This window comes from Cavia porcellus, unplaced genomic scaffold (assembly GCF_034190915.1).
Source record: "Cavia porcellus strain 051 isolate PalLab524CR breed Dunkin Hartley unplaced genomic scaffold, mCavPor4.1 scaffold_9, whole genome shotgun sequence".
NCBI lineage: Eukaryota > Metazoa > Chordata > Mammalia > Rodentia > Caviidae > Cavia > Cavia porcellus.
Window position 1 is genome coordinate 1,632,272 of NW_026947492.1, and position 72,089 is coordinate 1,704,360.

The 72,089-nt window shown below is 40.7% G+C and overlaps 1 long non-coding RNA gene across 3 annotated transcripts; it reads left to right on the forward strand.

Annotated features, from left to right (window-relative positions):
* The first annotated feature begins 7,679 nt into the window (after nt 1-7,679).
* LOC134477600 (uncharacterized) lies at nt 7,680-22,003 on the forward strand. 3 transcript variants are annotated; one of them, XR_010049613.1, is made up of 4 exons: nt 7,680-8,093; nt 9,162-9,294; nt 17,859-18,065; nt 19,934-22,003. It is a non-coding gene; the product is annotated as an uncharacterized LOC134477600 (long non-coding RNA). The 3 variants fall into 3 exon arrangements; XR_010049611.1 differs by having other exon boundaries at nt 17,859-22,003; XR_010049612.1 differs by having other exon boundaries at nt 9,162-9,281; nt 17,859-22,003.
* Nucleotides 22,004-72,089: the final 50,086 nt, after the last annotated feature.

Consider the following 72,089-nt stretch of genomic DNA (forward strand, 5'->3'; position numbering starts at 1 on the left):
TCCATAACTTAGCAGATATCTATTTAGAAAATATGTTAAGCCACATGGTCTACTAAGTCCTTCTTCATTTTGGCTTATTCTGTATGTGTATTTAATGTTAGGAATAGCACCAAACAAAACAAATATAGGGGTAAATTTTTGGCCTCAGAATGTATATGTCAGAGTAAAAACTGACAGAAAGAGTCAGGGTATAGGATGAGCAGGAGCAGAAGAGCAGAAAAAAGGCACAGGATAGAAGAGGAGAACCAAGCAGACATCCAGTGTTGGTCATGGAAGGTGAGCTTGATCCTAATAGTGTATGAGGATGTCCCGGGGTGGTGGTGCACATTTGTAATCCCAGCACTCAGGAGGCTGAGGCAGGAGGATTGCCGTAAGTGTGCAGTCATCAGTGGTACAAGTGAGTTTATGGCCAACTCAAAATACTAGGTAAGACTCTACTCAAAAAACAAAAGATAATCAAAAGATAAAAATAAAGAGATGAAGTAGTTGCTGAGCCAGCACCTGGTGGGGAAGCTGGAAGACAGATACAAATAATGAATGAATCTCGGGAAAACCATGACACAGAGGGAGCCCAGATGTCTTGGGAATGCAAAGCCATAGACTGGAAGAAATGAAGACTAAGGCCAATAAGAGTTCCAGAGGGAGCTTTCCTGAGTGAGCCACACACGAAGCCAGGGGCAGGTGGTAATAAATGTGTTAAATATGTGAATAATAAATGTGCATTTCAGTAAGGGTCTGGTACTCTGGTACTCTGTCCCTTTTCTCCATATATCAGGGGAAATTATTGTTTTAAATTATGAGGCAAGGTTGGAGATTCCAGAATGGTGATATGGAGGAGGTCAGAAGTGACTGCAAGATGACCTGGAACATGGGAAGGGCAGCTGTGTCTCTGAGCTAGGTCCTGTGCTTCTCTCACTCCTCTCTTGGCTTCTGCGAGTCTGTCTGTCTCCTGTCCATCTGTATCAGTTTTGTTGTCTTTTTGTCACTGTTGTTTTGGTTTTGGTACCAGGAACTGAACTCAGGACCTGGCACTTGCCAGGCAGACACCGTGCTTCTGAGCTGTATCCCCAGCCCTTAGCTGTGTCTTGATGCCACCTTCAGTCAGCAGCTCTCCAAAACTTTATCCCACGGTTTCTCTGGTTCTAGTGTAGTGTACTGAACCTCTTGTTTTCTGCTTCTAAAAATTTTTAAAGTGAGTAACCACCCCAAAATAATATTAATTTCAATTCATTGAGCAATGATAGATGGCATACTCTTTATTTTTCATAAGAAGTATCTGTGGCTCTGCGGGTGAGAGTGAGGCTCTAGTCCAGGTCTCACTCCTCAAGTCTTGTGTTCTCCTGTCCTCCAATGCTGCTGCTCAGGGCTCGGAGCTTACGCTGTTGTCTCTGGATGAAAGGGATGTTAGAATCTGCATAGGCCGTGGCTGTGTTAACAGGCAGGAGACTCTCCTAAAGTTTTTCTTATCTTAAGGTAGCTGCTAGCCAGGAAAGGTAGCTCATGCTTATAATCCCAGCAGTCAGAGAGTTTAAGACCAGCCTGGGCTACATAGTGAATTCAAAGCCAGCCTGAGTTGCATAGTGAGACCTACAAACAAATAAACAAGTGATTGCACAAAGACAATTTCTGGAGAAATCAATGCAACAATATGCAGGTAGCAGAAGAAAGATTGCAGCTTTGGGGAGCAGAAGGGGTGCGTGTGTGTGTGTGTGTGTGTGTGTGTGTGTGTGTGTGTGACAGAGAGAGGCAGAAACAGAGAGACAGAGAGAGAGAGAGAGAGAGAGAGAAAGAGAGAGAGAGAGAGAGAGAGAGAGAGAGAGAGAGAGAGAGTATTGGCTTCCTGCCGAAAGGGAGGCCTTTGGCAGTGGCCTTAAAGAACCGCTTTTAAACTCTGCTTGGACTAAAACAGTTGGGTGATAATACAGAGCTTTTGTTGGCGTTGCTTCTTCCCTAATGACAAAGCCAAGGACGGTGTGTTCAGCTGCGGGGGAAGCAAGCTGTGCGTTAGGAGGTAAATCTCTGGCTTGCAGAAGGTTGAATAAGATGCTCCTTAGAAAAGCTCACTCGTTTGCTAAATTTAGGGTAATGAACACCATCCAGGCCAAGAATATTATTTGGCCTTGAGCCCATAGCTTTTCCATGTGGCTGAGAATTGGATGCATTTTCGATTCCTTTGAGCTTCTCTCCTGACTCACGGTTATGTGCTGATGGTTGGGTGGGGCCTGTGGCGCTTGCGTCCCAGCTGATGACAATAGTTAGACATAACCTTGCTTTTTGGGACACCTTTCCAGTGAGTGCTGAGTGTCCTGAGGTTCTCATGTAACTCTGTTGCATCATTCTTCTATCTGGAGACACCTTTCTTGACTCCTCTGCTCATTTCTTTCCCCATCATTTTGCCGTTTCTGAGTCTCTGAACTGTAGTCTCTTCTTTGAAGCTGTTTTTAAACACAGCAAGATCTTTGGCAGCATAACCCCTTTGCAGGCCAAAGCAATGGGTTCGAATGCCTGTGGATTTACTGCCTGATTCAGTGCTGCCGCTCCGGGTCAGATGCCGTAACCTCGGGGTGCCCAGCTGCCCAGTCAGCGTCTTGTTTCCCAGAATGTGGAAATGAACAGCCAAATCTATGAAACCTGAGCAGCAATCGGCAGATCAGAAAAAGTGTTCACACCAGCAAATGGAGTTCCAATGCTTGCTTCACTGTTCCTCGTCATGTTACTGGCCTCTGAGCATCAGTTTTCCCAGCTGTTAGAAGGTGGTGATAACACCTTGTGAGCTCTTTTATTTTCTGGCTTAGAGATGATATCTGTTTGTACTCTAAAAGTGCCTGTTTCCTTCTTCCTTCTTTCTTACAAGCAGCAGCTGCTTTAGCCCTTCCAGTCTTCCCTCTACCTCCTCACATCCCCATTCAGCAGCAAAGAGCTCTGACTCCAGGCATCTGGCTACTCTGTGGGGTATCCTAGGGAAGGACCCAGTTTTCAAGACTGTGGACTTCGCTTCTCTTACCTGGCTAATTGGTTGTTCTTTATCTTAATCACTAATGTGGTTTAGATTCATTCATTCATTTGTTCAACTAATATTTATTGTGTGCCTCTATATGCTAAGTGCTGGGGAAATAGTCTCTGTCTTTAAGGAGCCCAGATTTTCGAGGAAAACACAGACAAGTCAACATATGATGGCCACAGAGCTAGCTAATGCCAAGATAGGTAATGATACAGGAAGAAATGATGCCTTGGGCATCGTTACAGGGTTCTCAGAAGAGGGGACATTTATAACGCCATCCAGGGATGAGCAGGAATTGGCCTGTAGAGATGTGGACGCAATGGAATGGGTATGAAGGCGGGTAGAAGTGAAGGCAGAGCGTATATGTGCCGCGTAGAATGGACTGGACTGGGAGAGATTGAGCGCTCTTGGTGCCACCTAGAAGATGCTGAGAGGCCGTGGAGTCTGGAAGCATTTCCCATCTGTAGATCATGCTTAAGGACGACTGGTGAGAACTGTCCTTTTGTGGGGTATTTTAAAAACTACTTTCTTGCTTTCCAGATGCCAATCTGAAGCAGCCCTAGTAAGGCATTTCTGCTGGTAGGTGGGTAGGTATCTGTCTGTAGCTGTGTGTGGTGGGTACAGGCAACAAGGTCACTTGTTCTCACAGCATGTTGTCAAGTGTGTTTTTGTTGAGGGATGTTTATTCTTGAAGTGCAGGCACTGGCACGAATGGGCTGTGACATCTTCATCCCAGATAGTTATGTATTCTCATTCCTCAAAGTTGGTCAAGCCACTGCCTAAGTGGCCCTAAATGAGACTTTAGACAGGGTTTAGGCTGGATGATGGGAGGAAGGACACCTACTGCTTGAAACAAAGCCACGGACGCCTGTCCAGACACGGGGGCAACCTAAGTGTTCTAGCTCTATGTGGGTGATTGATCTTTAAATCTGGCTGGGCCGGGGATATGGCTCAGGGACTTAAATACCTGCCTGGCAAGCACAAGGCTGTGAGTTCGATTCTTGTCATCAAAAAGAAATCTAACTTTCCTTCTTTCTCCTTTGCTTCTGTCCTCCCTGTCTACTGGACGTGGGAGATTTCATTACAGAATTTGACCTGGACTAGCTTTAGGGTGGAAGTGGCTCAGGATTTCAAGCCCTTCTTAGATGGGTGGGCAGTTCTTCTGTCTGAAATTTGTAGCCACGATCTTTTGTTTTTCCCTCCTGCACTCCATTCTTGGATCCCCTAACTGACTTTGTGATATAATACAAGGCTGCAGTGTTGGATCCCAGACTCTCTGGGTCTTAAGGTGGTCAGCAATTTCAGTCCAATTCAGTCATTCTGGTATGCCCCAAGGCTGATGTCTCTCTGTGAACCTACATTTGATACTTCTCTTCTAGAACCTTCATCTATTTCTGTGTTAGATTCTGAGTTCCCCTATTGCTTGAGGACATCTCAGAGATTACCTTACCCACTTTACCTTTGTTTTGGAAAGTGGACTGACTTGCTCTAGATCAGTAGTGATGAATTTGTTTTTCTTTTAAGACAAACTATTAATGTATAAATTATTTTTTTTCTAAATTAAAACCTCAGTATTCAGGGCTAATTGCAGTGTTGACACTTAGCAATAATAAGCAGATTTTGAGTCGCTTTTGGGCACTTGTGCATCACTGCTTTAGATCATAGAGGAGTTCGCTGATGAGAAAGCTGGTCACAATTTTTAATTCAGTATTCTTTTCATCACATGTCAAAAGCTTTATCTGCCTTCCCTGTACACAGTCCCCAAACTGGCATTAGAACTAATGCTGTGTCCTGTGCTAAGGAGTATGTAGGTATTTACCTCAGTATTTCATCATCCTTGCCTTTCAGACAGGGCCATTGACATCAGCAGCAGAAGCAGGGTGAGACTCAGAGAGAAACACACCTACAAATGGAGCTGGGTTTGCCCCGAGGCCCAAAGCTTTGTTCTCTCTTCAGGGCAACTTGACTCCAGTCTGCTGCTGTTGGGCAACTTGAGGAGTCTGGATTAGGGTCGGTTAATCCAGATTGCTATTAACACTCTGCAGAAATTCAAATGTAGTGTCTGTGTCAAGTTCAGCTACTTACGTTAGGCCTTGGGTCTAGGACCTGCCACTTGGAAACGCTTCCCCACAGTCCTGAGTGAGTCCAGTGCATGCCCTTGCTGGCTCCTGGGGAATATAATTTTTCTCAGTCAGACATCTTTCTTTTTTCCATATTTATTCTTGGCCTTTGGACTGGTTAAAGGATATTTGCTAAGTGTGAGAGGAATAATTTTAAAGTATAAAGCTCACTAATGTCATACATGAATCTCAAATTCTTTCAAGTGCCTTTCATAATGCCTTATTGAAAAGTCTTCCTGACTTGGAAGCTTGCAGATAATACAGTTAATTTCCACTTGAAGTCCTTGCTTGTACTACTAGCAGAGCTCTTGAAAAGGTATGGGTAAAATCGTGATTTCTCTATTTCCATGTATAAAATTTTTTTCAGTTTCTGAATTTATCACATCCAACTTGAAATGTTGATAGCAATGGGCTCAGTTTACTTTTGAATCTGCATTGACCAGACAGAGATTCAGCTCGTTGTCCTGAAAGCAGTCAGGTTAAGTAATCTTGCTTTGTCTTTGATTCTTGGAGGTTATAGAATTGGAATGCAGAATTTAAAGGGCTGTGATAAGGTTTGGGGAGATAGTTATTGTCTTACATTCTTAGTGTTTTGTCAGGTTTTGGGGCTCTTCATGAGTTTTGAGTCTGATGTGCTTTGTCTGTGATTGCCTGGGCGTTTGCGTCCAGCTCTACGATGTCTTCTGTTTTCTTAAAGTCACCGCCATGTATGCTACCTCTTCACATCCAGTCTTCGCTCCCCTCTTTCATGATTGCCTTTTAAAGACACCTGTCTGCTCACTTTTCTTCTTGGTGGTTAGAGCACGTGTCCAGGCAGTGCCCTAGGGCTTGGCTCCTCCTGTGTAGGAGGGAAGTCAGCCAGTGTGCTTCTCCCCAGCATGTGCCTAGGCAGCTCTGCGCTCTCCTAGCCAGCTGGTCTTTGGACTTTCACCAAGCTCTAACCCACTGTGAGCACTCCTAGGACATATCTCCTAGACTGGCTGTATATTGACTTTTTTCAAGAGAGAAGCTTCTACAACATGGGGCCAGGAGGGCACAGAGGGAGAGTGTAGCTTATTGACTCACGTGATTTCTCTGGAGTGGGACGGGGTGGCGGGTGTGTGTGTGTGTGTGTGTGTGTGTGTGTGTGTAACAACACTGCTGTGGGCCTTACACTTCCTTCCTTCTCAGAACGAAACTTATTCCATGTAGCTTTGGCAACTGCTCTGTAACTCTCCATAACAGAACACTATAAAAGGCCATTGTCATCCTAGCTAGAAAAGAGGGAATTTTCAGGTAGAAACATGCTTCGGTGGATATCGGCTTTGGACTTCTCTCTGTGGAAGTACTTCTTAAAACTCCATTTATCTCCTATCTTTCTGGCTTTATCTAGTAATGTGCTCTATGATAGTTTTCAACTTTGAGGGCTTTGCTGTGTCTCATAGTGATACTATTCTCCATGGTCTGATGGTCTGATGGTCTGATAAGCAGACTTCGTCCTTTGTTGTTAAATCAGACTCTGCATGTTGCCGTCTTTAGACAAGCTCCCTAAGGCAGCAGAGGCGACCCTACGGCGTGTGTGCCACGGCCAGCTGTTTGTTATCATGGAAAGTTCTACGAGGTTCGCCACCACGGTGCATAGTTGCACCCTTCCTTGTGCAGTAATGCAGTCATATGTGTAATTTTAAATGGTTCCGTGAGTGTTTTAACTCTCTGTACAATGTAAGCAAATACCCAGCACCAAAGGCCCAGGATGAAGAGAATCCGTCCCTGAGTCCAGCCTGGGTTACTGAGATGGAGTCCGCCGGGCTGGCTAACAGTCTCTGTCTTCAGTCTTCCCTCCTGCAGCTGCTGAGTAAATGACAAGAGAGGAAACCGTGGATACAGCTTTACCACCCTGGAGCCTTAATTTAGTAGAAAGGATTCGAGAACTAGGTGATTTTCTCCTCCTCATTTTCCCTAAAAGGTTTTTTTCCTCTCTGTTATATTGTAAGACTGATTTCTGTCTTCAAAATGTGTTCATGGAGATGAGGACTTTTCAGTGAAAGCATTACAAATCACCCACAAACATCAGGCAAGAAGCAAAGCCTCAGAAGAAGAGAGGCTGTTTCTACAAGGCTCATTTCTTACGGAGAGCAGTGCCGCCTGCCATCTTCCTGTATTTCCAATTTCAGATTGTCCTGGTCTGTTTGAAGCTTGGGTATGTGAATTCTGGATGAGCCTGTGCAGGCTTTTAAAATTCACATGGCTCGAGGAGAGGGAGCAGTGACAGCTGATTGACACGGAAATGGCTGAGGAAGCCAGACTGAGCCTGCAGCCCGATTCCAATGAAATGGCCTTCTTGCTGAGTGCCGGTATGTCACCACTGGGGCCGTATTTCAAAGTGATTTTGCAAGTATTAATTTATTGACTCCTCCCAGCATCCTGTGAAAGAGGCGAGGGAGGAAGATTAAATCCCCGTGATAGGAGAGAGGGCTGAGAGCTTTAATATTTTTGTGATTTAGCCTTGGTCCAAAGCAAGCTAGCAGCAGAGCTGGCACAAGAAACCCATTCTTCTTATGCTCTGAGGAAACAGAGCCGCGCCTGGCTGCAGACTGCAGACGGAGGGAACGTGCACCTGCAGAGCTCCAGCCCAAGGGACATCGGAGGCCCAAAGATGGGTGGAGAGCCCCCAGTCTCTGTGTCTCACCCACAATCTTCTTGCCCTTTGATTCTGTAGGTTTGAGATTTATGGGGACTTTTATTCTTGCATTGCTCTTTTAGTTTCTGGAACCCTCGATCAGGAAAGGAAACGGACATTCCCATCAGACGTTTTTCACAGCTTCCATTGTAGCTGTGATAGGCTCGGCCTAAGACACGGGGCTCAGGGAGAAGTCACTGGCTGCCTCACGGGTTGTTTTAGCTCCTGCTGACTTTGAACTCATTATGTAGCCCTGGCTGGCTTTGAACTTGGGCCAGCCTCCTGCTCAGCCTCCTGAGAGCTGGGATTACAGGTACGTGCCACCACATCTGGTGTGACTGTCTTCTTGATATCTCTTAACTTCCTAATCTTTCCATTGGCTTTTGGCTCGTGTCTTGCTGACTTGGAACGGACATATTCTACTGTATTAGAATACGGCTCGGATGAGATTTCTTGCTTTGGATTTCTTCGATGCCCTAATGCCGTGTCGTGGTTTCTTCTTGTTAGGTACACGGATTTGCTCTTTGAAATTCTGGCTCTGAGGCCTGCCTGCTTGTCTTGCTTTAAACTCCTAACTCCATCCATAGTTGTGCCTTTTGGGCCTGTCTCGCCTCTGGTCCTATGACTTGTATCTTTTGATTTTTAGTCTTGCTATGTTTTTCTATCTTACATCTGAAAATTTTTACTGACTATTTTCATGTAAGGGAAAAGTTATTTTGTAGGTTGAGAATGGGAAAAGTTATCCAGAGAGTTTGTTACTAAGGTAAGTATATAGTCCAGATCTCCTGATTTCAAGCTGAGTGGACTTTCTTTGGACTTTTAAAGACTTTTTTCATTAACAAATAAAGGGCATACAATTATCATCTGTAATATAGATACTTAAAATATATATACAATATGAAATAGCTAAATTGAGCTAATTAATGTTATTTCACATACTTAATTTTTATAGTGAAACAATTAAAATCTAATAGTGATTTTCAAGGATACAATACATTGTTATATAGTGACCACGCTGTACAACAGATCTTTTTTTTTTTTTTTTTTTTTTGTCTTTTTCCTTTTTATCGGTACCGGAGGTCGAACTCACGACTGCCTGCTTTCAAGGCAGGTGCTTATGCCACTGAGCTAAACCCCCAACCCCTATAACAGATCTTTTAAATGTAGTCTGTTTTCTAATTGAAACTGACATTTCTAATTGAAACTGACAATTCTTCAACTAACATTTCTGTTTTTTCCCCCTACTGTGACCTTATGGTGATTCTTATTTTTTGTAAATTTGTGAAAACGTTTAAGCTCCACTGAGCTTAAATATTTGGGAGCTCTTTTTTAATGGAATGGGCTCCCTGTATTCTCTTCTGTCCCTTGTTCTTCTTCACAGGTACTCAAGTTCCTAGGGAAGGAGAGGAATTTCGCACACACATGCTTTGATTTCCTAATGCCTCCAGTCAGGCCTTGGGCCATCAACAGAAGCCCTGCAGTTCCTACAAAGCGCCAGAAGGTGATCTCCCCCGGTAACCAGGACCAGAGTGGAAATGGCTGTTTGCATTGTATCTGGGAGCTAATTGTTAGCCAGAGAAAGCCACAGATTGTAAAGCTAATAAGCTTCATGGGACCCATGGTCACAAACCAGTGACACTGGATGCCAGCCAAAGTCTTTAAGGAAATGAGCTCAAATAAACTTGGATGTTAAACTGTATAGATGAGTATCAGAACTAGAAAAATTCAGAGTTGAGATTTGATCTCTATTTTGTCCAAGAGTTGATGGTCTAAATATTGAACTATTGGCCCAATTAGTGTCGTATGTGTGATGTGCAGCCAATTTACTTTCCATGGTAGATACTTTCTATTTACATATGTTTCATATCCGATTTTTCTGAGAATGGCAACTCCCAACTCTGTCATGTGGTTCCTGCCAGAGAAGCCATTTCTTTCACAAGTTCATCCTTTTGCTGTTGACCAGTACAAAGTTGGCCAGCTGATCCACACTCAACCAAAGCAGCCTGCCACCTTGACCATAACTGACTGGCCTAAGTTTGAGAGTCTGACTGAATCTGGGCCGTAAAGTTCCATCTTCATGTAGTTCGGAAGGGATCAGAGGAGGCAACAAGCTGGTCTCTGAGGGCTACAGCCTTCAAAGCAATAACTCTGGGAAAACCGACCATGCCTTCCTTCAGACAGGTCCACACTGAGGGAGAGGAATGCCGCAGACACAGGAGAATCCTGGTGGTGCACTGTGTATCCATGCAGTGAGTGACTAGTAAGATCCAAATAGGTCTGTAGTTCTGACTTCTGTTCCAGGGGATAGACATTTCCATCCATGTCTCCATCTTCCTCTCCTTTTGGATTGAGTTTTTGTCACTTGGAACCAAAATAGTCCTCATTAACCCACTTATTTTATTTTATTATCTGAATGATGGTTGTGGATGACCCAGGATGTGGAGATGACCAGTTTGTTTAGTTGTATTGATTGTTTTGCAGACCAGCTCAAGGGTTTGCATTACAATAATGCTCTCAGTTCTATGTTGGCTAATTTCATTCTTAGAGCATTGTTTTGCAAGAGTTCAGTTACATTTTTCTAACTAACTTTAGCTCTGGCCTGGTCTCTTCAAGGAGGATCTGATAATAGATACAGTGGCGTAGCACAGACTTGAAAACCTCCAAGCCACAAAATAATGTCCTTTACAAATCTCTGGACTGGGAAACATGCTCAGAGCTTCGTGGTCCAGTTTTCTTTCTGCTATTCCTATCTGATTGTGTCTGTTTTCTGAATTGTCCACTTGACCTTCCGCTGTGGCTCTTATTCAGTGCCATCTCCATTGTGATTGTAATTTATTTGGAACTTTTGCCATTTTAATTACACTTACATGTTAGGTTTCCAGTTTTCTTCTTGGTTTCTGGGTCCTGGTTCAAATGAGGCCTTGCTGAATTTTGACTTGGATATATCTTTGATAAAAAGAAGGCATTTAAAAACATATGGTTGGATCAATTAAACTTGTTCATCGCTGCTATTAATTGCAGGTTAATGATACCATTTTTCTTATATCAGTATTCGTGTTTAGTATTCGTATTACATTCGTATTCATGTTCAGAAGACTTCAAATTGCTATAAAGTCTTCTAGGCAAAAAATAGAAATAGCAGGCTAGATAAGAACCTTCTTTCCCCACGTCTTCTGATTGTATGTAAAATTCCTCTTTCGATGCACGTTATCCAAATCATATTTTCTTTTCTTTCTGCTCAGTTTCAATGTATTAATATCAGCTTGAAGAGAAAGAATAAGAGAAAATAATGTTTTTTAAAAAGCACAAGTGATACTCTGCCAATGATTTTATTGCATATAACTCAAACATTGCTTTGAATAGCAAACTATTCCTAACACAAGCATATTTTACTCAGTGCAGTTCCCATTTGGTTTTAGAAAGTATTAGCGCTTGAATGAACACTGAATGGCTGTTCTGCAAAATGAAAATAAGTAGCTAATCACTTCTGGATTATGTCTAACAACTCTTGGCTATTACTGCTGAAAACTACCACTGGGATGGAAGAGCTGCAGTATAATGAGACGGCTGCACAACTCAGTGAAGACCCAATTGTTGTTGGCTTTAAGTGCTCAGTAAGTGGAGCTGAGTAAGTAAAGATGGCAAGCCCAGCACGTGTCATTAATATGTAGCTCAAGTTAGACACACGCGTGTGCAAGAACCCTTGCTCAAGGCCCATGCCCCGAGCATACTCACGTGCCTTCCCAGAGTGGACTCCGGGTTTTAGCAGATTGCTGAATGCTCCAGGACTGTGTGGGCGTTTTCTAGACAAGCTACTTACCTTGTCACGTGCTCATTTTCAAGTGGTGGTGTTTATCGTAATTCAACGTGAAAGCTGCTCTTATTTTCAAAGGGTCAAAACTGAAATGGTGCTGGGAGGAGACAGAGAAGGGTTAGGGAGCTGTAGTGGTTCCAAGGACTTCTCCATGATTTACCTGCTTTTATGGTGACTTTGCCCTTGAATTATGAGTAAAGGTTAATACTACATAAGGCATAAGATCTCAGATTTATTTTTTTAATTTAATTTTAAACAGAAAAAACAACAGTTTCAAAGCAGGTTAGTAGTAGAGTGGTAATAATTAATACACAGCATATTGTCTTAGTAGTAGTTATTCAGAGTACAGGATACAGGCATGAGATATATATAGCTATATATTATTATTATTATTATTATTTTTTAACCAGGGATTGAACTCATCACTTCACATTTGCAGCACTTGTGCTGCTGAGCTAATCCCTGGCTAGGTGTAATATCTGTCCAAACAATATTATCACAAACCTTTCTTTTTAATGAACTAAGAGAAACTAACTGCAAAGGAAATATTACAAAGAATCAACAAATGGGAACTCACCTTATTAAAAATTTTTGCACAACAAAAGAAGCAACCCACAGAGTAGGAACATATAGCCTGTTGCCCCTCAGACAAAGGATTTATATCTAGAACATATAAAGAACAGAAAAAAAATCAGCATATCTCCAGCTCTGTAATTCATTTCTAATTTCATTTTTTGATTTATTTAAATTCAAAGACCCAAACCAAGAATGGACATCTGAATATGAACATATGTGCTTCTCAGATGAAGAATTAAAAATGACAAATAAATGCATGAAAAGACATTCAATATCACTAGTCATTTGAGAGATGCAAATTAAAATAATATTGAGATTCCATCTCACCCCAAAAAGAATGGCTGCCATCATCAAGAAACTAACAGATAATAAGTTCTGATTCATTTTTTATTAAATTTTCATTGGCACATATTTGCAGTACATAATGATTGCAGTCTTCCTGGCGAGGTGGCATGCAACACATATTAATTCTTTTCATCTTCTTCCCCCACTCCTCCTCTCTCCCAGTGTCTCTTGGCCCCTTTCTTTTTTGCAAAAGATCTAGTTCCCTGTTTCTTATAATCTGTCCTTTATTTTGCCTTTACTTATACTCTGGATTTCTTTTATAAGGAATATTAAGTTCATGTGTGTGATTTACTTCACTTAATGTTGTGGTCTCAGGGTGTATGCATTTTCCTACAAATGACTCAAGTTTATCCTTCTTAATGACAGAGGAGTTGTCCACTGTGTATAAGTACCATGTTGTCTTTATCCATTCATCTGTTGATGGATATATGAGTTGCTTCCAACCTGAAGCTATTATAAAGTTCACTACTATAAACATGGCTATGCATGCATCACTGTAATATGATGCTTTTAAATCTTTGAGGAAGTATCTAGAAGGGGAATATCTGGGTCAGATAGAATTTCTAATTTTAGAGTTTTGAGGAATTTCTATACTGATTTCCATAGTGCTTGTACTAGTTTATATTTCCACCAACAATGTAGAAATATTTCTCTTTTCTCATAGTCTCGTATAGCCATTCTTTCTGTAGTGAGATAGAAAACTCAGTGTTGTTTTAAGTTGTATTTCTAATAGTCAGAAATGTTGATCATTTTTCACGGATTGTGGCTATCTGTGTTTCTTTTGTCTACTCACCTCAGTTACAGTGTCTCATTATGCAACTTAGGCTGGTCTTGAACTTCTGTGTGATGTAGGCTAGCCTCAAACCTGTGATCACCTGCCTCAGTCTCTGAAGTGCTAATATTCAGGTGTGGGCTACCACCCCAGTTTAAGATCTGTGATTCTTTTGATTTCAATTGATAATCTCTCACTCTGTCTTATCAGAGTTTCCATGATTCTCCAATGAAATACTTCAAAAATCACCAACTCATACATTTGTTAAATATTAGGAAGTCTAGAAAAACTATATTGTTTTATTTTTTCTAATATATATCTTCAACATAAGATTTTAAAGTTTTTCTCTTTAAGCATGTAAAATTATAAATTTGCTTATATTATTGCTGCACATTCTATAGGTGTCAATGTCTTATTTAATTTTTAAATCAATTTTTTTTCATAATATTTCTTCTTTGACTCATACTTCATGTGTAAATATTACTTAATATAGCAGAGTTTTAAAATTCTAACCAAAAGTCATTAGATTCAAAACCTAATTTTAGGCTTTATATCTGTGTTCCAGCTCTAAAATTTTAAATTTCAATGGTTATTTTTAAACTTAAAAAGTTGTATTTGTTTCTACTTAAAATTTGGTTATTTTGGTAGTCTCTACTCATTTGCTTTTGTTTAGCATATGTAGTTTTCTGTGTTGGTGCAGGAAATTGAATCCAGAGTGTTAAGCAAGCACTCTACCACTGAGCGCATCTCCAGCTCTGTAATTCACTTCTAATTCCATTTTTTGATTTATTTAAATATTTTTAGAGTTACTTTATATTCTCACTCAGACAATGCCAAATACCAGAAGTCCTTGGAGAGGTAGTAATGGTACTGAAAATTATTTTTGTTTTTTGCTTGTGTCTTTTGCTCATGGTGTTTTTTATTTGCTTAAAAATTAAGATTTATTAAAGAGTGTCCATGGGAAGCCTTAGGACTAGTTTTCAATGACTTTACCCAGATGTAAATGATTTTGTGTTATGTACCTTAGAGTATAACCACCAAGCGCATGCTTTGATTAGGGATTTTTTTTGCCTATATTCAAAAGTGAATACACTTGTGATTGTGGATTGTAGATTGTTAAGGGTGGCTATCATCAATGATAGTATCATATTTTATTCACACAATTGCAGGAAGGAGGGATTAGGGAGGAATCAAGGGGGGAGGGGAGGAGAGAAGAGGAGGGTAGAATGTACAGAAAGAAAGGATGGAAGAATGAAAGGAGAAAGGCGTGAGGGAGTCGAGGAAGAGGGAGAGAAGGAGAGATTACTCTCCGGATCAGCCTTCTTTCTAGCTCATTCTTTCAGGAATGTTGAAATCTTGATTTTTTTTTTTTTTTGGCAGTGCACTGGAAACTGTTCATTATTCCGAGAATATTGTTCAGTGCATGTGATAAAACACCCAGAATTATAAATTTCTGCATTTACTGTGTATTGAAATACAGTTATCAAAATACTAAAATCCAAATGTGTGATGTATCGGGGTGTCTCTACTTTATTCATACATTAAATTAGATTTAATGACTTTCCAATAACTGTCACAATTGAAAAACAGCAATAATAAGCAGGGTCATCCTTTTAAGATATCTATTACACCTACTGTGATATGGAATATCTGTGTTTTTTCTTTAAGGCAAAAGTTATTTTTCCAACTTTTATGATTTGTTGCTTACATTTTGTAATTAAAAATTTTTTAACTAGAGAAAGATGAGAATACATTGTTTTCCTATTAAAATCTATAGATCCTTTGAATTCTACCTGAGTGTTCACAGACAGCAGGTTAGGAATCCCTGGGAATCTCTTGTTACCTTTCTGGTACTCTCAGAAATCCTGGACTCAGCCCTGGCACTCCCGGTCACTGTGGGCTTCTGCCTTACAGGTCCCTCTGTGGTTTAGAGTTCATGTTTCTTTCCTTCTCCTTTAGTAAGAATTCTCTTGCTTTCTTAGAAATCAACAGGGAAAAAAAAAGAAAAAAGAAATCAACAGTATATTTCAAAGTTTGCTTTCATTGCTTATACTATGGCTGCTTGAAGCAGGAGGTCTCCTTCCATGACAGGTCTCCATGCTACTAACAGTGAATTGTGTTTCCCCTTTTATCAGAGGTTCTTAAAGGGCACATACCTTTTCTTCCTGTTACACTCACAACAGTTTACATGGGTGTCTGTGTGTCACAGGGAGCCAGGCAGTATTTGTCGCCTGGGTAAGGAAATGAATGTATGCTCAGAGCCTCAGGACTGCCTTCGACTTCCCGCCTGCCTCCAGGGTTAGCTCCGTGAACTATTAAAAGAATTTTACAGTTTCAAGGTTTTAAGAAGCTCCTCTGAGAATACAGTGTAATCTTTGTTCACAGTGAATATTCTATCTGCAGATCTATATATAGAAATAATGAGTGAAATATATACTGGGAATGGCGATAGATAGATTTATTTAGCTACAGAGAGCCAGAGGGATAGAATAGGCCTGTTACAAAACTGAAGAAAGATAGTGCCATTTTCTACTCCTAATTAGTCTAATGAAATAACTTTAAAAGAGAAACATTTTGCAAGACCTTCTCTCAAACACTCACCTTTAGTGCTACACTTTCATCAGAAGATGGATTAGTTTTCGTTTTTGTTTAATATCTTAACCTCAAGGGCAAAATCTGCCAGGCTGCTCACTACTGTGGCTTCCTCAAGCCGCTGCCAAACCGAAGATGACTGACTGCAAGTCAAGCTTTGGGAGGACGTTAGTACAAGTGTAAGATTGGCTGTCATTATTTCAGGCTACTATTAAGACTAAGAAGGTTTAAAGAACCACCCAGAAGTGTAATTGGCATTTTCTGTTATGAAAGTTAAAAACTGGGTCCTTCCTCTGTTTAGTTCCCTGTTACTAGTCTTTCCTATCAAGCGTGTTGCTCTGTTACTCCTCTGTCGTTTGTTAAGAACAAATTATATATTACTTTGAGCACTTCATTCACCTTTTGTCTACCAAAATGGGGTGCAAAATCAGAAAAGGACGTTCTGTTCAGTATGTGAAGTGCTGTAGAATACCGAGTCTCTATACAAGGGAGGAAAGTGGAGAGCAGCGCACAGATGAAAGAGCCACAGCAAAGCTGTTTCAGACCTGTGACTCAAGCCTAGCGCACTCGAGCACGCACGCGGACACCCGCTTTGGAGGGGACAGTGGGTGCTTCATACATCCCTCCTCCAACAATCAGAAAAACCTTTCCTTCACTGCCACGTACCGAGGGCCCTCCCAGCTGCGGGAGTTATTCAGGTAATGTTCAGGATAAAAATGCGGAAAGGCCAGGAGCTGGCTGGCAGGACTGTTTCCTGGTTTTGTTCTTTTGTTTTTGCTGCATTTCCCTGAATTGAGTTTTGGGAGACGCTTAATGACTAGAAAGTGAGCACGGTTAGCGGGCATTTATTTTAGGAATTGTAAATCTCTCAAAGATGCATTGAAGTTCTAAACTCTAGTGTGTGTGATTGTCATCTTATTTAGAAATAGCATCTTTGAAAATATAATCGAGTAAGTTGAAGTCATACTGAACAGGGTGGCCCTAATTCAGTGACTGGTATATTTTTTAAAAAATTTTATTTAAATAAAGACTAAACAAAACAGAAAACAGGTAGAAATAATACATACTTTCAAAGAAAAAAATAAACAGAAATCACTAGTTGATGATTACAGATTGTCCTCTTACAAATAGTTATTCGAGATACTAAAGTGGAACATATAAAGTGGGGATTCAAACAGTGAGATTGCAACCAGTTCTGTTCAATTATCCAGTTCTGTTCAACTAAGAAATATGGTTATCAATCCTATATACTTAAACATACATCCTGTTATCCATATCTTCAGTTATGTTGATATTGAACAAACCCAAGCAGGCTAATATCACTCTGAACAAAGGTTTCACATTATGACACTCCAGGATCAGCACTGGGTACTTTAGTGTCTCTTTTTCTTCAAAGTATTTGTTCATTTCATCGTGTGTCATAAGATCAGTTCTCATAAAGTGTTTGTAGATTTTACACATGCATGAGTCTTAACATGCATTTCTATCCTTTCTATATTAGAAGGAGAAACAAAACAAAACAAAACAAGGCAAAACAAAACATATTCCTATAAACACATGAAACGAAAAAGACATATAAGACCATTGTACAGGGAGTTCTACTGTAGTTCCTGTGTTGTCTCTTGTTATCTGAAAGAGTTTTGGCCCAGACAAGACACTGTAGCTGGTAAAGCCTCAGCTGGAACCAAGGAGCTCCATCTCCCCCACCCCTAGGAATTTACCTGTGGCTCTATCTTCCCCGCCCCTAGGAATTTGCCCTTGGTGCCAAAAGAATGCCAATGGACTACCCGTGCATCCCTAATGCCCCTCAGGCTCCACCCCAAACCTAAGCTACATGTATGCCCCCACTCCATGTGTTCCATGGAAAGATCGCTGACCCCAGGGGGGGGGGAGATGCCGTGCCCCAAGGGATCGGGGGTGTTTCTCCCCACATTCTCAAAATAAAGGTCATTTATATTTCATACCTCTTATCTTTTCAGACACCACTGCCGGTCCCCCACAGTTCTATCATATGGTTCTCTGACTGGGAATGGCAGATGAGAGACTCCTGGGCCCTCCCAGTTTAAGTCCCCTGCCATTCAGGACCAAGACTGGACTGCATCCTGCATTAATTCCTCACTTCTACACTCGGGAGCTGTAAACTTGTCCTGCTGGTTCACAAACAACACCGACCCAATTTACCACAGGTGAGCAAACCCCCGGAGATTGCTGCTGGGCCAGGCCCCAGGTGGGTTTTCTCCCCCTTTCCGTGGGTTTGTGTGACACTCTCACGTCCTTAGATAGCCCAAGGCAGAGTCTTTCTGGGCCAACCTGTGTCCACACTGGGAGATTCTCACATCCTTTGGGTTTGGTTAGCCCAAGGCAGAGTTTTCCTGGGCCAGCCTGCATCCACACTGAGAGACTCTCACGTCCTTCAGAGTTTTTTAAGTTCTCATGGGCAGAGCTGTTACTAAACCCATGTGAAATCCACTTGTATGTTGGTGACAGGCAATTATTACGAGCTTTGGAACCATATAACACCGATCGGTCTAGCGTAAAAAGTGACGACTTACACTTAGTAGACCACGGTCCGTTACCTCATCTGGCTATAACTCCATGGGCCAGACCCCACACCAGATTTTATCTTGGGGACCACTTCCTGTCCCCCCGCAAAAAACCATATCTATCTATGGCTTATCACCCTGACGACGAGTTTGCAAAACTCTATCTTTAAGCCTTTGTTTTGAGAATGTGCCCTTTCCCGCCAGCATTCCTGTCCCCTCTGTTTCCTTGCCACTTTAACTTTCCCGCTGTGCACCAACCCATTCCCCGCCGAGATGGGGGAAGTGAGCCCAAACAGTGTTGGGAGATACTGCTGCTTTAAGCTGTCACGCCAGGCCCCAACTCCGTGCGGTATCTCGGCTCTCATACCGCGCTCCGGGTTCAGGTGGGTTCGGCTCTAACGCCACGCCCTAATCTGTGCATCTCGTGTGGAGCAGTTCCAGCTCCACAAGGTGGATCAGCTCTGTGTCGGTCCGTTGGTCCGCCAGTGTGTAAGGTTCCAGCTTCACGCTCTGTCCCAACTCTGCCTCCCAGCCCCCCACCCCCGTGAGCCGCTGCCCCTGCCACCGTGAGCCCGCTGCCGCCTTGCACACGTTTCCGGGGGACAGTCCCAGCCCGCCCCACAGGCTACATCCTGGTGCTTGCCCACCTTCACTCTGTGTGCCCCGCCCCCGTGCTGGGCGTGCTCTGCCTGCGTGCCGGACCACAAACACAAACAGCAGTTTGGCGGCTCGGCTCAGAGATGCTATTTTTTTTTAACATTCTCAAAACATTTAATCAAGGTTAAATAAGCCAGCAATAGTAAGACTTTGGCTGATATATGAGAAAGTGGCCACCTGGTAATTTTACCAGCCTTGTTTATCAATTAAAGCCTTCAGTAATCTCCTGTTTAACAACTAAAATTAAGATTTATAAATTCTTTTTGCTATAAAACACCAGTAAGCTTACTGCCTATATTATACTGTTTTGTCACAGATCTTAAAAAAATAATTATAAATTCCTTTTGCTGGGAACCATTAGCTCTTTTCTAAAACAAGGGTTATATGATACATGCAAAACAGCAAAACCAACACTGCGGCAGAAGCCAAACTTAAACCTTTCCCAGCCTGTCTGCCTCCCCGGCTCAGCCCTCCACCGAGCCATAATTAACTATATTCAACTGATATTAAATAACACTGAAGCTGATTTCTGTCATAAATAAAAAGATAAAAAAATTAATTAAACAGGCCATCCTCTAAAAATCAGATGGCATTAGACATTTTAATAACATAAAGAGATACTTATATATATGACATAAATAACATGTCAGTTCCTAAAATTCTCTGGATCTGTCCTCCTTATGAGAAGCCATTACTAAAATTATAAGTACCCTGTTGATTATATTTGACGCCTGCATACTTACCTAATTCTACAGATACCTTTTACTGCAGTCCAGATCCTAAACAAAAAGGCAAAACTTGACCTTCAAACCTCATAGAGACCTTAATATGGTTTTTCATGTTTTCAACAACAGAGATAACACTTGTGCCACTTGGAGTTCTGAGACAGGTAAACCGACACAAGGTGGAGCTGCCTGGGCCCCCCATGGACCATGCGTCAAATGCAGCAGAAGGACATTGGGCAAGAGAGTGCCCCATCCTGACGTTCCTTTGGGAGCCTGCCCCAGGGCTACTGGACTGTCCTAGCCACCAGAGAGTGGGTAAGCCATCCTAACTTCCAGCCCTCACAGGAAATGCCAACACTGCCAGATTCATTGCTGACAGATCTGCTTAAACTTGCTGCCGAAGACTGACAGGGCTCAGGGCCAACAGCAGCCCCCTTAAGGTGTCTGTCTCAGGGTCCCAAGTCCCACTAACAGTTTCAGGTAAGACATTCTCTATTATTTGTGGACATAGAGGCCATATATACAGAGTTCTTCCTGAGTTTTCAGGCTGCTATAGTAAGTTCTCAATCTCTAGGGGCTATTGATGGTCAACCTATGCCATTTACAAACAGGGCCTATTTCGTGCAGGTTCCAGACTGCTTCTTCCCAGTCCACCCAGTGGTGCCAGACCTTCCCTCCACCACTCACTCTACTGTCCTAACTCTTAAAAATGGTTTTTATTCCTTTGTGTTTATACAGACTGACTCAGACACTGAGGCCTCAACATCTTGTTATCGCTAGTAAACCTCTCCTCAGTGATACAGACCACCCCTTCCTTTCTTATTCACCAGTTTCTCAGACAACCCTGGTCAAGACTGACAGATAAATTTTGTCTTCTCACTTTGTTCATACTTTTTCAGGATACATAAAAGCCTTTCACACAACCAGTGAGACTGCTGATATACTTACTAAAGTCCTGTTACAGCAAATCATTCCAAAGATGACAACCAGGTTACAGTGACCCATACCTGATATTCTTGGCAACCTCAACAGTAATCAAAGTTGCTAGACTGCCATCCTGGTTTCACATCACTCAGGCTAAGTGGTGCCCTTCCAGCCTTAGATCTAACCGTCCTGTTGCCTACTCATCTCTGCCTTACAAAGGCCCCAAAGCCACAACTCTCAGGCTGTCATGTTCTGTTATTCAATTTGGTTTCTAATTTCTTATCATTTTTACAGCAGGACTCTTGACAGTCTTTCCTAAAGACTCCCACATCATGCATAAGATCATCTTCATAATGTTCTATGTGACAACTCTCTTAGTCCTTTCTACCCTCAGCTGTTTGGTTAAACATGACATCCCTGAAAGCCTAGGCCCTTACCTTCCCTATACTGGCACAGCCACCGCCTTCCCAGCTCCCCCTATTTTTTCCAGTTCAACGCCTGGACCAGAGACAAGTTTTATCCACCTACCCTCTTAACTTTTACCCTTTCAGATGGGGGAGTAATCACCTCTCACAACTTCACTCCTCCTAACCCCACATTTAATTTTCAGAATTCTGCCTTACCATGGAAATATTCCTACCTCAACGTGGTCCTGATATAATGACATGTATAAATCAAAGGCACCTTTCCTTCTACCTCACCTGAGTCCTTAAATATGACAGTGCCGTGCCTCCTCATAACATCTTGTCTCTTTGTTTTTCCAGTCTAACATACGTGCATTCACCAGTGATAAAGTTGTCCTGCCTAGAACACCTGGCACCAGCTTCTACCTGGGCATCAACCGGCATCCCCTCGACTCCCCTAGACCCCAGTACAGCGCCCCCTGCCAGTAGGAAGCAGTAAAGAAAGAAATCTTTGCTCCTTTTCATAATAATCATAAGACGGATATGAAAGAGTTTTGGCCCAGACAAGACAATATAATTGGTAAAGCCTGGGGGTGGAACCAAGGAGCTCCATCTCCCCCACCCCTAGGAATTTACCTGTGGCTCTATCTTCCCCACCCCTAGGAATGTGCCCCTGGCACCAAAAGAATACCAGTGGGCTACCCGTGCATCCCTAATGCCCCTCAGGCACCACCCCCAACCTAAGCTGCAGGTATGCCTCCACTCCACATGTTCCATGGAAAGATTGATGACCCTGGGGGGAGATGTTGTGCCCCAGGGGGTTGGGGGTGTCTCTCCCCGCATTCTCAAAATAAAGGTCATTTATATTTCATACTTCTATCTTTTCAGCCACCGCCATTCCCCCACACTTCTGTCATGATCTTCAATATAATTGGCTGTATCATCAGACATAGTATAATTGAATATATCAATACATGACAGTATTAATAAAAACACAACTTTGTACATAGTATAAAACTTCAAAAGCAAGCAGTTATCAAACCAGAATGTGTTTCACAGAGTCTTGTCATCTTCAGTGTAGTTGCCTATACTCTCAGACTTGATACTATCAGTCATATCAGTTTTCAATAAAATCTGTCAATACCAAACAGCAATCAAACAAACCAGATTTAACTAAGATCAGTCGTGATAAAACGGTATAAGTCATACAGGGCTCCAGATTAAGTTAATAGGAAATTAAAGATGATTACTGTGCTATATCCTGATGTTTTGGGGATGGCTGTCTGTGCCCTCAAATCTAATGCAAGTAGACAAACTGGGACAGAATAAAATCTATCTATGGAGAACAGTGCGAGTAATGTGGGTTTTAAATCCTGATGCACTATTAACAATATCTTCTGCCCTCTTTTTTAAGACTCTCCCTCCCTTTTCTCTTCCCCAGGGTACACTGTGCATTTTTGGGTCTGACCAAGACCCTTGTTTTTAAATTGGTGGAGGGGGCAACCTGCTATTTACCTAAGTGGTTCTGAACCTTCTCTCTCCTGGACTTGATCTCTAATTGTCTTCCTTTACATATTAAACTCTGTCTTTCCAACCTATCCACAGATACTGGTCTAGATTCCCCTATTCTCTCTGGTTCTCTGAGTGACAGGTACTCTTATTAGACAGGGAAGTTTAAACACAGAAACACACCCGGGGAGAACACCACGTGAAGCCAGGGGTGGAGATTAGAGCAATATAGCTAACAAACCAAAGAATGCTAAGTTTGCCTGCAGCCCCCAGCACTGGGAGGTAGGCGTGAATGGTTCCTCTTTAAGGCCCTCAGAGTGAGAGCCAAGCCTGCTCATCTGATTTCTGCTCTGCAGACCTGTGTGAGAATTACTGTCCATCATTCTAAGTCTGTGATGCTGTATTTTGTTACTGCAGCCCTAAGAAGCTAGCAGTATAATTCACCAATGAAGTGCTTTCTGGTTTCAATTTTTAAAAGAATAAATCTTGTATTGTTCTCCATATTGGTTTGTTTGTTTGGTCTGAATCTCAGAAATCCAACTCCTATGTGATGAAGCTCATCCTGTGTTTTGGGGTTGTAGCTATATTCGTTTTCTTTGTCTTTTAAAAAACCATTAAAAGCACGCTTTCAAAAAACAGCACAATTTTTATTTATAAGTTATTATATGTTTGCTGCACATAATGATTACATTCTTCATGAAGAATTAGCATATGTACATAATGCGTCTATTTATTAGTACATGTTTATCAAACATAATTATTATATTCATTGTGGATACACATACATGACATGTCTTAATTATTTTTTAAGACCTCCCCCCTCCCACTCCTTCCTCTCTTAGCGCATCTTAATTCTTTTTAGTTCCCCTTTGCAGAAGATCCCTCTCCCTCTTTCCTATTGTTTATCCTGTTTTAAAAAACGGCATTCTTCCTATCCTGATGAATCACATCCCACCCCGTGGCTTCTGGTGCCCCTCCTCTGAGAGCACTGTCAGTGCATTTGCAAACTCTTTGCACGGTGCCATGCACAAAATACCACATCTTCATAAGGATAATGTGTGGGAAAAATGAATTTAGAAAAATCAAGTCTTGTAGGGTCTCAAGTGTCGTTAAACAAAAACAGTGAGCACACACGATGAGTTTCTGAGAGGTGTTTTGGGTGCTTCCTGTGTGGACCTGGGGTCTTAGGCATCAGTTGCTGTGAGAAGCCCTTCCCACGCAGGGGTTGTGTGTCCCATCAGACCCTTGGCTCGCTCCTTCCCAGGCACCTCCTGCAAGTGCGATGGTCTTTCATTCTGCTTTCTCCGGCTTTTCTCTGTGTGGCTTGCGAGACTGTCCGGGTCCCATTTGCATTCCACATGTGTATGCCTTGTTTTCCTCATCCTGCCTGGCAAGGAGCAGACTCAGCCTCGGAACAATGAATCTACCCTTGAGAGCCTGGAATTCGAGCAGGCACAGCTTCTCAGAGCAACCCTGACAAATGACAATAGCTTTCTCTGAGCCCACACTTGGTTAATGCTGCTGTTAAGGAGAAATGCTGGCTTGCTCTGTGGGCACTTAGACTGCCGTAAAAATAAAGCCATCTACATAAAACAAGGATTATCCTGAGATTAGCCCCTCCAGCTGGGAAGGAAGTACAAGAGAGAAGAGCTAAACATTTACAGATATGTTGAGGATGTGGAGCTGTTTTGCAATCTCTGGTTAAGCTCTTCTACCCACATCTCTGTGTAGCAGGGCCTGCAGTTAGCTGTGGATGCTGTGGCTTTAAACTAGAGATGGAGAAGCAAATCTAAGCTACTCTGTATTTCAGCTGATTTGTCAGGCACTGCCGGCGGCTGTGAATTAATCCAATCCCCGGACGCCACTATATTTGTTGTCCAGGATTACTGGCTGTGGCTGTTCTGGGAGCGGGCCTGTCCGGGTGATAATTAGTTATTTTTGAGAGGTGGCTTTCTCACAGGAGTCCATCCGTCCCTCTGGCAGCACAGGCCTGTCCACCAGCTGCCGTGGCTGCCAAGGCACTTTGGCAGCCTGAACTGCAGGCTGAGAGTGGTTTTCTCTGCTCCCACTAATCCCCTTCCCCTACCCTGCTGTGTGCATTTCCATGATAAATCAGCCAGGAAAGGTTTGCAGTGCATTTTGACAGGATGAAACTGTGTGCTTCAGCTTGATCTCCTTAAGAGCTCTGTAGCCAAATCTTCTGCGGCATGGAAGGCAAGGCAAGTTTGCAAGCTCTTCAGGGCTGTCCCCCTTGCTGTCTGAGAGAGACCTAACTGATACTCTGCTGAGCCTTTTTTGTCCTTGACCTAAAGGAGGGAGTGCTATGTACTGCATGTTTTCATTTGTAAAGTTCCTGTGTTATTTCAGGGGAGGCATCTGCATGAGGCTGCCCTCCCAGGCTTCTAAAGGTTTCCCTCCTGCCCTTCATTCCTGCCTTGACTTCTTCTCTCTTCCTTTCCTTTCCTTTCCCTTCTCTTCTCTTCCTTTCCCCTCCTTTTCCTTTCCTCTCCTTCCCTCCCTCTCTCATGTGCAAGCTAAGCTGGCAGGCAGTGTGGAGCAAGGCAGATGTCCACTCTCTCCAGTAGCTGGTGATGTGGTGGGGAGGAGAGAGGCAGACAAATGATTACGCACACAGTGTGTGCAGTGCAGAGGCGCAGCGAATCTTCACAGGTTTCAATGAGAAGGGCTCCGAACTCCGGCTGGGAGAGGCGGTGAGGACCAGACTGTCTTCCTGGCCCAAGTTATGCCGAGACTGATTTGAGGGGTGTACGGGGTGAACACGGTGGATCTGGGGTGGTGGAGGTGGCAAGTTTTAAGCAGAAAGGGCACAAACAAAGGCCTTCGAGTCAATCTGCCATCTCCAATCTCAAATTTTACTCATGTATTATGAGTCTCATGTTTTTGTCTTTTGTGTTTTCTCTTTCCTGGTGTGTGTTAACTGAATGTCTCACCTTGGCATGCCCTGACTGTGTGATTTCATTGCCTGAGCCAGGTTCTACCAACCTGGTTAAAGCATTTTACCATCTTTAGCTCCCTCCTTCATTTTGGATTTAATACTCTTTACATTGTTATGGAGATTTTATATGGATTATACAACCCGTTAAAAAAATAAAAACACATTTCTTTGGAAACAAAATGGCAGTGCTTATCATCCTGGCTGATAGGAAATTTGAGGTTGGGTTTATGTATTTTCTTTTTATTCTCACAGCCTGTCACAAAGGAGCTCAGTGTGTAATGGTTAGAGACTAATAATCATCCTCTTATTCATTCATAAGAATTCTATCCCCTCAAAGAGCAGAAAACAATAGTACCCACTCCATTTTAATTAAAATTCAACAGCAAGAAGGCCTCTATAGGGCTAGAGGGATAGGTGATCCTCTGATAGGTGTGATAGGGGAGCTGTATACAGAGTGTGAGAGCCCAGTAGATGCCAGAACCTTGAATACAGGTGCCGCAGTGGGAACATCAGAGCGGGAAAACCATGGAGTCGGGTTGGTGTTTAGTTTGTCCACAGTGGTTTATGTTTAGGACTCTGCCTTGGTGTGATGGGCAGATACTTCGATTCTGCATATGAGAGGGGATGGAATGCTTTTTTCCCAGGCAATTAAGTTAAAAAAAAAAAAAAGAGTGGAGTTCTTTGGCTTTTCTGAAATGCCAGAAAAGATTATGAAATCCCTAAAGATCAGAAAACAACCAGTGTGGCAAATGCTGTCTCATTCCTTAGGATGGGTACTCAAGTATTTTGTGTCTCTAAAAGTGTTTGTCCTTCTTTGCATCCTGGGAAGGATCCTTGGGGTGCCCCTAACCACAGCTAACTGCGGTGGAACTGCCTTCTACTTCAGAGCACTCCGCAGTTGTGATGCACTTTTATGTGTTACTCAAATTAAAAGTCTCACGTGAATAGGAATGAAGAAGGGAAGACTGTCCTTCCCTTTTAGGAAATTTAACAATGAAGCCGTGTCTTTGTCTGGAGTCTAACTGAGGGTCAGCAGTTAGCTTTCATCCTCAGGACCACAGGCCTGCACAGTGGGATCCTAACTTTCTCGGGCGTCCCTGACATCCTTCATGCCAACTGCTATCACGAGAGGGTGCTCAACGCCACCTCCTCCCTGCAAAGGCCCTCAGTGCCCCTTTAGTAATTTCACTCAAGGGGACACAGTCCTCATGCGGTCTCCTCTTCGTGGCTGGCTTCTCGGTGCCCATGTGTGGAAGAGCAGTGCCTCACGCCATGACTGGTGGTGGGCTGGGTACCTTGTGTTTGCTCCTTGGACCACAGCTGATGCCTCTGCCACTGAGACTGATCTCTTCGCTGGCCCCTTTTGGAGGTTGTGTTCTGCTACTTTTTGCAGCCTTTGTCACTGTGGAAATCACAGCCTTTTGGTGTCCCTGTTGTACCTATAGTTAAATGCAGCCACCATGGCTCCAGCTTTCTACCTCCTTTATCAACTGTAGTAAATGGAAATAGCAACTGAGCCCTGTGCACAATTTATGTCCCCTTGGGTCCCACCCCTTCTCACTAACCGAGGACCAAGAATACAAGCTGAGTGTGGTTATTACGTTCACAATAACCGTCCTGGTAAAAGCAGCAGGCAGCACGCTGCCTTTCCCTCAGCCAATATGTGCTTGACAAAGAAAACCAAGTTGAACTCAAAATGTAAGGCAGATTTGAGAGTACTCTTTCAAAAAGAATATAATAGTTACATTTCTGCTTGCTGATCCCATCAGCAGAGGAAGAGCTGCTTCCAAAGGGCCAGGTGAATAATATGCATTTATTCTAATCTCACAGCTACTCTGCGTGGCTGTTGTCCCTGCATTACAGACAAAGTTACAGAGGCCGAGAAAGGTGATGTCATTTGCTAAAGCCACACCAGCGGAAGTGGCCAGAACCACGTTTCATGCTTAGATGTTGTTCTGCTTCACCAGGCGCTCCCCTTCCCTTCCATTTCTTTCTGTGCCAGCCAGGCCAGCTCTCAGGGGAGGCACCCAGACCATGAGCATTTTCTCTGTCAAACGCTTATGCATTTTTAAATAATTCCACTTTAAGTCTCATTTTTAAAATAACATATTCCTAATGGAAGATACAAGAACAAAAAGCAAAAACCTCACAGGGAATAAAATAAAAACCGTGTAGTTCTGATTTCTCTCATCCACCTGGACCAGGACAGGCCTGGTCTTTCTATGCTTGTGGTGAACCCTTTTGCTCCTGTGATCACATGCTGTGTCCGAACAATCTCTGTCTTTGACTCTGAGTCTTCCCAAGTCTTTGTGTCTTTGGTTTCATAGAATGCAGCAGAATATTTTGCTTATACCCAGCCTTGAAATTGTGCGGTTGGATGAAACCCTAGGCTGGGTGAACAAGCACATTCTACCCGTCCTTCTTGCCATCAGCATCAGGCTGTGGAAACAGAGCTGACCGTGCATCCTGACCTTACCAACATTCTCATCTTTCTGTGGAGACTCCAGCTGTAGACCGAACTGTCCAGGCAAGTGGCTTCATCCTTTCCTGGCAGAGTGGTTCACTGGTTTGTGTTCACTTGAGTAGAGGAGTTGCTTTGAATAGAAACCAACAAACAAAAAACAAGGAAATGTACTGTTTAGCTTCCTTAAAGTTGCTCACTTAAACCTTTTTCACTAAGAAAAGAAGCACCTTCATAATGAAACTAGATTATGAGGAACCAGATAGAGAGGGATACGTTCTTGGTGAGGATTAATCGTCTGTCTAGGGTGGGGATGTCCTCAGCCCGGACATGAGGGAAGCAGGGCTGATATACCTCCCTGTGTGCATCAGTGGAGAATTGGGTGAGCAGGCTGAGATGGCCAGTGTGGGCAGCCTGAGCAGTGCCGTTAGGAGGGAACTTTTCTCAGAGTTGCTATTTTTCACTTGTTTGTCTTTGGTTTCCTAGAATGCGACAGAATATTTTGGTCATTGCCTAGAAACACTGGCTTATCAAATTCACACAAAGACTTGGGAAGACTTAGAATCAAAGACAGAGATTGCTTAGATATAGGATGAGATCAGAAGCAAGTTTCATGTTCTTACGAGGCTTTTTCTGCAGGCTTGGTTTGAACTCATTGACAAGCTGATTTTATCTGAGACGCTTCTCTCTGTGCTGTCCTTTTATTCCCCTTTTCATCTTTCTGTTAACGCTCATCTCTCCGTCTTAGTCCAGACACTGAGGAGATTGTCACAAACTTTGCAGGGCTTGTGTTAAAACATAGATTCTGACTCAGTGGACTTGGAGTGGGGTTTAGAGAGTCAGAGAGGGTGGTAATGTTGCTCCTGGAAGTCCACACGTTGGGGACCTGAGCTCTCATCCTCTGTGGGTGCCTTGAGAGCACCGAAGAAGCTGTGAGCTTGCTCCACACTAACCCTGTGCATGCCTCTGAGGTTAAGAGAATTGTCGTTGCATTGCTGGGGCATGGAGTGACCCACATTGTCACCATCGATGAACAAAACAGCTGTTTTCCTCCACACCCCTGCTCCAGAACTCTGTGGTGATCCGAGTCCGCCTAGAGCTTTCTTTGCCCCTTGTGAGCCCACTGTGCCCATGATGCTGATGCGGAGGTCTCTGCTTATCAGGCATTCCTGCGGGTACGGGGAGAGCTAATGCTAGCAGTGCTTTGCAGTCCTGTTTTTCTCCCCGTCCTGGTTTCCTGTAATGAGAGCACTCCTTTATTCTGCATCTAGGAACACAGGGAAATGTCTGCATGACAGTTCCTAAATGTGCCAGGAATTAAAAAGGGTGAATGAAGGAGGTTGTGATCATTTATCTGCTCCTGATATTCAGGTTCAGTATTGACTGACTTGATTATTTTTCAAGTCAAACTGTTTTGATTTATTTCTTGTGACTATTCTAGATTTATTACTTGATGGTGACAAGCAAAGTCTGAGGTTTCACCTAACTGTGGGCCATACCTCTGATATGATGTTAACTTCTGTGTAAATGGGATTTTAACCATCCAGACCGCTCCAAGGTTCCCTGTGTTCTTTGGTGTTCCAAGAGCCAGGACATGGATTTTTCAACCCATGGTTTTAGAAGGGAGAGTCCTTAAAATTTACTTGTTCCTGAAAGAATTTGCTGCTACATAGCATGAGGGGCCAAAATTATTTCTGACCAAAATATTTATGAGATTCATTTTTATGAAAATTTATGTGAACACTGATACTGTGCAGGAAATTTGAAGGATTCATGGTGCTCTGAATACTGAGTATTTTGGCATAGAATGTGGTCTGTGGCAGGGTTTTTCAGGGGTGAAGACAACCATGGCTTATTGCCATGTTCTCTGGTGGAGAGTGGGGACCAGACCTAACTGCACATTGGCGTGGAGCGTAACCCCCTGAACTACCAGGAATGGCAGGAGACAATCTTATTCAGGAGTCTGCACTAACAGAAGCCCTGCAGGGAAGGCACCAAGGGTCGCTGACTTGGGATAGCACAGGACAGCCATTTTAGCATTTTAAGAGTGGAAGAGGGAACAAGGAACACAAAGTCATGTACCTTGCAGAAATTAGACCATCTGGAAGCCTGTGCCAGACGATGCCCCACTCACAGTCCTTGCCACACTGACCATGGCTCGCTGTTCTTTTTTGTTTAGTGATAGTTCATTGTTTCAAGAGTGTGCACCTGAGCCAGGTGAGAGACTCCACGGACCCACAAGTGGCTTACGTCACGCTTAGGGTGAGGCTCTGCCGTAGAGAGATGAGCAAGATGGGCTGGGTTGGTGAGGTTCTCTGGTGGGGGCAGGAGCTGCAAGGTGGCAATGTAGGTGCTGGAACTGGTGGGGAAGTTTGTCTATACAGAAGAAACACAGGCAGAGGTTTCTATTTCCACGCAAATACAGACCTTTCTGTCCCTCATCCATCCTTTTTAAAAACTGCTGTTATGTATTTGTTGCACCTACTAACTGTGTTCACCCCAGGGAGTCAGTACATATAATATTGCATCTGGATAATTTTTGCTTGCCCTTCCCTCACCCTCCTGTCTCCCTTACCTCATATCCCCTTCCCACCTCCAGAAGTCTGCATTTCTGCTTCCTTTAATTTCTCTTTTATTTTATTCTCTAATTTGTGTATATTTTGGGCTTCTCACATAAGAGAAATCATGTGATATTTAATCTTCTGTTTTAGATTTATCTCATTTAGTATTATATTTAAGATGCATCCATTTTTCTGAAAAAGACTCAAATTTACCTTTATGATGGTTTAGTACTCTATTGTGTGGAGTATAATGGTATGTGGGGTCTGGTCTTCCTTTCCCACGTAGTCACAGGTAAACTTAAGGCCTCTTTCCTCTGCAAGCCCTTCAGTGTAACTCAAGGGTGAACTATTAGGTAACTAAAAGGGTGAACTCTTTGTGGTAATCTGCATCACATTCTGCAAATAGCTCATCAGCAAAAAGGGTAATATTTTAATCTCTCTTGCCTGATTCCTGAGCTTGTCTCTGAATTAGCCCTAAATCTGACTGAAGAGTAGGTGGAATTTATTGGTTCCCCAAGCTTCAACCCTGGGTCATAATCAGGGAACTTTGAAAAGGAGCTAAAGTATAGAATTCGGTGTTTAAAATGATTCCTGCAATATGGGTGGTGGTTCTCATCATTAACATCTAGAGGCCAGGTGGGTTTTTGACCTTGGCAGTCTGTAATGACTTATGTTTTGCTCTGTGGCTATGTTTTGCAACTGGGTAGTTGGCTTCCAATATGTAGCCTTAGCTTGTAAGTGGCTTTATGTGTTTATTAAGTGAGCCACATGGGGAAGTGATCTTGAATTACTGCAGTTTGGCAGCTTTGGATACACAAAGGCAGGAGGGTATTTTTATTCAGGGATGTGGGGTTTCTATACAGATTGGGATATGCATGAAGTGATGGCTGTTTTGGCCTTAGCTGCCCAGCTGAGTGGTCAGCCAAAGTTGACCTTGAACAACAAGGTCATAGCTTGTCTTAGTGTTGCAGGAAGGCTGAGAGAGAGGGAGACGTTGTCATCCAAAGAAAGCCTTGGAGTGCCAGCAAAACAGTTGGAGGCCCAGTAACAAGTTTTTGACACTCCTTCTGTGCTCCTTATCAAAGTCTGCCAAGACAGTTAAGTTCCATTCTCAACTTGCCAGTGTGTGTGCATCGGGTTCTAACAGTAAATGGCTAATGCCAGGCTTAAACAGTCTGTCACTGAACTGGTTGCCTCGTGTGCCGTTAACTGCACTGAAGGATGAGGAGAAATGTGGGGGAAACACCTGGGAAATCTCTAGTATTCTCTGAGTTAAGAATGAGTCTTCTAACCCTGACATTATGAGGTTTCATGTTGGTCTTGTTTTGTCTTAGCTTGGTTTCCTCCAAGCACTGAGTTAAAACATACACTAGACTGAATACAAGTAGGATATATTTTGGTTTTGTTTTGCTTTTGAAGTGACCCAGTGCTATGACTTGTGTCTATATGTCCCCCCAAACCCTCATGCATAGGTAAGACTTTTTCAGAGGTGGCTGGATTTGGGAGTGTGTGATACTGGGATTGATTCATGGTGTAATGCTAGGATCAAGGGCACTAGGATTAAAGGGGTGAGTGATACCCACCCTAGGTAGCCTGGATAAAATATGAGGGATATCCAGGCATGGTGGCACACTCCTGTAATCCCAGAATTTGGGAGGCTGACACAGGAAGATCGTTGTAAATTCAAGACCAGCCTGGACTACAAAGTGAGCCCAAAGCCAGCCTGAACTGCATAGACAGATTGTCTCAAAAAGACAGACAAACAAATGAACTAACTAACTAAATGGATATGAGGGTAATAAGAGCTGACTGTGCCCATCCTGTGTTGCTTTGCTACCTTCTGACCACCATGAGCTGTTTTTTCTCCTTGATGCCATCTTGGAGTCAGCTGGTTGTACTCTAAAATCTTCACAGCCTGTGAGCTAAATAATCCATTCCTTCTTTAATTTTGGATGTCAGATATTTTGTCTTAGTAGCAAGAAAAGTAACTAAGACACTCAGCATGTTGAAGTTAGAGAATTGAACAAGTGAGAAAGAGGACAGAGATAAACAGGGGGTGTGTTGGAGATGGCTTCCACTGTGGGACACAGTTACCCTCTGGGCGTGGAGTAGACTACACTGTATCTCTGAGCCATGGGAAACTGGACTATTTGTCCATTGACTTGTTTTCTTCAGGGATTGAGGACACTCCTTCTGCTCTTTGGTGCAAGGACTAAGGGTCTTCTGAGGCTTTTGAGAGAGTCCTGGAGCAGAGAAGCCATGTGGAGTTCTTGAGGATGACACATAGGTACATGAGATGCTGGAACCACGCACCTTCATCATGGTGAAATGAAATGGACTTAGTGGAAATGTGGCAGTCAGCCCCCAGGGATTCTGCTGTAATTTTTAGTTTTATGAATAATGACTGTGATTGAATATCTGAGACCTACAAATAGTATCAGATTTGGGGGAAAACAGATTGTCTAGAAGTTCTTATTTTTTCAGACTATGTCATCAAGTGGAGAAAATTATCTTGATGAAATGAATTCAGATCACAGATATTGAAAAAAAGCTATGGCCTACAATTCTCAATTTCTAGAAATTAACTCAATAAAGCAACAGGGAATAAGAGTAGTTTGAGAAGTTTATTTTAAATTACTGTCAGAACAGGAGCAAAGGAGACAATAAAAATTATGAAGGAAACTGATATAACTGCAATAAGAGAGATTTCCTTAGGAGAGGTGTTGTAACCTAGAGACCAAACTAGAAGATATGAAATAGACAGTTGGATATTTAAAAGCAGATATGAAACGAAAAATGAAGCTGCTTAGGTATAATTGCTTTTAAACAGGACTTGAGAAAAGAGAGAACTCTTCAGTGTCACTAAATTGGAGATGTGATCCAACAGATGTGAGAGCAGCAATGCCTCAGTGAAGAGCTGGAATGACTTCTTAAGCGACTCCAGAAGCCAAGACTACTGAAAAATACCCTCTTGGAGGTGCAAAGACAGATTCCATTGTGAGAGCAATAGAAAACTGTGTGCAGATTGGTACAGCTGTGCCGGAGGACTGTGGTGATTTGGAAAGCTCTCCCATCGCACAGACATCACAGGTGCTCAGTGGGAACATATCGAGGAATGTATGGAAATAGTCCACCAAGAGAAGCTACAGAAAAATGTGAACATTAACTAAGAGGAAGCAGATAATACAAGATGAAGCTCAGGCTTGGTTTGGACCGTATCACGGCCGGAATCATCTCAGTTGAAGGTGGGAACGTTGGTTTATACAGTGGAGGACTGTGACAGGTTCAAATTCTTTTGATTTCGTATCCTTACTAGAGAAGAGTGTGCAAAATAAAAACTGAAAGAGTATTTTTCAAAATTATATGTGTGAACCATAAATCAAAGGAAAAGAGAAAAAAAGATGATCACAATCTAGGAGTCACCCAACACTGTCTGTCTCTTAAGAATTAAGCTAAAGAAGTTCACTAGGCATTTCTTGAAGTGAACAGGGGATAGCATGGACACACGGCAGGCATAAAGGCGATGCTAACTTAGGATTTCCCACGGATTTCTCCGCATTCACGTGTGTCCTTCCAGGCCTTGCTCTGTGCTCCTGGGGGCCAGTTTCTCATTCATTTAGGCTGATTTTCCATCCAGATCTGGTTCAGTGAGGCCAGCGTAGGCTCAGCTGGGACCTGGGAGCCAGAGGAGAGAGAGGTTCCATTGCTGCCAGGCTGTGTTGGCAGTGGCTGCGTCCCCGTTGGGCAGCCCTCTCCTACAGCTCCAGTCCCACCTTTTATCCTCCCATCTGGGACTGGGGATAGCTTTCCTCCTGGGTGGGTCCCTGCAGGACACCTTAGCCTGCTCACAAATCCTCAAAAATAGTGTCCTGAAGAAAAAGCAAGAAACTTTTAATTATGTAGAAAAGCCAAGAACGGCTGTTCCGATAAGATCTGGGGACTGATGCCATCACCAATATGGACCTCTGAACCTCTACCTAAATGACAGTTATTTCTTCCAAAAATGTTTCAGATGCGCCCCTGCTAGAGAAAGGCAGTGTACAGAGAAGATTTCCTCTCAGATACTATAGTGCCCTTAGTTTTCTGGCAGTGGAAATTTTCTCCTTATTAAGCTGTGGATACAGATGGGGTCCTCCTAACAGTGTCAGAGGCTATGTTGTGTCTCGATGCAGTTGAACCAATATACTTTTGTATGCTTTTTTCTCCCCCCCAGCGCATCCTGTCTTTGCTTTGGCCCGTGGTAACACGAAGTAGTTAGATCTAAGGATGCAGACATGCAGGGATTAACCACTCCAGGGTCTATGTTTTGACAGCATGGGATTTAACTGCGATAATTTTGTTTTAACCCTTCTGATTCTTGGGGATTCTGGGGCTTGACCCCACAACATTTACACTAAGACGTCCTCATCCTAGAGTCTGAGTTTCTAAGTTGGCTAGTCTGGGTTTGAATTTACACTTCTCCTGATTCGGGTTACCGAAATTGCTGGGATTTCGGGCCTGTGCCACCACACCTGGCTTGATTTTGTAACACTGGACATGTGCAGAACTTTTTCTTTAGTCCAACTTTGGGAAATTGAATTCATACAGTGAAATTAAATTCATACAGCTGTTAACTGTGTAACAGGTAACTACAAAAATCTAAAGTCTACCCAGGCATGCTGAAACTCTCTTACTTTAAAGTAAGCAGAATTAAAAAATAAAAATTAAAAATTCTGCTCAGGAATATTAATTAGGGGTTTTAAAATGTTTGGAGTCTGAATTTTAAAAGGCAAGAGAATTAGTTTTGGGTACCAAAAAGACTCTCTCTCTCTCTCTCCCCACTTTTATTCTTTTCTTTCAGGTCCTAGGGATTGAATCTGGGGCCTCACAAATGCTATACCCCTAGCCCAAGGTCCAATTTTGACCCCTGTGGCATCTACATATATGAGTCCATCGCAAGGCCTGTCTTATTCTGTTCCTCTTTTAAGGTTATAGCAAATTGAGAGAAAAACAGGAAAGTCAAGTGGATGAAGACGAATACAGTCTCCTGCTCCCAACTGCTACTGCCGTTTGGAGAATACAACTAAATTCTGAGCACAGCATCCTGTTAAACGTCTCAGCCCTGAATTAATAGTATGCACTCAGCCAGACTCACTAAGAATAGATATAATTTATGCAGAGAAACTTGCTGATTTTTATTCAAAATATTTTCAGTTTATCTTTATGCCTTACATACAGGCAAAGTACTTCTCATTTCTTGGTTTTGTTATTTTTTCTTCATTTTTCTTTTCAAATATTTGAACCCAGACAGCTTCTTTGAAATAATACTAAAGGTTTAGTAGAAAATGCTCAATTGCGTTAAAAATCAATAAAAGATGATCGCAGTGGCTGGCAGCATCAGAGTGCTGCGATCTGTCCATGTGTGTGTGTTTTGTGAAGATACTCAGCACAGGAGGCCAGCACCACTGAGGGGCACCTTTTAGCATTTTCACTTAACAGCACTGCCCAATTTCCTGGGAGCTGGACCAGCATTCATTCTGCCTGTGAGGTAGTTGTGTGTGTGTTTAAACACATAACACAATTCCTGCACATATCCTAATGCATCAGTATTCCTTACAGATACCAGTGGGCACCTATTTTTTGGGCTCGTCTCTTAATCAGGGGCTGACTGGATGCAATAGAAGAAACTGTAATACAAAGTGTCAAAGAGATCAGGCACAAGGTCAGTGGTGTCAGGATCATCCCATGGAGTACCAAGTTCCGGTGGTGTGGCTGGGGTTGGAAGTGCTGGGTTAGGGTTGCACACCTGCCTTTTTTGAGTAAACATCCTAAGGGCACATCCACTATGTAAGCTGGGACAGAATCTGATGACAACATGTTTATATAAATATGATTATTTAAGGTCTTCATGAATAGTGGTATTAAAATATCTAATATGCTGAGGGCGGATCGGTAGAGTTGAAATAAAATGAAATATTTTCTGAAACTGAAGTGTATTAGACGGCTTCAATGAGGTAGTTAAACGTTATTTATGTGTGTGGCTTATTGATACTATTAAATCAATTGTCATGTAAATTTATTATTGTGGGAAATTTGCATTAATTTGTAACGGGCTCATTGATAACAAGATCTTTCTTTATGTCCAGTTCCTCCAGGAAAAATTAAAAAATCAACATCCATAAGTATATTCATTTATTTGCATTACTGGGGATTACACCCAGGACCTTGACACATGTTAGACAAGTGCTCTACCACTGAGCTACATCTCTAGCCCTTTTTAAATTTTATTTTTGAGACAAGGCAGAGCTTGTCATCCTCTTGCTTCAGCTTTAGAGTAGTTGGGATTAGAAGCACGTATTACTGCACCCAGCTAAGACAGTTATTAAGCAAAGAAGCACTAGGTCACTTAGCTTATTAGGGGATAACTGAATTAAACACCCTAGAACCTCTTCGTCTTTGTAATAAAGCCTGTTATTGTTCTTTTATTACAAGTCCAGTCAGGTGCATAAAGTAACTAAAAAAGCACTTTAGAACTTAAGTTTGCTCATGTCATAGGTCAAGTCCCTATAGTAAACTGGGAGACCTCTTTTCAATTTAGACTTTTCTTCCTAATGAAATGTATATCAGTTTACTGGTTAGTGCTACTTGGTGCAATTTACCTCCTGTTATAGTTTGTGCATAGATGTCCCTCCAAAGCCTCATGTAGTCATTGGTGGGGCTTTTGCAGGGGTGGATCAATTTAGGGTATATGATTAATTCATGATGCAATGCAGGATGAAGGGTGCTAGGATTAAGGATGGGCGATTACTAAATCAACCCACTCATTGGTTTGGCAGTGCCCTAATCCTGGTAACCTGGCTATAATATTAAGGTAAAAAGAGGCTTGTTTTCCTTCTCCCTTGTTTATTTTGCTACCATTTATTTATTTATTTGTACTGGGGATCGATTTCATGATCTTGCACTTACCAGGCAAGAGCTTGAGCCACTGAGCTAAATCCCCATCATAAACTGTTCTTCTCTGTAAAGCCACCCTGACTTGGAGCTAGCCAATTATGGACTGAAACCTCTACAAACTGTGAGCTAAATAAATGTTTCTTCTCTTAACTTCTGAGTGTTAGGTATTTTGCCCCCATAATAAGAAATGTAACTAAGATGGAATTTGGAATCAGTGGGACTGTTGCTGTGACTATACCTGATCATGTGGTTCAGGAGCATTTGAGAATACTTGTGGGAAGAGTTGGAAAGGTTTGGAGATGCTAGCTAAAAAAGTAGTCCTAGACTACCTTAGACCACACTGTATAGGAGACTTTGGGAAGAGCTTAGAAGACCAGAAGGCTGATAGAAATCCTGCTGGTAAACACCAGGCTTGCAAGGTTTCTCCTGGAAACATGGAATTGGCTGTGAGACTCCAGACTGCATTGGCTTTTGGAATCCAGACAATACGTCTTATGGCTTGGTAGGAAGTTTGTTGGCATTTTTCTTGTGTCCAGAGACTTTACCTGAGACTGAGATTAAAATTAAAGGCAATAGACTAAATTTTGTAGAAAAAGTTTCAAGATAGTCTAATGTTGAGGTGGTGACATGGCTACTGCTGGGGACTTTTAGCCAGATTTATGTTGAGAATCAAGATCAGAGAGTTCAGCAGAATGATTTAAAACATTTTGAGATTAGCAAGAAAGGAAGTTCCAGTAAAGCTGAAGCCCAAAAAGATGGAGCAGAGGAGATTTTGATTGCTGAGAACAAGGGAATAGAAAAGATAGCCTGAGTGCATCATAAGAAGCAGCGAGACTCCAGCCTTTGTAGCCTCAGAGTTGCAAAAGTGAAAGACTTTGCTTTCAGAAAAGAACCCCAGAGCACCATGTTTCAGGATGGCAGTGGCCTAGGGAAGTTGTTTTTGGATTTGATTTATAGTCCTTCCATTCCTGTAGATAAGAGAGAAAGAAGGCTGACTTCTGGGCCAATTGGTAGAAGATCTTGGCATCATCCACATGGTGCTGATTTCAGGTCCAAGCAGAATACAAGAGCTGTAGGGTCAACAGGGCTTCTACCCAGATTTCAGATGAAGGCCTGGGAAGTCAAGAAATTTCTCCCTGAGAGGGCAGTGTGTGAAACTGTGCATGAGAAGCCAAAGGCACAGTGGACACTCCAGAAGTTTGAGAAGCCAGGAACTTGGATTATAGGAAAACTGCAAGGAGGGAGCAGAGCTGGTGCAAGAGAGAAGCTATGGAAGCTACAAGCACTTGCAGTAGCATAGGGCAGAGCTACCCAAGGCCTTGGGAGTTTACATTTTGCCACAGATTGCTGGGGTTCCCGGAAGTGGAACTGTGGGATTTAATGTTCGCCCTGCTAGATTTTGCATTTTTCTCATTCCTTGCTAATTCCCTCTTTGTACCTTTTGGAATGCAAATGTCTGTCTTGTGCCATTGATCATTGAAAGTGTTTAACTTACTTTGCATTTGTACTGGGGTTTGAAGGTAGGAGTTTGCTTAAATCTCAGAGGAGACTGTGTACTTGGACTTTTCAGCAGTGCTGAAACTGTCAGGATTTGGCAACCCTTAAAGAGGGACTAAATGCCTTTTATGTAAAGGAATGTACATGAGGTTTGTACATCAGAGATGGAATGTTATGGTTTGTGTCTAGGCAGTCATGGTGGAGCTATTGCAGAGGGACTGAACGGAGAGTGTGTGATCGGCTCATGGTGCAGTGCTAGGACGAAGGTGGGTGGGTACTGCATCAGTCTACTGACTGGGTTGGCAGTGCTCTATCCCCATTATCCTGGATACAGTCTAAGGGGTGTAAAGAGGCTTGTCTTCCTGGGTCTTGTTTATTTTGCTACTTTCTGGCCACCATAAACTGTTCTCCGTGAAGCTACCCTATCTTGGAGCCAGCTGATTATGGATTAAAAACTACAAACTGTGAGCTAAATAAATCTTTCCTCCTTTTACTTTTGAGTGTTATATATTTTGTCTCAGCAACAAGAAAATTTACTAACACACCTTCTGTCATCTCTATTGGAAGACCCACAAAAGATCTAATATTATTACTTTATACTTAGTGGTTCTATAAATTAGCAATTTCATTGCTATAAAAATTAAGGATCATGTGTACTTCATATCTACATCTGCAGCATAATTATTAGCAGAGACTTGATATTCAATTAAGGCTTATTGAATAAGGGAACATATTTCTGGAACTTCTAATTTGTCATCATTTTTGAATGGAACTGTTTGTTGTATAGATAATATAAAACAGTAGTCAAATTAGCTGAGATTTCACTTTGTTTAGAAAGTGAACTTTGTAGTTAGTAAGAGTTGACAGCAAAATGATGAAGCATTTATATATATAAAAGATACTTGGCAGATCTTTTCTGGTTTACACTTTGAAAATTTGACAAGTTTAGTAATGAATAATGATAATTCTTAGGAGAAGGAGCAGTGAGCATGAATACTCACATTTGTTATGATTAGGTTTTTGTTACTTCTCAGATTAGTTTAATTTCTAAGCCTCTGTAATTCAAGTTTATGATTTTTTCTCCTGCCATTGCTAATCTTTAGGTTTTTAAAATTTTTATTTTAAAAAGAATAAAACCAAAGAAGATAAAGCAGAATAAAACCAATCAAAATAAACCAGTGTAAGTGACACAGGACTTCAAAACAATACACAATCAACAATAGTTACCATAATGCCTCTTGTTGTCCTCAAAATAGCTGCAGATATTCTCAGATATAATGAAAATCAGAGCAGAGCAGAACAGAGCAGAACCAACAAAAACAAAACAATGAATGCAGTAAAGAACTTCAGAACAAGACTATTGTAAACCCAAATGGCTGCCATAATATATCTTGCTATTTTTGAAATAGCTGCTCTTGTCATCACACATAACAAAATCAAACAAAACAAAACAAAGCAGTACAATCCCCATCCTAACAAAACAAAGTGAAAATGATATAGGACTTGAAAACAAGACAGCATGGAATTAACAGTGGCTACCAGCCTCAGGAGATCCCCCAGATGCCACATACTGCTATCCTCTGAATAGAGGATCAGACCACTGGCCCTACACCTGCAAGGTCGGTGAAACACAAAAACATCCCAAGCATCCAACTGCATTTCACCTCAATAGCTATCAGCACAGCCTGTGTTTCTCTGGATCTGCTGGTTGCTTACAAAGCCAGGGGTGGGAGTTGGGGATTGGCTCCTCTTGTTTGCCTCCCTGTGCGCCAGAAGGGGCTTGGATCTAGCTGTCCCACTCTGGAGGTGGCCCACACATCGCACTGGTTTGCAGGGAGGGCTTGTCTCTTGGTGAGGCCTTGTTCTCTCCCCTGCAGTCCATGAATCATTGCTAATCTTCTGGTGAGCTGTTTGAGTGAATACTTCATTTCAGATATTGTAAATCAGAATTTCAGAAATTTTTTTAGTTTTATAGTTTTAATTTTTCTGCTAAACATATCCATCTCTTTATTCATTATTATCATGTTTTCTTTAAGTCTATTTTTATAACAGCTATTTTAAGATCATTGTCTGAAAATTCTAACATTTAAATCACCTAACCATCTGTTTCTATTTATCCCCTCACCCTTGATTATAGTCTACAATTTCCTGTTCCTTTGAGTATCTAGAATTCTTTATTTAATTGTGGGTGATATATTAGGAGTTATCTTGTCTCCCTTTAATGAGTGTTGACAGAGATAATTTTTGGTGGTTCTCCTTGATCTTTTGAGCATTGGTTTTTAGTTGTGTTAGAGTAGTGTGTCCAATAAACCTTTCTTGTAAGGATGAAAATATTCTGTATATGTGCTATTTAATGTGATTGCCACATATGGTCAGTGAGACTGAAAAAATGAATTTCAAATGTAATTTTAATTAATTAAAAATTTGAATTCTTAGATACGATTACTAATACAGTGTTGTCTAGTGTAGATCTAGAAAAATGCTTACTTCAGGATGTGATTCTTACTCCTGGACTTCTCTGGATTCTTGGTGAGTGTCCTTCCATGTGACAGGGATAAAGATTTGGTGTCTTCCAGAACTGTGCTGCTTCAAGTACCTTGGTTCCACTTTTAAATATGTGACTACCATATTCCTGTTTGGCTTTGCCAAATTTTGCCCTGAATGTTCATAATATAGCTGTTGATATGCAGAGAACCCAGACACAGAATTAAGGCTGACTTACCATGAGGATTTAGAAATTTAATTCTAGTTTTTGTACTTTATTGTCCCTTTAATGCTCCTATAGATGATCATAAAACTGTGATCTTTAAGACTGAAAGCAGTTTGTATTGAGAATTCTGCTGTAATTTTAATTGTTTTACTTTTATATGTGACTTTTTCTTTGTCTCTGGATACTTTTAAAATTCTGGTTTTTTGTTTTGTTTGCTGGATGTCTGATAATTTAATAAGGATGTGCCTTGGTAAGCTTCTTTTTTGATCACAATTGTTTGGCATTCTGCAAGTACTGCTTACTTGTATTTTAAGTTCTTTTTTATGTTGGGCAAATTTTCTTCCCTGGTGTCTGTAAGCTTGTTAATGAATCCATCTGTGCTATATTCTAGTTTTTCTCTAATTCTGTTTAGCCTTAGATTTGTCTTCTTGTTGTCAACTAGTAACTGCTGGATAGTCTTTTCTTTTTCTCTTATGTTCTTTGAGCTTTTTATTCTAATTCACTATTTTGCCCTTAATAAGAGACATTCTGTTAGCACTTTGGTCCTTTCTGCAATATACGAATTCTATAGTTTTTTTTTTAATTTCAGACATTTCTGCCTGACATCTTTTTGAGGATTATAGAGCATTGTTGAACTGTTTTTGCTAGCTCATTCAATTTTTTTTTACCTATTTCCCTGAAATTTATCATGCATATATTGAGTATAATTGCACTGAACTTTTGGTGCATTTCCGCTCTGAATGTATCTATTTTCTTTATCCCTTTTATGTACTTCCCTTAGATTTCCGCTGCCTGGTGTTTGTTTTCTTCTCTTTGTGACCCTTGCTTTGCCTTGGGAGAGTTGAGGGAGGAGCTTGGAGATCTTCTATTTCCCTGTTTCCCTGTTCTTCTGTGTGTATCTGTGTTTATTTATGTACACATTTATGTATGTATGTTTTAAACATTATGCATGTCTCCCTCCCCACCCACTTTAGAAGGTGATTTACTATAGGATGGGGACTAGAGGAGTGATAGGAGTTTGTGGCTTATTTGGAGACTTTTAGTCAGATCTTGCCTCCCTGTGAATAATTTTAAGCATTGTAGGTCCAATCCTAGTATTTAGTCCTTCTGTTATTTACTTTAAATGATTTTGTTTTTGTGCGTATGTTTTGCTGAAATAATGATTTGTGGTTATATCAGTATCCACAGATTCAATCCTATGACACTTTTGTATGCAACACAGACTCTGAAGCCGGAAAAGCTTGGAGTGAAGTATTTCAAGCTATAAGAGCAAATAACTTACAACCCAAATTAACTTAGCCAGCAAAGATTTCCTTCAAACTACAGGGAGAAGTAAGATATTTCCATGAAAACAACAATAACAACAACAACAACAACACCTCAGAAGATATGAGTGCTAAACCAGCTCTAGAGAAAATACTCAAGAATATTCTCAATAGAAACAAATTGGACACAGTTAAAAACATGGAGTAAAGTTAATGGATGAACAGCAACAAAAAACATCAGCAACAATGACACACCACAGGTACAGAAGATGACTGTAAACAACCATCACATCTCAGTAATAGCTCTCAATTTTAACAATCTCTACCTCTAATTAAAAGACACAGATGTCAGATTGAATCAAAGACTAGAATCCAATAGTCTATTACATTAAAAAATTCATCTAATCCAAAATGATACTCATGGACTAAAAATTAAAGCATGGAAAACAGTATTTTATGCACAGGGATCATGAAAACAAGCAGGGTACCAATTCTAATATCAGACACAGTAAACGTCAAACTGAAGCTGATTAGAAGAGACAAATAGGTCACTGTATACTAATTAAAGGTACAACCCAACAACATGAGTTAACATTGACGAATGTATATGCACTGACTACTGAAGCACCTTCCTTCAGAAAACAAAAACTGCTGAAATTAAAAGATTAAATGAACATTAAGATAATCATAGTAGGAGACTTTAACATCCCGTTTTCCCAAAGAGACCAATCAACTAAACAAAAAACCAATAAACAAATTTCAGAGCTAAAGCACACCGTTGAACATATGGACTTAGTAGATATATACCAAGATTCCAGTGCTCTATAACAGAGTGCACATTCTTTGCAAGAGCACATGGTACTTTGTATAGAGTAGGTCACATACTAGTCAAAAATAATGCATAAGTAAATATAAAACAATCAAAATCATCCCATGCATCCTGAGACCAGTGTGCAATGGAGATAGAACTCAGTGAAAGAAGAAATCTTGGAAAAGGCAAAATGTCCTGAAAAATTAACAACATACATCTAAACAGTCAATGAATCAAGGAAGAAATACAATAAATTTTAAAATTTCTAGAAATTAATGAAAATGACTACAAATCTCTGGGTTGTTATGCAATCAGTGCTATAAGGAAAATTCATTGCAGTCAGTGCATACATTAGGAAAATAGAGCAAGCCAAATAAATAACCTTATGAAAAATGTTAAGGTACGTGAGAAACAACCCTAAACCAAAATTAATGGGAAAATTATAAATATGAGAGCAGAAATCAATAAAATTGAGGCTAAGATATCAATATATCCAAGAGCTGTTTCTTTGGAAAAATAAATAAAATAGATGAACCTTTAGCCAAACTCACCAGGATAAAGAAAGAAAAGAGTAGCATTAATGCAATTGGAAATGGAAAAGGTTTAGTGACAACAGACACTGTCAGAAGTCAGAAAATTATTAGTAACTGCTTTGACAAATTATATTCTAACCAAGTGACACATTTTGAAGAAATGGTGAGATTCTTAGACACATACAAACTGTGAAAATTAATCCAGAAAGACATAAACATGCTTAGCCCAATAACAAACCATGAAAATGACTCCATAATAAGGAAACTAGAAAAGTTCCAGGATTTGGTGGATTCACTGCTGAGTTCTACAAAACCTTTGTAAGGACATAATATCACCAATATTACTCAAGCTTTGCAAAGAAATTGACAAGGATGATGTGCTCCCAAATTCATTTATGGAAGCTAGTATTACTCTGATCCCAAAACTGGATAAAGATACAACTAAGAAAGGGATCTATAGGCTAGCCTCTTTAATAAACATAAATGCAAAAATCCTCAACAGGATATTAGAAAATAGAAAGCAGCACATTATTAGAAAGAGATCCATCATGATCATGTAGATTTCATACCAGAGATGCAAAGATGGCTCAACATACATAGTAAGTATAATATATCACATAAATAGGTAAAAAAACCAGCTGATCCTATCAATAAATGTAGAAAAGTCTTTTGATAAAATCCAACACCCCTTTATGATAAAAACTCTGAAGAAAACGGTATAGGAAGACCATACTTGAATACTATAGAGGCTATTTATGATAAACCAATAGCCAGAATCATATTAAATGAGGAAAAACTAAAGGCATTTCCCTAAAATTGAGCAACAGATAAGGATGTGCAATGTCACCTTTTTGTTCAACTTGGTACTTGAAACACTAACCAGAGTAATTAGGCAAGAGAAAGAACTTAAAGAAATAATATACAAAAAGAACTCACGCTATCACTTGCAGATGACATAGTATTTTACATTATTTTACATAGAAGATCCAAAGAATTCCACCAAAAACTCTTAGAATTAATAACCAATTTCAGCTAAGTAGCAGGATGCAAGATCAGCACACAAGTATTTGTGCATGTCAACAATGAACAGGAAATTATGAACAGGATGAGAAGGAAATTATGAAATCAATACCATTCACAGGAGACCCAAGAAGAATGAAACACCTAGGAATTAATGTAACCGAGGAACTAGACAGCCCCTACCAGGAAAACAATAGTTCTCTGAAGAAAGAGCTTAAAAAAGATCAGAAAATGGAAAGATGTCCCCTGCTTCTGGATAGACAAAACCAATATTGTCAAAATGATAATACTTCCAAAACTGTTATACAAATCCAGCGCAATTCCACTCAAAATACCAATATCAGACTTCTTTGGAGCAAGCAATCCTAAAATCCATGTAGAGCTAGAAGAGAGCCAGAGTAGCCAAAGTAATTTTAGACAATAAGAGCAAAGGAGGTGGCATAGCAAATCCAGACTTAAAACTATACTACAAAGCAATAGTGATAAAACCAGCACGACACTGGGACAAACACAGACACATGGAACAGCAGAACAGAGTTACATATACAGAAACTGCCATAGACATATTTAATTATTTGATTTTGACAAAAGGGCCCAAAACGACTGGTTATCTATTTGCAGAAGACTGACACTGGATCCTTATCTCTCACCATACGGTAAATTAGAATTGAATGGATCCAGAAGCATTAAGCTTTCTGGAAGATAAAAATAGGTAAAACATTTGAGGACATAGGTATAGGAAAGAATTTCCTAAATAGAAGGTCAATCACAGAACAAACAGCAGCACCCGTTTTTCCACGGGTAGCTACATAGTCACACACTTTACCACCTTTTACATATACCATTACTAAATAGAATGTTCTTGTTTTTGATGACTTCAAGCAACTCTATTTGGATGATTTAAAAATCTTCATTACGTTTACTTCTTTGTGAAACTTCCAGAGACTGAAGGTTCTCAGTAGTTTTGTCTATTCCATCCGTGATGACGGGCCTGGCTGGTTTGCCTTTTGTGTAGGTCCCCTTGCAGAGTGTTTTCAGCATTGCATTTTCCTATTTGAATTTCCTCTTCTACACAGTAGCCATACACTTTTAAGTTCTCTGGAGCATCCTGTTCCAGAGATGGCCTTTCGTAACCTGTTTCCATGTGACAGTTGGAATGTATTTCAGTTTCCTGATCATTACCTACAATGTCTAGTTGGTAGTCTTCTTTAGATGTTCTAAGAGAATAAAGATAAGCATCCAAATCTACTTTATGTAGCAAAATAAATATCTAATAACTATAATAAACAAATACAATAAACAATAAATGCAATATACTAATAAATGTCTCTTCTATCATCGGGAGGATTAGGAGGGGGAATGGCTGAAGAGGTGTAGGGAAGTGGGGGGAGAGGAGGGAAGGGAAGAGGAGGGAAGGGAAGGAAAAAAAGTTGAAAAGAGAAAGTAGGTCCAAATGTGACCATAAAAGCCTTCTACGGGAAAGATGCTTGCCTAGTTTAAATTATCATCTGAGTAAGGCAAATGAATAGTCTTGTTATAGGCAAATGAATAATCTTGATTGCTAGGATACTCATTGTAGTCAGGATTCACAAGAGAATAGATTTAACAGTCACATAACTTATATTTTGTAATATACACCAATAAAGTCAAACGCAGAAGGGTGCAAGGGATTTTTCTACGCACAAGAGCCCCCAAGAATTCAGCGGAGGGTCTGGGTTCCATGGCAGTGTCCTGCATGAGTTCAGCTGGTGACCTCCAGCCCATGGCAATGTCCTGGTAAGTCTATATCACGGTCTTCACTGAGAAGGCTCAAATCTCAGTGGCGGAAGGTAGAAGTCTGAGCCTGCAGGATGACGGGTCTGTGCCAGGAGGCTGAAGGATCTGCATGGAAGTCAAAAAGCAACACACAAGGTAAAGGCCAGAGCTCCCCCCCAAGAGAACCACAGCCATGCTCAGTGGCAGCAAGGACCCGAGGCCCTCCAACGATGAGAACAACCGAGTTCCTATCAGGAGAAGCAATGTGAGAAGTTCTCAGGAGAATCAACAGCACATCATCTTCCCCAGCTTGGTTTTTATGCTGCTGGCAATGATCCTCAGGCGGGTTTTCCATTCCCAGCACCAAGTTGGTTCAGCTCAGCTGCATGTTACAGGTTGCCCGTTAGTTAATCCACCGTGCTCATTCTAGAACATACCACTGTCAACTCTATCCTAAGTCTGCTGACAGCATAAAGAGGTGCGAGGTGGGGTGGGGGAGGAGAGGGGCAGAAGGTGGAGGACTGGGGAGGCGATGGGTGGAGGAGGATAGTTAGATACTTTCTATACATGTACTAACTCTCCATGATGACTGTGGTCATTTTGTAACATGTACCAGTAAAAAAAAATTTTAAAAAAAGAATGGAGTATAAAATCACAGGGTCAAAACTTTGGGTTCAATTTACACAAATTTCCTGTTAAATTGATATGAGAATTTTTGTTATTTGAAGATATAATAGTGCATTATTCAGACTTTTTGGGTTGCAGGCAACAGAAAATCTCAGGCTACTTTAATCTTAGAAAGGAATTGATTGTCATAGATTGTCCAGTTCAAAATCAAAGAAAGAAATTTGAAGTTAAGAGATTCATGAATAAATAGAATAAAGATATGCGAGGTATAGTAGCTTAATAACCCCAATCAATGTAAACACTATATGCTTTGACATGAGCTAAGGTTAGTATGAAGAAGAATGAAAAATGCGATAGGGGAACTGGAGGAGGACGAGGGAGAGGGAGGAAGTGGGAAGAGATTAAAAAGAAGCCAGCCGCGGTAGACACGAGGAGCCACCCCCGGGTGACTGTAAACCACGTGACGGCGAGCATCCTAATAAAATAAAGCACATTTTAAATAAAAAGACAGTGCAACTTGTAATGCTTTCTTATTTTTCTTTTCTTATTCTCCACTCTTCTCTTCCCTCCCCTCTTCCTTTCCTTTCTCTTTTCTTTTCTATTTTCCATTATTAGTTGAAACTAAGTCTTACACTGACATCCCCAGCCCTATTGTATTGTATTGTATTGATTGGATTGGATTGGATTGGATTGGATTGGATTTTTGAGGAAGGTTTTACCAAATTTATATTTCCCACGCTGGTTTGAACTATAATCCTCTTGCCTCAGCCTCCTGCAGTCCTGGGATTATAGGCCTGCACTATCATGGTAGCTTTTGATTTTTTTTCTGTAACCAAATCACTTCTGTCATTCTGTTATTATTTCTCTTGACACATTCTCCTAGCGAGTTAAGCACACTCCTGCCTCCCTACCTAGTCTGCGAGCTGAGAGGATCAGGGACAGTGTCTTTTTCACTGCTGTGACTTCAGCATCTACAAACTGAAGCATACTGATGCTTTATATATGAAATTACATAAACACGATGATGACAGGAGCTGAATTTTTAACAGCCAGAAGCTAGCACTGCAGCAGCTCGGGAGCCCTATCCGAGCTGTTTCAGGGAAGCGGCAGTTAGCCAGATGCTGAGAATCGCTCAGGGAGTGCTGTGCACTCAAGGTCGCTTGAGTAACTGTGGCTGTTGAAAAGACTGAGATTCCTGACATCCTCCTTTATTTCAGTGGGACTTTAAGGGAAAAGCGCTAGTTTTTTTGAGTTTGACAAAATTTATAGTATTTTAGTGAAGACATTCATTTTAGTTGTATTTTCTCTTTCCTTAGCTTGACCTCAGGTTATAAGTATTAATTTTGGGCCAAGAGAAGAATATGTAGGAGAGGAGCATCATCTTGACAACATAAAATGGACAAAAATGGGCAGCTCGCTGTGTTTAGATGTCCCCCCAAAGCCTCACTACTGACTCGTGGGGCTGTTTAGTGCTGGCTGTATCTGGGGCATTGATCCTGGAGTTCAGGATATGTGGTGCAGATTAGTCCAGTGATTGAAACTGGCATAGTTCTGAGTGTGCATGATGGCAGCCCCACCGCGGGTGTGAGTGGCGCCAGTGCATAAGCTGGTAGCCCGAAGGGAACAGAAGCGGGGAGGGAGGCAGGCCTGCCCTGCGCTGTACGCTCCACTGTTCCTGCCTGCTTTGCCGGGCTGGTTCTGCTTCACCAGGCCCCGGCGGCACCAGGCACCCTGCCTCGTGCCAGCGGACTATGGCCTGAAACCTCTGCAAACTGGGGGCCAAAAGAACTTCCCTTGCTCAGGTTTGGATGTCGGATATTTTTTTGAAAGTAGTGAGAAAAGTAGCTGTGACACAAAGCCAAATTTATGTGTCTTGATATAAATAAATTATAGAAGAAATAACATTCTATATAGATTTCTATGTTTCGGTTGGGGACTTAATCTAAGCTTTACTATAAAAGAACACAATATTAAGGACATACAGAGGCCTCTTCTCTGGTGTTACTATTAAAAGATATTAGCAAGTATTTTCCATTAAGGATATCGTCTAAAGCTGCCTTCAAATTTAATATTTTAAGAATTTTCAAAGGAATCGTTATATCATATTTGTCTGTGACTATGCTTTTATATAAAAACATATACAATATAAAAATGCAAAACAAATACAAATCTAACAACAAACCTAACAGTATATATGGTGAGAGAGTCCATAAAATGTATTTGAAGATATTTAAGTTTAAAATTAATTAATTTTTTATTAGTACATGTTTATAGTACACAATGCTTACATTCTTCTTATTTTGCTCTTTATTTAAAATTTGTTTTTTTCATATAAGAAAAACCATGTGATATTTAAACTTCTCTGTAGTATGATCTCAAGGTGCACCCACTTTCCTTCAAGTGACTTGTTTTTATTGGACTAGTACTTCACTGTATGTAAATATTACATTTTCTTTATCTGTTCATCTTCTGATATACAGATAGGCTGATTACAAGATTTAGTTATTATAAACGATACTGTAGAAACGTGAGTTTGCATGTATCACTGTAACATGGTGTCTTTAATTCTTTTGGGAAGAAACCTAAAAGGAGAATGAATTTCTAGTGTTAAGGTCTTTATTCCACAGGGACTGTAGTAGTTCACATTCTGCCAGTGATGTGGAAGTTGTCCTTATTGCCTCCAGCCTCATCAGCATTTGTTATTATTTGATTTCTTGATGATGGCTATTCTTTCTGGGGTAAGATAGAGTCTCCGTGCTGTTTTAATTTGTATTTCTCTGTTGGCCAGTGACGCTGAACATTTATGTATTTATTGACCATTTATACTTGGTTTTCTGTATCTATTCATTTCACTTGCCCATTTTTTGACTGGGTCTTTTATTTTAGAGGGTTCTAAATTTTTGAATTCTTTACACATCCTAAATTTGAGTCCTGGATTTTTATTTTTTTATAAATTATATAAATATATAATATTTATATACCTGGAAATTTATTTTTTTACTAGGCTGTAGGCTGTCTCTTCATCCCATTGGTTATTTCTTTCGCTGCACAGAAGCTTTTTAGTTTTATGTGATCCTTTGCTGATTCTCAGTTTGTTTGCTGTGGACACGTGATTTTGTGCAAAAAGCCTTGAGTTTCATGAGTTTACCTGTTTCATCTTCAGCAGGTTATATTTTAACAGGTGACTTGTTGATCCTTTTTAATTTTAGTTCAATGCATGGTGAGCCAAAAGATATCCTGACATAAAAGTAGTTACCATAGTGTCTCTTTCCTTGAAATCTTTGAGTATAACTTTGTATACTGTAGCACCAAACATATCAAGAAACCATTCAAGAGAATGACAGTATTACAGGGTATTTAGAACCAACTATCAGAAAATGAACAATGGTTTCTGTATAATCTCCTTGTCTATTAAAGTTTTTGCTTATATTATCACATATAATAAAATCCAATAAGATACAACCTGTTAAGACCTATGGAGACAGAAGAATAAAAGATTGATGGGACTTTAAACCAAGATGATACTAAATCAGCACTAGCTATTATGATGTCTTGTTTTCTCCAAAATAGCTGTTCCTACCATCCAACCTTCTCTGCCTTATTTCTGTTGAGCTCTTTTTCTATCATTTGTTGTCTGTTTGTCTTCTTCACTTTGCTTTCTACTCCATTCATTGTGGCCTCTCTGCCACTGTTTCTGAAGTCTTGGTATTTTCCTTTTTTAGAATATCCTACAGTATTCTCTGTAGAGTTGAATTGGTGGTTGCAAATTCCCCCAGTTCCTCTTTATCCTGGAAGCACCTTGTTTTTCCATCAATTTCTAGGGACAGTTGTGCAGGATATATCAATCTTGGCTGGAGGTTGTTATCTTTCAAAGCTTGAATTATTTCCCCCCATGCTCTTCGTGATTTGAGGGTTTGTGCTGAGAAATCTACTGTAATTCTGATGGGTGTTCTCTTGTAAGTTTCTTGTCTCTGATGGCTTTTAGTATTCTGTTCTTATATTGGATTTCTGGAACTTTGATTATTATATGCCTGGGTGTAGCTCTTTTTCGGTTGTAGGTGGCTGGGGTCCTGTATGCCTCATACATCTGAGTATCTTTACCTTTAGCTAACTTAGGGAAATTCTGTTGGATTATTTCTGTGAATAGCTTTTGTAGTCCATTTGTTTGTGTGTCCCTACTTCTTCTTTTATGTTCTTGATTCTTAAGTTATAGATCCTACTATCTTCTAGCCTTTGTATTATTGCTGTTTGTTTTCTTGTTATTTTTAAGAAGTTTTTCATTTCATCCTCTCATATTGTAAATCTGCCCTCTAATTCAGATAATCTATCCTTAGTTTCTTTCAAGCTGTTATGCCAGCTTTCAATAGAGTTTTTAGTTTCCTGGTAATCTCTTTGAACCTGCTTTGTGTATTCTATGTTTTCTCTATTTTCTCCATCAAACAATTCTGCCCTTTTTTTCTTTTCTTCCATTCTACCATCTGTTTTTTCTTGGGTGGTGCTTAGCATTTCTCTAACTATTCTACTTATATCTTGCTTTATTTCATTAAATACTTCATTTTTAAACTCATCTATGAGGCTCTGGAGATATCGCTTTATGTCTATTGGTGCCGTGTCTGATATTGCATGTTTTCTGTCTTCCTTTGTGTTTCCCTTTCCTGGATCAGTGTTCTCAGGATTGGGGACTAAGGACCCTTTCTTGTTGCTTCCTCTTCCCATACTTTTTGTTCCTTCCATACAAGCGAATGTAGGAGGCCAAATTTTTTTCACTTTGCCGGTTAGAGTTTGTTTGAATTGTGCCGGCTAGGTGTTCCCACCCACTGCAGTGTACTAGGGAGACACAGACCTCGGCAGCCTCTGCTGGGCCCGCCCCTCCACGTCAACCTACCGAAGTCTTCACCATTAGGGTGCACCTCCAGGCGCTGGGACCTGGTTTGGGCTAGCCTACTGGCTCTTAGTCAGCGGCGTCACGCAGGACAGGCACTCCCCACCAATCCCACTTGAGAGGGAAATATGTGGCTAATGTCACTGCAGTGTCCTGTTCTGGCAAGTCTGCCCAGTCCCAGTATATTCTTTGCTGGAGCTTCCTAGCCTATGAAAGGGTCCCTGTTCCACTCACTCACCGCAAGTCGATGTAGGGCTCCCTGCTAGTTCTGCTCTCAACTCTGCTCTCACAGATTCTCGCTCTCAGAGCTTTTGTCTCTCTCCCTGCCCTGTAGATTTGGACACAGCAGCGGCAGCAGGAAATTCAAATTGCGGCTTCCAGTGGCGCGAGTTCTAGCTTCCCGTGCTGAGATTTTATCTGTTCCTGTTATAGCATCAGGATTGGATTTCCAGTTGCTTTCTCTTAGCTTAATTCATTCCTGGGTCAGCAGGGTGTATTTCCCTTTGCTTAGGACTCCTCGTACCGCACCATTCCTGGATCTTAAGCGGGGTATCTCAGAGAGCCTCCATAGCTGCTGCTATCTATCCACCATGTTCTCCTGGAAGTGGCTTTTTCTGTGTCTATTGACGTGGTCATGTAATTTTTGTCCTTGTTTTTGTTTATGTGATGTATTATATCTATTCATTTGCATGTGTTGAACCATCCTGGCATCTGGGATGTAGCTTACGTGTGGCATTCTGTTTTCCAGTATCTTGAGATGATCAAATTATCTATCACTTAATAGCACATAGCATGTCTAAGGCACATGATGACTCTCTGGGCCTCAAATTCTGTAAAATGGCCATAGGTCCTTTTTAATAAGTCTCTTTTTCTTCCATCTGAGAAATCCTCTACAATTCCTTGATAGGAGAATTAAGATGCCTTAATGAACCTAGCAGATTCAGTGAGAAACATTAAATCACACAGTAAGCTTGATGGATAGATGGAGGGTTTGTCTGACGCTTTTGGTAGAAATATTAATTTAAATGATCACTCAGCCAACTTTCTTGTTGGCAGCCTCAAGTGGCTCTTGAGAATGTTGTGAATCCTATTACTAGATACAGAGATGAGGAAAAGAAACAGATTGTCAAAACACGTTAATAAATGGTTCACAGATGCTGCCCATGAAGGGATATGGGTGGGTCAAGGGCACTTTGATGCTCAGATACTTGGCCTGGAGGTTATTGTCTGGTGTTCTTGAAGTTTAGGGACTAGCACTTAAGTGATGAAATTATTCAAGAATAATTATTATAGCTCCTGGATATAGCAGTGTGTTACTAGGGAATTTAGAGAACAATAACCGGTGCCCACTGACCTATAGAAATGATATTTAATTTTTTTTTCATATCCAATATTTCATTTATTTTTCCTAAAATCTGTGTGAGGAAGGCAGCCCACTTCAATTACCTTTGCATTGAGTCCTTCAGCTGCCATTTGTCAGATACTATTGTGTCTGAAGTAGGAATCAGCCTCTTTCTTTATATTATCTTCTTTATCCCCAAGACAATCTCCAAAAAGTTTGAATTCTACATTTTTCACCTGGGACAATGTTCAGGGACTAAAGTACTTACTCAGGGTTTGTGAAAAAGGAGGTCTTGAAACAGGGCTGATATTCAGCAAATATGTACTATGAGACTGCAGTTTTACTTACAACATTAAAATACTTCCAAACCTTTGGTAGCCACTGTCTGAAGCTCTCTCGAGTACTGAGAACGCTTATTCCTCTTCCTTTGTCTCCCCCTTCCCCGCCAAGCTTCTCAGAAGTTCCTCATGAGTTAACACAGTGGCTAGCAGCCAGCACTTGCGAGAATTGCCAGCGCCCTGCACCAGCCCTGTAACCACTGACTGTGCGCTGCCTCGGAGGCCCTGGCCAAGCCCCGGACAAAGGAAAATTGGACTACAGAGACAGTAAGAAGGTTCCTAAGAGAGCCGAGTAAACCTCAAATCCAGGCCGTTTGTTTCTAAACTGAGTTTTGTTGGTTTGGTTGTTTGTTTCACAAGATTGTCATACCTTTCAGTGAATGGAATTAAGAATAATTCGTGTGTTAGTGACTTCTCTTGTTGCTGAGACAAAATACTTGACACCCACAAACTAAGGGAGCAGAGGTTTATGTAGTTTGTAGAGGTTTCAGTCCATACCCAGCTGGCTCCGTGGCAGGGTGGCTCCAAGGCGGAGTAGCGTGGCAGAGGACAAACTGTTCATGGCAGACAAAAGGTAGCAAAGCAAGCCAGGGAGAGGGCAGACGAGCCTGTTTCTGTCCCTTGTATTTTATTCAGGATACTGGTGTTAAGTACTGCCAAGCCAATCATCGGCCAGATTAAGTAGCTTCCATCATTAACTCTGGCACTCTGAATCCTGGCATCGCACCATGAACTGATCACACACCCTAGTCTCACCTACTTCCGAAAAAGAACTAGGTAGGACTCCACAAGGCTTTTGGGGGACATCTAGACACAAGCTATAATAGTGGCTTTGTAGATTTACATTTTTTGTCTAGCCAACCCTTTAAACATTATATAGTGTACTTTTCAACAGATAATTTAATAAATGCTTTCAGATTTAGTGGGTAAAATCTTAATGCTTTTATCTCACAGAAGCATATAAGGGAAGAGCTATCTCCAGACAGTGTGTTTCGGTCTGATGCCCTTGGGATCTGTGGGGCGTATGTTCTAGTTAAAAATAGCATGAATGTTCTAGGGAATCATGTAATTCTACCCTCATGCATATCACATTTGATCCTCACAACCATCCTGCTGACTGAAACTCCAGCTGGTAGAAGTGCCTGTGAACTTTCTGAGCATTTGCAGTGGCATTGCTGCCACCAAGGAGAACCTTTTATGAATGTAGAATTCAAGATATGAAGAAAGAATTCCAGGTCTGGGTAAAGGAAGCCCCTAAAGACACTAGGTCACCATACCTGAGCCTCAGAGCTGAAAATCTTTTAGGAAGATCTTCACCGAGGAGCAGCTGGCAAAATTTTCCCCACTCTTTGGTCGTCTCTTCACTCTGTTGCTAGTTTCTTTTTCTGTGAAAAGCTCTTTAATAAGATGACGTTCCATTTGTTGAACTTTGTATTATTTCCTGTGCAGTGTTTTGTTCATAAAGGCTTTGTTTACACCTATGTCTTACAAGGGTCCTATGTATTCTGTTTTCCAGTGGATTTGGAGTTCCTGTTTTAATATTTAGGTGTTTAATCCATTTCTGTTTTAGTTTAGCACATGGTGAGAGATAGGAGCCCAAGTTCAATCTTCAGCATGTGAAAAGCCAATTTTCCCAGCACCATTTATTAAAGAGGTCATCTGTCTTCCAGTGAATATGTTTGGCTCTTTTGTCTAAAATTAGGTGGCTGAGTGTGTTTGCATTTGTATATGTGTCTTCTAATCTGATCCACTGATCCTCAAGTCTGGTTTCTTTTCTTTCTTTCTTTTTTTTTGCAAGTATCATTCTGTTTTCAACATGGTAGCTTTGTAGTGTATTTTCATACCAGGGATTTTAATGACTTCTGCTTTGCCTTGCTTGCCCAGAATTGCTTTTGCTATTCTAGGTCTTTCTGGTTCCAAAGGAATTTTAGGATTGTTTTCTCTAATTCTGTGAGGTCTGCTATTGGTGTTTTGATTAGGATTGTGTTAAGTCTGTGTAGTAATTTTGAAAGTATGACTATTTTCACTGTATTAGCTCTTCCTACTCAAGAACAAGGGTATAGTTCAATTTTCTGATATCTTCTTTGATCTCTTTTTTCTATATATTGCAGTTTTCAGTGTAAAGATCTTTTACTCTCTTTATTAGATTGATTCCTAAATATTTCAATTTTTAATGCTATTGTGAAAGGTATGATTTTCTTAATTTCTGTTGGTGAGTTTGTTATTTGTACACAATAATGCTATTGATTTTCAAGCAAAGATTTTGTATCCAGCTACACTACTGAATTTGGTTATTAAATCTAGAAGTCTTTTGGTGGAGTTTTTGCAGACTTCTCCTTAGAGTATCATGTCATCTGCAGATAATAATTTAACTTCTTCCTTTCCTATCCTCATTCATTTTATTTCTTTTGCTTATCTAGTTGCTCTGGCTAATGTTTCCATAACTATATTTGACAGGATTGGTGATAGTGGGCCTCCTTGTCTTGTTCCTGAGTTTAGAGTAAAAACTTTCAGTTATGGTGCATTTATGGTGTTGGCTGTTGGTTTGTCAAAGATGACTTTTATCAAATTGAGAGTATCTATTCTAATTTCCTGTGGGCCTTTTTAAAATCACGAATGGGCATTGGGTGTTGTGTCAAATGCTTCTTCTGCATCTATTGAGATGAGCATTTTGTCCTTGGTTCTGTTGACATGGTTTATTATATTTATTGATTTACATGTGTTGAGCCATCCCTGCTTCCCTAATCCTAGGTCATACTGCTGGGTCATCTTGTATAATTTTCTTGCTGATTTGCTGCATTCTGTTTGCCAGAATCTTACTGAAGAGTTTTGTGTCTGTGTTCCTTAGGGACATGGTCCCTCTCTTTTTTGGTTTGGTCCTTCTCTGGTTTTGGTATAAGGGTGGTGCTTGCTTCTAGAAGTGAAAAAAATTTCCCAAATGTAAAGACCAAGTCAGAAAATTGGCATCAAAATGAACAGAAATGTCTCAGACAAATAAATGTATGAAAAGGTTCAACATTACTGTTTACTCAAGAAATGAAAATTAAAACAATGCTGAGATTCTATCTCATTCCAGAAAGAATGGCTATTATCAAGAAATCAACCAGTGACAAATACTGACAGGGCTGTGGGTTAAAACAAATATTTCTCTATTGTTGGTGTGAGTGCAGACTGGTGCAACTACTGTGAAAATCAATGTGTTGGTTCCTTAAAAAACTAAAGCTAGAGGTTGCATTTGACCCAGCTATTCCTATTCTTGTTATCATCCCAAAACAATTAAAGGCATCATACTACAATGATATATGCATACCTATGTTTATAACAGCACAATTTGTAATAGATAAATGTTAGGAATAGCCCAAATGTCCATTCATAGATAAATGGATAAAAAAGATGTGTTATTTTTTATACAATGGAGTGCTATTATGCTGTAAAGAAGGATTAACTTGAGGCATTTATGGGTAAATGGATGCACTTTGAGACCATACTCGTAAGTGAAATAGATCAGAAGGACATGTTTAAACATGGCATTGTTTCTTTGGTGTAATAAACCAAAAGTGTAAATAAGAACCAAAAGCATAATAGAACTGAGAATGGGAAGAAAATGCTGCAAATTCGGGAGAAAGTGAAAGTTCAGTGGGATGGATGTTTTATGAGGTCCAAGGACACCTGCCAGAGCAATGAGAGCTGCTGGTGTTCAGGAGGGACAGAGGACAAGGTCTGGGGTGTGTTAGACAGCTGAGTCGTGGCAGCCCAAAGAGACAGCTGCGCTTCTGTGAGCAAGGCTTCAGCAGAGGGTGATGAAGGGGCATGTGTACAGGGCATGCGAAAGGGACGTGGAAAGGGGCAGAGGACGGGAGGCTGGACGAGCAGAGTGTTGGGAACTGGGCTGAAGAAAGCACGAACAACAGAATGAGTGTGAGAAGGGATTAAATGGTTGCGCTGATGGCACTTGAGTTTGGAGTGAAGGATGTAAAGGGAATGAAGTGGGCCTCAGTCTTCCAAATGATGACCCATTAAGGTCATTTCAATGATCAAGGGGCAGAGGCCCCATTTGGAGCTTAGAGCTGGGGCCAGCACATGTGCTTTTGTTAAGGTTTTTAGTGTATGTAGAACACAGTGTCCAGGGTGTCTCTGAATAGAATTGTGTCTATCTGAGCAAGAGGTTGGATTGTACTGTTCTCAAAATCTTTCTTGATTTGGAAAATCCATATTTCTGGGAGCAGCCAGCCAAGTTCTGCATAGATTCTTTTGCACAGGGATTTCTAGCCCATATATGCAGATGGTGGAATTAGTCACTTCCCAGGAGCGTGTCTTCGGGTAGCAAGCATCATCAGTGATCAAGTGAGTTAACCCTTTTTCTCGTATTGAAAGGACATAGTCTCCAGGGAAGCCTGGCTGGGCTGTGGTTCAGTTTATTCCAGTTTACTTTAAAAATTTCAGAATTGGAAAAATGGCATCTTTACTGTAATGAATCCATGCCTTGGGAGGAGGACATTCTGTGACTTTAACACCCACCGGTGCGACGTGCATGATGGCCTCACTGGGCGGGAGGGCATAGTCCCATCAGGTGGTGTGAGCTTCCTAATGGGGCAGTCAGACATGTATGGTCCCATTGTGAACAAGTTAGTTCACGTTTTTGGAACTGTTGCAGGTACATCAAACAAAGACCAGAAGCTGGTCTCCTGCTGAAAGGGGAGGGCTGCTTCAGAGGAAACGTTCAGTAAATGTTCAGAGTGACAGCAAGTTTTGGCTAGTATTTTCTTGGCAAGATGGTACAGTTGTTTCTATAACAATTCCCTTTCCACAGCCTCTGCTTTTGCATTTGTGCTGGCTTCAACCCCCAGATCAGCGCGGGCCATATTTACAACCTCTGTGGAGGCTTCTTAACCTGTGTCCTTTTCTAAAAAATTTTGTCTTCTCCAATCCATCCTGAAGATTATTTTCCCAAAATTTCCATAGAATATTGTATTTACTATGTCATGTCCTTTGTGCAAAATCATAACCTTTTCTATAAAATTAATGTATTAGTAGATATATGTTAATCACATTCATCCTAGGGAATTTGTGGCTCTGTATAATATATCTTAATTCTTTTTCCTGTTTCCCTACCTTCCCTTTAATTCTTCTTCCCCTCTCCATTTACAAAACTTTGTTTCTATTGTTTTCTTTCTGTTCTTTTTGTATTTTCGTTCCTATTTCCTCCCTTCCCTTCCCATTCTCTTATTTCTCCTTTTATTTGAGTATTTTTTTTCCTACTTCCCAATATATATCCTCCCATTCAGTCCTTATTTACCCTTTGGGCCTCTCACATAAGGGAAACAATGTGATACTTGCGTATGTGTCTTATTTATTTCACTTATAATTATGTTTTCAAGGTGCATCCATTTACCTAAGAGTGTCTCAATATCCTTCTTTATAAAGAGAAGTATTCTGTTGTACTATAAAAATAACACATCTTTATCCATTCACCCATTGATGGGTATTTGGACTGTTTCAAGATTTAGCTGTTACAAATTATGCTGCTGTAAACATGTACGTACATATATCACTATGGTAAGATGCTTTTAATTCTTTAAGGAAGATACCAAGGAGAGAATAGGTGGCTCAAATAGGACCTCTAGTTTCAGTTGTTTGGAGAATCTCAATGTGGATTTCCATATTGGTTTTACCAACTTACAATGCTGATAACAGTGGAGTGCTTGCCCCCCCCATCCCTCCTGCATTTGTTGTTGGTTATCCTTGATAATAGCCATTCTTTTTGGAATGAGATGGGATTTCAATGGTGTTTCAATTTGCATTTCTCAAATGACAAGTGATGCTAACGTTTTTCGCATATTCATTTGGCACTTGTACTTCTTTATCTGAGAAGTGTCTATTCGCTTGAGCTACCCTGTTTTGGGCTGTATCTTTGAATTTGGGGGATTTGATTGTTTTGAGTTCTTTTTATATTCTTAGTTATTTGTCTGAGGAATAGCTGGTAAAGCTTTTACTCCTGTGTCTCTTCACTTTGTTGATCATTTCTTTTGCTGTGCAGAAGCTTTTTAATAAGATGCAATCCCAGTTTTGATTCTTTGTAATACTTCCTATGTGATCAGAATTTTCCTTATAAAATATTCCCTATGTGACCAGAATCTTCCTCATAAACTCTTTGCCTACATCTATATCTTCAAGACTTTTATCCATGCTATCTTCCAGCAGATTAAATGGATGACATACAGCCTTTAGAATGTGCCATTCAGCATCTCCCATGGTATGGTCAACACTTCCTAACTCAATTTTCCCTTTGTCCTTTATAAGAATCCACCCTTGTGGCCATATTGGCTTGGTGACAATTTGTTCAGGCCTTGTACTTTTCTCTCTATTTCATTTTTATGTTCTCCACTTCCTTTTACATTTTTTCCACATTCTAAATCTAACGCATGCTATAGTGTGGACTATAAATGCAGGAGGAGTTCTTCTGAGGTGAGCTAGGGCTTCAGTCACGCCCCGCATTTCTTCTGATTATACCACGCCTGAGCCGCTGTTTTTGTACTTTTTAGAAACAACAAAATAATAGGTAATATGCGCTAGTCACTATTATAAATGTCACATATATAATTTCTTATTTAATCTACTTAATTCATTTGACTCTAATAATATTACTTTAATGTAAGTGTGAGCCAGGTGCAGTCTGTTTTCCTGGGTCATTTTGGAAGACATAGAAAGTAAAAGACAATCATGATAGCTTGGTAAGAGGGCAATCACAAGATGCTATGGGATTTATGCAATTTTAATTCTATATTCCCATTTGACAACTTATGGTAAGCTTAGAGGCCTGAACAAAACAAATTTATTATGTTACAGCTTTATAAGCCTGAGGTTTGAGTACAGCATTGCTGTATTTTCTGCTCATAATCTCTGTGGCTTAAAATCAAGGTGTCAGCCAGACTGTGTTTCATCAGGGATTGGGATTGTCTTCCAAAGCTCACTGGTTGTTGGCAGAATTAATTCCATAGAGGTTATAGAATCAAGCTTCTTATTTTCTTGTTGGCTATTGGCTGTAATTCTCTTTCATCTCCTAGAGGATCCTGTATGTTCTTTCTGTACAGTCATCATCTTAAAGCCAGCGGCACATCAAGCTTTCTCCATGCTTCAAATTTCGTAGTTTGTTTTCTGCAACCAGCCAGAGAAAACTCTGCTTTTAAATGGTTCGTGTGACCAGAGTTCATGCTCTCTCTTCTGGTTAGCTCAGAGCCAACTGATTAGTAGCCTTAATTACGTAACCAAAATCCCTTTAGCTGTGTAATGTAACATAGTCACAGTAGTTGAGTTCCGTGTTCCACAAAATAAAAGGGAAAATGAGGAAATGGTCTGGGCAGTGTGATAGGAATGATGACTGACATCAGTCACTGTTATTTTCGTTTTTAGTATTTCTTTTCCTTTTGGCATTTAGACCTTTGTTTTATTTTGAGGTTTTTGCTCAGAAGACCTCCTTCTACATCGCAATTCCCTCATTCACTTCAGTTAGCTGGCAGGGCAGCCTAGGCTTGTGGCCTCAGGGCAGGAAGTTTCTGTGTTGCAGAGCAGACTTTAAAAAGCTCATGGTAGGTCCAGAAAGTCAAAAGCACAGGTTCTTTCAGTCTCAAAACTGATCCATAAGGACCCGGATCGAGAATTTTCAACTGAAACGCTAAAAATCTAGCACAGTCAGTTTTTGCAAATGAGGAGGCATAAATTCTTTCTGGGAGAAGAGAAGAGAATTGCTAAAAAGAGCAATAGAGTTGAAAACCTGCTGTGGTTATCCTGTAAGATGCGACATACGCAGGGAGCTTTGCTTCAATAAGGGCAGTAGGATTACCTGTAGGGACAAAGGAAACCTATCCTCTACCTTCTGAAGATTTGATAATTAAATCTACTGAAATAAACTGATACTAGACGAACTAACACAAGAAAAGGCAAACAAATTTATTACACGCAGAGCAGCCTCACAAGAATGAAAAGTCAGTACCTGGTAACTCAGTGCTACTCACAAACTTACCTGTCTTGTCACAGGGGAAAGTGGGAGATGGAGTTATTTCCAGAGGAAAAGCACATGGTTTTTAGAGCAGGCGAACTGGTTGTACAGTAGCCTGTGATCAAGGCCATGTGGGTCCCGTCAGGTGCCCGCTTTGGTTTCCAGCCTTGCCACACTGCCGGTCTTCTCTGCGTGGGGAGGCTGGCGGGAAAGGGAGTCCTAACCAGGTGCCGCCTTCTGGGGATTCAGGCCGTTAGACAGGGGAATTCAGATAAATCCCTGCCTTGCGTTTATCCCTCCCAGGTGCTCTCAGTTTGAAGTCCACAACGGTCTGTTTTGGGGGTATTGTTTTCTGAACCCCCAACACACCATAGACTTGAGAGGATCTCAGAAAAGAAGGGAGCAAAGCCCTGTCTTCCTACTTGGGGTCTCGGGATCATCAGTCTTAGCATCCTAACAGGGTTTTAGCGAGGCAGTGGCTGTGGAAGTAGCTAGATAAGGGGCCCGGGAGCCTCATTCACTTTTTCTTACAACCCCAGAGAGGCTGAGCATCAGCTAGAAGGCCTGATCCGGCTTAGAGATGAGAGCCAGCCGTTGATGCTGGGCAGAGCCAGTGCCTCTGTAAGAGGAAGGAAGCTGCTGATGGTGGGTGCTGTGATTTGGATTTGAGATGTGTCCGCACGGCCTCAGGTGCTCAGAGATGGGGTTTTGGAAGATGATCAGATCATGGGCTACCGTACTTGTAGCTGAACATGGTGTTAGGAGACGGGGCCTGAGCAGGCGAGGCAGCTCACTGCGGGCCTGACTGGGAGGTGGGTGTCTTCTTTCTCAGGCGCCCTGTTCCTCCCTCTGCTTCTGGGCCATCACGACAGGAGCAGCTTTCTTCCACCAGCCCCTTCCATCATGCTCCTTCTGCCTCAGAGTCAGTGACCATGGACCGTAATCATGGGCCAAGAGAAATTTCTCCTTTACTTGGAGGTGTCTGGTATTGTGTCCCAGTTATGAGAAAGTGACTCAGCAGTGAGTCAGCGGCAGGTGGGGATGCTCATCTCTGCAGGGACAGTCAGAGAGAAAGCACAGTGATACTGTCTGTCCTTAGCCTAATGTGAAGATTCTGTAAACCTCCCTGGAACTTAGATGCAGTCCTAGGAAGAAGATGAAATCAGACATCTGGAACTGACTGAGAAAACTCTGATCTGAACAAGAAAAACCTAATATGATTAAGATTGTATTACTCTCTCTAATTAGAGTAAGGGCATGGACTAGAGATCACATTCAATTACAGAACAAGTGAAGAGAGATCCATTCCTAGACATCTGAGTTGGTAGCCTATAAAATTTGTATCCGTTGCATATTCTAGAAAGTGGTGACATCATTATGACTGTGTAGGCTGGAGAGAGAAGCACTTGGGCTGAATGACAAAGGATTTACAGCGTGGGGCAGAGCCAACACAGCGGCTGGGCGGGGTGGGGACAAGGGAGTACCAACTATGAGTAATGCATCAGTAGGCAATTTCATCACCGAACAGACTAAGGGAGCACAGGAAGAGGCAATAAAGACAGAGAACAAAAAGAAAGGGCCAAGAGGGAATGGATGGAATATTACTGGGACACAGAATTCCTTTAGGGGAGATCCGTGCTTAAAGCCGGAGGGTGGAGCCAAGTTATAAAAGACCTCCCAGGGCCGGACGGGAGAGGAGGTGTTAACAGTTTTGTAAAACCGTAAGCTTAATAATCTTAAGTAAAAAAAAAATTATTGAGTACTTTCTGAAGGCCACACATTTTGCAAATTATGACTATTTATTTGTAACAACCCTACAAATTTGTGATCCAACTCTTACAGATGAGAATACAGAAGTCGGAGATGTTAAATTACTTCTATGTAGTCATGTGCTGCCTGACAATATTCCGATCCACGATGGACTGTATAGGTTGCATTGTGCCATGATTTTATGCTAAAGCCTGGGTATGTAGTAGGATACACCATACTGTCATCTAAGTTTGTGGCAGTAAACCCATGTCTATGTACAATGATGAAATTCCTGATGGTGCATTGCTCAGAATTTCATCTTCATCATGAAGCCACACAAGATTAAAATTCAAGTAGTTGGTGACTGGTGAAGTTACTTTTAAGCCCTTGTGTTTGGTTCCTTTGCTTAAGCATTTCTCAGTGTACCTCAGTCTTCCTGTGGCAGATTTTTGAACAGGAAATAGATCTGAAAAATCAACATGTTCTGAAAGTCTTAGTCTGGCACAGATGTGACTAATAGATTGGAGAGGGAGTAAGTTGGAGGGAAGAAGTTGGAACTGTAATTTGGGGAGCAGGTGACACAGGCTGGACTTGGGAGACGGTGATGGAAAGGGAGAGAGAGACGGGTCCAAGAAATGCTTTGAAGGAAGATTTTGCAGAAGACAAATTTGATAGATGAGATAGTTTTTTCTTTTTAGTCTAAATGATTTTCCTCCCTAATTTCCAGGAGTTGCAATTGCATTCTTCATAAACCTGAGGCCATTTAAAAAATCATGAAATATTAAAAAGAATAGCTTAAGGCTTTTTACTTTGGGTAGGTTTATTCAAGGACATGTAGTTCTCATAATTAATTTCCAGAAGGTATGAGCTCTACCTGCAGTGATGCAAAGAAAGAGTTTAACTTTCCCCAGGCTTTTTGATAGGAAAATTTGCTTAGCCGCTGCCACAGCTTACCGCACACCCAGAGCTCCACAGACTGTTCTTTTGTACCATATGGGGAAGGAACAATGAAAGCCAGTCCTCTGAGATGCCTGAAATTTATGCAATTTTATGCCCACGTTTTCATGGAATTTCTGGTAACAAGACATCTGGAACCTTGCTATCAGCAGTCTGCCACAGCAGCTGGTCCCCATTTCCAAGGTGGATCTGCATATCCCTGTGATCTGTGAGCAGGAATTGATTCTGTTTTTCTAAGCTTGCCATCACCTGTAGTTACACTGATGCTAATGAGAGTCCAGGTTGAGGGTAAGACTTCAGGTTTTATTGCAAACAATAAAAATAGGTGCTGGCTAAAAGCTAATAACCCAGGGCAGCTTTGGGGATCTCAGCAGCAGAACTTGGTGGACCTCACTAGAGCAGTCCATCCCTGAGGACTTCGGTCTGTTCAATTCCCATTCCCAAATGCTAGGATAGAATTTGGCTGGCTCATTTATGTGTAGATATTTCACCATTTCCACCATGTATTATAGGCCATTTTCAGAAGGAAGCCTCAGTCGGAATCAGACAGGCTTTGCAAGAGATATTTACAATAATAATGTTGGAAATCAACGTGGTCAGCCCCAACTGTTCATTCATTTGTGAATATTTGAGAAACTGTTGTTTATATTTTATATTTATATATGTTCAATAAATATGACTTTAACTTTTCTGGTGAAAAAGCAGAATATGAAATGTAAAGATGATCCCTCATATGTGGGGTTCTGATAGTCAAGTTCATCAATAAATGGATGAAGAGTCTGTAGTTTATACACTTCCATCCTTCCCTGCTGCCTCTATGAACAATTAAGGCAAACTTCAGGGGAGCCCTAATGGGGGAGGTTACGAAGGGGAGTAAGCAGCTAGTGAACTACAAGATAAAGCTTCAAGGTTGAATCTGTAAGTTTGAATTTGTACAATAGTTTTTCAAAAGAATGAATAGTAAACACAGCTAAGTCTTAAAAATGTATATTTTTGGTAAAAGATTTCACTTGTAGGCATTTATTTACTAGACATAGTCAGTCAAGGTAGAGTTGTAAAGCTCCAGAGAGGGGGCTAAGTAAGGCAAAGAGCTTGCAAAGCTGTGCTGTTCCCATGTGTTTGGTGAGAGAACAAGGAGGACATGTGAACATACCTAGAGATGATAGCGCTCACCTCGGAATAGTGATCTGATGCATGTTATTATTTGTATTTTGAAATTTTTCTGCAATAAAAGTATCATTAAAATAACTTTAAGATAAAAACAATTTATGGTTTTTTTTTAATCTTAGCAATGCTAATCTTACCTGGGAAAATTGCCAACAAGAAGAGTCATGCCCTTGGTTTCTTGTTTTGATTAACCGACCAGATCCTGTCTTCTTTACAGTTCTTAAAATCTTTAAGGAAGAGCTGGACATCCTTTTTTTTTTTTGCACCCTCATAACACAAGAAAGTTTTGAATCGTTTGCTCCAGACCAAATGATCACATTTCCAATTGAGAAGTGACTCAGGGCCATTAAAAGGTGCACCTCAGAGTGGGCTGCTAACGGTGAACAGGGGACAGGAGACAGTGTTTGGTTCTTTCTTCCTTTTTACAAGTTATTACTAAGTTTATTAATAATAGCAGTTTAGATATCCGTAATGATCACATTCATCCTGGGGATGTACCTGTACACATGTATCTTGATTCCTTTTTTTCTCCTTCCCTTCCTCTCCTTGCAACCCGGCTTCCCCCTCTTATTTACAAAGCTTTGTTTCCATTTTATCCTTCTTTTCTTCCCCCCCTTCCTTTATTTTCCCCTCGTCTCACTAGTCCCCCTTTCCTTTGGAACAATTTCTTTGTATTTCACAATAGCCATTGTACATTTTGGTTCTTACTTGCACGATGCTGGATGGTGCTGGAGCTGCTGGGCTCTTGGTCATCCTTGTCCTTTGAGGAGGCCACTAGTGGATGCTCATGATTTAGGTCTTGGCTACCTATACCCTTTACATTAAGAGGATTGTGGCATGAATTGTGCCATTCCTTCAGCTACAAATACAGGGCAGCTAGTCTCTTTCTTTCCATAACTTGTTTTAACTTTATTGTATAGAGCTTGAAAGGGAGGAAACGAGATGGATGACTTTACAATATCCACCAAAATTTTTTAAAAATAAAGATAAGCACATCATTCGTTGCTCTTTCCTTTGATGTAATAATAAAATACTCTTGTCTTATTCTGAGGCTGTAGGTTGGAACGGATGATATGACTGTTGGTCCTCCAAGCCTATGCTTAGGAAGTTACAATGTTTTCTACTCATCGCTTGACAGGGCCTTCCTGTGTCAAAGCCTTAATGGAAGAAGAGCCAACACATGTTTTGATTGTCGGTTCTTGGACTGCTTACATCTCTGTATCTTAGTTTAGTCATCTGCAGAATGGAGACAATAGCACCTATCTGTTATAGATTATATATTCCCCACCCCCATATTACAATATGGAGGCGGCTGACTCTAGCCCCCGGGATTGGTTTGTTGTCTAGTGCTGGGATTGGCGATGTGGGTGTTCACGCCTCTAGGGGTGGAGTGACCTATGCTCTAGGGGCGGGAAGAAGGTGTGTTTTGCACTTTCGCTTTCTCTTTTGCTGTTTGCTGCAGCCATGAATGGCTGCCCCGCTATGCCACGCTGTCTTAGGGCCAACTGAGTACTGACTGAGACCCCCAAGAACTGCAAGACGTAAACCTTTCCTTCCCTAGCTTTGGGTGTCAAGTATTTTGTCTCAACAAGGGAAAAGTAGCTGGGCCACTAACTCAGTATTTTAAAATCTAGATATTGTACATCTATATTTTCTAATAATTACAAACTGCTAAAGTATGGCAACCAAAGCATCAATTAGAGCTACGCATTGCAGCCATGGAAATTGAAGTCATAGTGGTTTAGATAATAGAGGGAATTTATTATCTCCTTCCGAATAGGTCTGGTGTAGGGGTGGCTTCGGGTGAGATTTGGTCCACCTTCTCCACAGTTACACCAAGGAAAGTTTCTCTTTGTCTTTCACATACTACTTTTGAATCTTTTTAAACTTGAAGCCCTCCTCTTTTGATGGTCATAGTTCCAGATCACAGAGTGTCACTTACTACTGTAGGGGGAACCAAAGGAAAAAGTCCCTTCTGGTATTTCTAGTGGAAAGGAAAGCGGTTTTCCTTTACTGGAAGCTCCAGGAACTTATTTGCATGTTTCACTGGCTCTGTGAGTTCAGGTTCATATCGGACACTGTGGCCCTGGAAACTGGGATATCTTAATCAACTTGGGTCAATCAAATCCATCCCTGGTGTGGAGGTTGAGTTGAACCCCACCCAAGTTACCCAGCTGAGAATGGTGTAGAGGTGGTTTTATGAGGACATTTGATTATGATGAAAATTTGATATTCTCAAGAAGGACAGGAATAGATGCTGAACTGCAAACGACAGATGCTTATCACCTCAGTTTTTAATTTGTATTCCCTCGTAAATAATGGTGGTGAACAATTTTCATATGCTTATTGTCTTTTCTTTTTTTTGTGAAGTGACTATTGAATACTTTTGCTTATTTTTAAAAATTGTGTTGCCTTGTTGCCCTATTGATTTTCAGGAGTTCTTTGCATTTTAGATCTATTTTGCCAGTGATAATGTGTTGTAAGTATCATCTCCTATCTATGCCTTACCTTTTCTCTCTCTTAATGGAATCTTCTGATTAACAGAAGTTTTGCATGGAAATAAAGTCCAGTTTATCAGTGTTATCCATTGTAGTTGGTACTTTTTATATTTTGATTAAAAACTCTTTTCCAGGGGCTGGGGATTTAGTTCAGCAGCATAAGCACTTGCCTTGCAAACACATAGTTGTGAGTTTGAGCCCTAGTTACCCCCCTTCCCTGCAAAAAAACCCTCTTTTCCAAACTCAAACTTTCCTCTGATGTTGTCTTTATTATAAACCTGCTGCATTTAGGTCTATGGTCCCTCTGGAATTGAATTTAGTATATGAAATCATTTGAATCTGGAGTTCTTTGTCTTTGGGAAAGTTTTAAATGATTTATTTCTAACAGATATTCACATATTTTATTTTCTGTGTAGCTTTTGTGAATTGTATTTTTCTAAGGATATGTTTATTTCATGCACATTGTTAAATTTATTAGCATCGCCTTTATAGTAATATTTCCTTATGTTTAAAAATATTTATAGTAGGGCTTAGCCCACTTTGTGAATGTAGAATGCCAGATGGTAAATCTTTCAGGCATTAGAAGCCATATAGTCTCTGTCACAAGCATTCAGCTGTGCTGTCGTAGTGTGAAAGCAGCCATGAATGGTTTATAAATGAATGAATATGTTTGTATTCAAATAAAATTTGGTGAATGTTAACATTTAAATTTTATGAACTTATCATGTATCACAAAATATTGTTCTTTTGTTTTTGCCTCAAGCATTTTAAAATATAAAACTATCATAGTTTGTGGGCAGTACAAACTCCGGTGGTACGTGGACTTGGCCCGTAAGCCACAGTTGGTTGAGCTCTGTTCTGCTGTGCCTATAGTATTAGCTACTTACTATTTCAAGCTTGATTATTTGTGTTTTCTTTCATTTGCATTTTTAAATTTTTTTTGAGATTTTCTACTTTATTAATAATTATAAGTAGTTTTCAACTTTACCTTTTCTCTTTAGTTTGCCTGTGTTCTGTTTCATTGATTTGTGTTCTATTATTCTTTCTGTTTACTTTACATTTAACTTGGTCTTTTTCTTCTTGTTATAGGCTTTTAGACCAATTTGAAAACTTTCTTGACTCAAGAATTTCAACTTATTTCACCTTAATATTTTCCCTTTATTGAGATGTATTTCACAAATTTTAGTGTAAACGTATTTATTAAATGCACAGTTATTTAAAATTTTCTGGGCCATATCTTCATTAATTTAATGGTTATATAAAAGTGTTGCTTTCTACATATTTGATTTTTGAATCGTTTCATTATTTGCTTCTAATTTTTGTTGTGCTTAGAGAATATACCCTAGAGATATCAAATTTTTAATTTGCTGTGACATTTTATAGTACATAATAAAATATTATTTTGGTGAACATTCTTTTTATACTTGAAAATAATGCCACTTTACATTTGTTTCAATCAGTGCATTGTAGGGACAATTTTCTCCAAATATTCTCTTTGTTAAGTTTTTGCTCATTTGTTTATATTGAGTGAGTATAGTTAAAATTTCTAAGTAAGATTATGGATTTATTTATCTATTTAACCATATCACCATTTGCTTCAAGCATTTTGAAATCCTCTCAGTTTGGTACACTAAAATGATCATATATACATTATGACTGACTCATATTCATCCCAGGGATGCAAGGATGATTCAAAATATGCAAATCAATACATTTAACACACCGAAGTTTAACACATAGAAGTTAGGATAGAAAGCATGGCACGATCGTCTCAGTGGGTGCAAGAAAACCCCTTTTCAACATCCAACATCCATCCAGGAGAAAATGAGTATAAAAAGACTTTACATAAAGTTGATAAAAGCCATTTATGACAAATCCACTGCCAACATCATACTAAATAGGAAAAAGCCTGAAAGCATTCCCTCTAAAATCAGGAAAAAGACAAGGGTGTCCACTCAACCACTCCGGTCCAAAATACTCCAAACTTCAGCCAGATCAATCAGAAAAGAGAAAGAAATAAAAAGCATATTAACTGAAAAAGAAAAAGTCTTAAATATCTTTATTTGCAGATGACATGATTCTTTAGATAGAAGACCCAAAATACTCCATCACAAGACTGTTAGAACTAATAAAAATATTGAGCAAAGTGACCAGATACAAAATCAATACATGAAAATTAATACCTTTCCTATGCACCAGCAATGAAACAAATCAGAAAAACAACCCCATTCACTGAGACTTTAAAAAGAATTAACAAAACCAAGAAAGTGACAGACCTCTTTACTCAGAACCATAGTGCTCTGAAAAAAGAGATCAAAGAGGACATTAGAAAATGAAAAAACAGGCCATTCAAGGACCAGGGCTAGAGAGGACAAAGCCACACCAGCAAGCAAGCCCAGTGTGGGGACCATGCCACACACCGGCTACCACCGTTCTGTTTGATTTTGACCATGTCCAGAGTTATCTGCAGCTATCTTAAAGACATCAAAAAGGCATTCTGTTAACTATTGTTGATTTCATAATGTTTTGAAGTCCTGCATCTTTTACACTGGTTTGTTTTGATTGGTTTTATTGTTTTGTTCTCTTTAAAGTAAAAAAAAAAAAAAAAAAAGGAAAATGGAAAAACATTCTTTGTTCCAGGATAGGCAAAGCCAATATTTTCAAAATGGCATTACCAAAAATGATGTGTAGATTTAATGAAATTCTAATTTAAATAACAGCATTCCTTACAGAACTTCAAAAGGCACCCATAAAATTTACAAAGAACTAAAAGATACTCAGGATAACCACAGCAAATCTGAGCAAAAACCAAACCAAACCAAACCAAAACACAAGGCAGGATGCATTATAATCCCAGATTCAAAGCTGCATAATCAAAACATCATGGTATTGGCACAAAAACAGACATGTTGATCAAGTAATCAGAAATGAGGATGAAGAAATAAACCCATGGATCTTTAGCCATCTGATTTTTGATAAAAGGGGCCAAAAACATGTGTGGAGAAAAGAGGGCCTCCCTAAGAAATGGTGCTGAGGACACTGGTTATCACGTGGAAGAGAAGGAACATAGACCTGTATTTCTCTCCCAGTACTGGAAGGCTACTTATAAAACAGAAACACTGACTATGCTGGAAGATGAAACAGGTAAAACTCTTGAGGCCAGAGGCACGAGGCCTTGCTGAATAGATCCCTAATTTGCATAAGAAATAATGTGAAGAATCAACAAACGGGATTATATCAAATTAAACAGTTTCTGTACAGCAAAGTAAACACCTAGCAGGGTGAAATGACAAAATGAAGACTGGCAAAATATTGTTCCCAGCTGCTTTTGGACAGAAGACTAGTAAGTGGAAAATATAAAGGTCTAAAGAAATGAGACCCTCCAAATAA